Source organism: Seriola dumerili, unplaced genomic scaffold (genome assembly GCF_002260705.1).
Source record: "Seriola dumerili isolate Sdu_G_001 unplaced genomic scaffold, Sdu_1.0 BDQW01000149.1, whole genome shotgun sequence".
Classification (NCBI taxonomy): Eukaryota; Metazoa; Chordata; class Actinopteri; order Carangiformes; family Carangidae; genus Seriola; species Seriola dumerili.
In genome coordinates this window covers 19,301,480-19,373,568 of record NW_019174404.1, presented here as the reverse complement: position 1 = coordinate 19,373,568, position 72,089 = coordinate 19,301,480, and the positions used below count along the sequence as shown (strand labels likewise).

The following is a 72,089-nucleotide window of genomic DNA, read 5'->3' as shown; positions in this document are numbered from 1 at the left end:
GAAAGTCTGTGAATTTGAGAAAAAAAATCAAGGTCTTGAAAGTTTTTTGGCTTAATGTTAGTAAATAGGCAAAGTGTTGCTGTCTGCATGTGTGCACATAGTCTGTCATCACTGTGACTCAGCACAATTGAGAAGTGTTCACACATTCAAGTCTTTGTTTCTTTTTAGCTTCAGTAAAGTGTCATAGTTCTCATCCTTTCATTCAATTTTATTCTTTCCTTCAATCCTCAGTGTTGTAACAGCAATTAACCTTGATCCGTATGTCAAATTATGCTGTGTTGGGTCCTTGAATATGTAGGAAATGGGCCTGGAAAGTCTTTGAAAAGTCTTGAATTTTATGTTTAAGGAAGTGTGGCAACCTTGTGCTGTATATACTGTTCTCTTATTTCACCATCAAACCATATAAACACCAATGGCACCACAACATTAAAACCAGTTACCTGTTTTAAAGGTCCCATATAGGTAGATGTCCATGTATTTTTTGATTATAACGCAGGTCTAGGTTCTATATTAATGCTGTGAAAGTAAAATAATCCGTCAGGACTTCTGTAACTTTGTGATGTCACATCAACCGCTCTCAGACATGCCCCCAAGCTCCGCCCACTTGGACGCACCATCCCCCCTTGCAGGATTTGGTTTCTCTGAGTGCTTACCTGAAATCTGCTATATGTTTATTTGATCGCTCAGAAAACAGTCAGCCAATCAGAAGAGAGGCTCAGAGCCTCCTCTCTTCTGATTGGCTCAGAAGTTGTTGTTGTTGTTGTTGTAACTAGAGCTCCAGAGAGAAACCTGAGAGGGGAGATGTAAAACTACATTGAGATGGTTTTTGGTTCTAAAAACCACAAATATATCAGGGAAAGTGTAAAGTATGTGCCCTTTAATGATATAATTAATTTAATAAATGATCACTCCTTAGTGAAATCCCTCCTTGGCGGAGGTCTGAGAGCATTATAATTAGGCCTAAGTATCTAGTTATCATTATGGATTTCTGGTTCATATTTCTTTTTTTTTTAAACCATCTGTTAAACACTGATATAGATGAATAAAAATAACATACATTTTTTTTTAAATATTTAAAAAAAAATAGGCTAATTAGACAAAAATCTATTTATTATGTTTTTTATTTGAATGTCAAGCCGCCACACTTCCCCACATACGCTCTGCTTATAAAAATTCTGGTCCATGGACAAATGTACTTGAGGACCCCTGGTACATGCTGTCAAGAGAAACACATGTATCACCTAGGAAAAACTCTTTTTCTATTCTTCTACTTCTTACCTGGGATTTTGTTTCAAAAGCACAAGAGATCAGAGTATGTTCATAAATCACAGAGAAGCATAAACTCTGAGCTACAACTCCAGCTCTCTATAAAATGAAAATAATCAGTGGGGTGAGGTTATACGGTTCATATGTAACAATGGAGCCATAACGTCCAGCAGCAGAATTAATTTCTCCGCCGCTGCCAGATGAGCAGTGTCTTTTTATGTTTATTATCAAGTTATTTAGCAGTGGTTCTCGGCCTTTTTGACTCCTCATAATGAAGCAGTCTCCGCTCATGACCTCACATGACAGGCTGAACACGCCCACGAGTGGTGAGCAGTGATTCACTCTCTTAAGTATGTTTCATTTGATTAATTATCACAGACCTGGAGGCTTTAAATGATTCAGCGTTCTACAGCAAAAAAAAGCTAAAGCTGATATTCGATGATTTCGTGTAGCAAAAATGTTTTGTGTTTTTTTTTTTTTTTTTTTTTTTTTTTTTTTTATTCCTCCTGCAGCCCCTCTGGCTTATCTTTGCCGGTTTTAACCCCCAGTTTGTCTAACACTGATTCAGATGCTTCCAGCTTTCTTTAGAGGTCCACGCTAAGTGATACGCCTCTAAATCCAGGTGGCAATTAAGTTGCCACTCACCTGGAGGTCAGGTCTCATTCTGTAACTGTGATTGTAAGTGTGATTGTCCCTAGCAGGAGCGAGAAGGGAGGCATCCTCTACTTTACACACACACACACACACGAACACACACACACACACACACACACACACACACACACACACAAACACACACACACACACACACACACGAACACACACACACACACACACATACACACGCTTACATTTTATCAAACATTTACTCTCGCTCCTCTAATACAGACTTAAAGATGCTCAGACACTCTTTTGTTGATGCAAAATCAATACACCCATCATTCACGTTCACCTTTGTCAGTCCGCACATGCACTCACTAAAGCATGTCTTTGTTATCACTGTGTTTAGAATCAACTTAACTAATTAAACTTGAAGAGGCCTCAGAGTGAAAGCAGCGTGCATTTACAGAAGGAGAACTAGAGGTGAGGTGTTAAAGACTCTATCAGACTGACTGGGCCAGGACTGTGGTAAGTGCACTTCACTTCATTCACCACTGAGTTCTGAGTGGTTAGATGGAAAATGACTCTTACTTTTTTTAACCTTGTTCCAACCTTTAACTTTCAGTGGTCCACAGTAAATGATAGATAAACATAGTGTTTATAACCAGATTTAAATTCCCTTGTCAGCTGTGTCCTTAACACCAATACAAACTGCCTCTCAACTCATTTAACCTTATCAGTCTCTGCAAAGCGCCGGCATCCTGCTCACTGTCAGTGAGGCTTACGCACCAACCTCACTGTCACTCATCATATTAATAGTGCTGTTGCTTGTGAAATAAAATTAACTATCACATTTGGTTATAACTCCTCTTTGCAAGATGTTACAGCAGCTCAAACAGACTGATGAATAAAGGGAAATGAGGCTATAGAGTTTACTAAACATTGGTGCCTGTGTTATTCATTGGTTATGATGCTTTGGTGACCCTTGACCTCTAAGAAGTCAGAAAGGTTAGTAACATGGTTTGAGTTGAATAAAAGCTAAGCCAAGTAAATCTTTGTTGTTGACTTTTATATGTTTTTTTTCATGTGTTATGAATTAGTTATGCGGTTGTTGTTAGCTCATAGTTGTGGTCAGTTTCACCAGAAACCTCACAGATTGCACTGGTCAGATGTGTTACTGCTCCATATTGAGCTATTTGACGCCTCCACAGGTCTTTTTCCAGTCAGTCAACAGCACTAAACAAACTGGATGGTATATTTTCTTTAAAAAAACAACTGCAGTCTGTTTACATTTCTCTGTTGCTCTGCGCCTGGTTATTCTGAAAGAGAAAATGTCTGATAAATCCATATCTGAAGCTAATACGAGACTTTGAAAGAAACATAACTGGAAATAGGAGAAAAAAAAGCACAACTTTTAGCTGAGGACTCAGTGCTTAACTTTCTACTGACACTTTCTAGTTTTTGGCGCAATGTCATATTTGATTTGAAGTCCTTTGCCTTCAGCTATGATATTCATTTTCTATCCACACAGCTAGAATGAAAACTTATTTCCCAACTTGCAATGAGTCTACAACAAACAGTGCTATCAGGAATCTCGCTTCATTTTTAAGTGAAGTCAAAACAAAAAGAAATAGTGCTTGTCGCGAGCTTTCACAGCATGCCCAGTTAATACAGCCGCCACAAGCTGAAATGCTTTTTGAGATTTGTGACTCATTATGTAATTACATTTGCTCTTATGTTCTGAAACGAAAGTGATGAGTTTAAACACTCCTAGAGATTTTGGCATATTTACATATATAGTAGATTCACTTGAAAGGATTCAAATTTTTGACATCATTTTGTATTGTTTATACATCAACATTTACATTTACTCATTTAGAAGATGCTTTTATCCAAAGCAACATCACTGCAGCTTCAGTGCAGTAAGAGACCATGGTGTAAAGACTAAGTACTACATTTACTGGAGATTAATCACTCTGAAATATTTAATAGCTATAAAACTATTGTTTTATTTTACCCTGCTCTCTCTCTTTCTCTCTCCCTCTCTCTATCTCTCTCTCTCTCTCTCTTACAAACAACTACAACAAACAAACTGTGTATTGTGTACTCATCTAGTTGTTGCTTGCTGACCTTTGCACCATTATCTTAAATGTTCATGGACAACTTTAATTTACAATCCCAATCCCAGTGTTTTTTTTGTTTTTTTTTTATATTCTCACTTTCTATTATATCTGCACATTGCAGCGATGGTTGGTTTATGGTAAGAGAGGGGAAACATGTGGTTATGGTTAATAAACTGTGATTGCAGTGTTGTTGATGTTGAGGAACTACAGTACTTGGTAAAGCTTAGGGTATAATTGGGGTAAGGAAACTCAAACCCTTTGCTAAGGATAGGAAAAACAGTGGACATAGTTCCTCAGATAATGGGCTGCAGAGCTGCAGGTCAGTACAGTGGCTATCTCTATGCATGTATGTCTCTATGTATCTATGTCTCATGTATAACTGACTGTGCTGATATACCGTATTTAGCCTTTATTTAACCACCTGGACCTCACTGATGCTGCCAGACATGCGGTTCTTGGACATTTTTCATGCAGCTGTAAAGTTGCCATTACTTGTAAAGAACTTCTGGGCTTCTGCTTTGCATCCTGTTCATTAGTGTGGTGCTGGCCATAGACTGTGGCTGCATAGATGCAGAAGGAACAGGACACTCTCCTGACAGCTGAGCCTGCTGTGACGTTACAGTATCTGCATCCTCATCGTCCAGGGCAATATACTGTATATGAAATCACTGCTCCTACCAGTCCTTCCGTGAACTTGTCATTGAAGACAAGAGAAGCCACAGGTGTTCTTACTCCCCAGGCCGAGAAATTCTCTGCAGGCTTTTATTAGTATGTACAGTACCAGTGTGTGTACATAGATGTCACTCTATAGGAAGTGCTGTCCTAAGTTGCAGTAGAGAAAACACTACAGTAAGAGAGATGCTTACCTCAGATGCTCATGTCTGATGGATTGAAATTAAAACACAATGTTTAGTGAAAGGGTGGATTGTTTGGATCAATCATAGATCGTCTGTGAATTAGTTTGTGTTATCCATAAATATTAAGACATGGAAGATATTTGAGTGTGAAGAGAATGAAGCTGAAAGACATATGGTCGACTATAAGGACACCAGAAACAAGATAGTTGAAATGTTTGGTTTGTAAAGGCCGGTGTAGTGAAGAAGAAGAAGTTTCCGTTTACTTTTGCCTCTTAATTGGCTCATAAGCAATGGTCACCAAAACAATGGGTGGGACACCAGCATCCTTATGCACCTGCACTGAAGCTCACGTTGGTCCGCACCTTACTGTGTGCACGGTTCTCAGTTAAAGATACATTTTTATTGTTGTTGTTGAGGTTCAGGTTCAGTATCATTTCCACACGTTTGACCTGCCTAGGCTACAGGGAAACAACATGTCGTTCCTCATGGACCTCAGAGCAACATGAAACAGACACACAAACACCACACAAAGGGAAAGAGTGAGCACTACGTTAGCAGTAAATGAGGTCCAGTGTATTTTTCTCCTCTTGTAGTAAACTCAACACGCTGGTGGGATTTCAGCAAAACTGTCTTTAAATTTGCATGATTGTTATATTGTTATATTAAAATTGCATGGTTGGTTGTCATTGGAAATGTTTGTTTGGTTCTCGCACGAAGGAGGGCTCTGTTGCCAGGAAATGCTGTATCTGAAAGTCTGTGATTCGTCTCTACCTGATGAAACCCCTGGGTTTGGCAGCAGCTGTCAGTCTCAAGTACGGGGTCACACTGGGAGTCATTTTGGCTGCTCAAGCCATCGGCGCTTGCCAGTCCTTCTCTTGGCCACTGGTACACAGATCCGAACCGAGGAATGAGGCATGTTGTCTGTAGTGTAGTCCGTCTCTGCAGTGGGATTATCTGACATCTCAGACTCTGCTGTAGTCTGTCCACTGTGTGAAATGCTGTTGATCCACCTGAAAGCCCAACACGAGAGGCATGAATTGAAGCCAGAGCAGCTGTGAACCAGTTTGATATTTTAATCAACAGATTAGGGTGTGGAATCGCAAGACACTAAGCTTTTTGGTGGAAAACCAAGAGATGTTTAACCATCTGTCACCTCAGCTGATGGAACTTCTAAAAAAAAATCAGCTTTTGCTCTGCACTGAAATATGAAAAAAGTGATGCCTTTGACAGCCTGAATTTGAAATTGTGACCTGCGCCGTACACTCAAATGTAGGTGTTTAAAATGTAGATTAAATGAAATGTTAATCACATTTGCTCTCTGCAGAATTCTCCAAAGGCTGATTCATGCATTAATTCATCTGTTCATAGCAGATCTGAAAGCGTTCTTTTGTCCGCAAATCACCACTTTTTCAGAGTCAGCTCCAACAACAGAAGTAATATCTCCACGGACAGAAAACAAACAGCAAACAGTCATATCTTCCAGGCATGCGGTTGACAAAACTCCAGATCAGTGGGTGTCAATTTATTTACAAAACACATCTAAGTTATAACTCGGAGTCAAATACAGCTTCAAAACTCAGAGTTTGTTTATGTGTGTGTTGTACAGAGTGGAGCCCTGGGGAAGGCTACGCCATCTTCTGTTCCTGTTTGTGTGGCTGCTGTTTCAGAGCTAACGCACTAGTGAAAACTCACAGTGTTGGCTCAAGTTTATCCCGTCCACGGTAGTGTGCTTGAAGTTTTAACCAAACATCACCAGAGGCCTGTACTACGAAGCAGGATTTAAGGTTAGCGAAGTAACTAGGTTTCCAGGGTTAAGGTGGTGGTTCACTTGTTACCAAGGTAAATCACTATGGTAACTTGTGCTGAACTCCTAACCTGCTCCAGAGCAGGTTAACATCAGAGGATCAGATCAAAACCTGTCAACAGCCGAACTCCTGACCAATCAGATCACCGGAAAAACTAGAGTCATCATTCCTACAGGATCCCGACGGGAACAAAAAAGTTTATAATTAAGTTCATTTAGCAGTAGACCTTTTTATTAATCAGATGAATCGTTCAGCTGTTTGCGGCTTCCCGAGGGTCCACTCTGGTTTTCAAACAGAGCTTCTAACAAACGGAGGGAGAGTTTATCACATTAAACAATTACACAATAACTATTATGGCTTCATTTAAACTGAACACAGATTTATTACTCCGACAGTGTCGATTCTTTTACTCTCTTCTCCATCACTGCAGCTCAGAATAACACAAGGAACCTCTGTAATTATTACTGAAAATAAAAACTAAACACTCTGATGTCTTTTATGAGAAAAATAACCCACACAAAAATAACCCGCGCATTGTTAAGCATTTCCCATGATTAGAAATGAATATTTTTGTCAGATTGACCTCATCTTATGACCTCCTCTCTGCTTTGGCAGCAGAAACAGTCTGACATTAACTTTTGTTTTTCATGCATCACATGTTCATAACAGATTGTTCATCATCAGACAAAAGAGTGAAAATATTCATTAAGAAACTCCATGGTAATTCATATATAATATATTTATAAGAATTGAAAAATGTTTATTATTTCTTTTCTGTTCCATTTTTTGAGGACATATTTCAGGATACCCTGCGTATGTTCACCTTGCTTCGTAGTGCAGGCCTCTGGAGTTCGAATCCTGAGGACAGAAAGAGTTCATTGATTACGTTAATGGCATCCTGAAATGAGTGCATCACATTCTGGGAAGATAGAGTTGGCTTACCAAAAAGCGAGGTGGTGTCATGTTGTCATCTGGTGTTTAATCTTCAGGCAGTGTGCTCTCCTCCCCTTGTTGTGGCATTGTCTGGTTGATGCTATATATGAGGTGCTGTATTATTTTTGCTATAAACCATTTTTATTTCCAAACAAATCCAATGCACTTTATAAAACAAAGGAACTGACTAGAACTGTCACACATTATACACTGTCGCTCATAAAGTTGGAATAAAATATTTTTTACCTTTTTCCATGAAATGATTGTGACCATGTGATTTATTCTTGACAGATAAAGTGTATATCTTCTCAAAAATTTGCACTTTGTACCTGGTCAAAAGTGATTACTGATGCATTTAAATAGGAATAAACAGAGGATTGTGTCTGAAAACAAAATTATTTCAACTTTATGGGCAACAGTGTATATTTCCCATAGTTTTTCCTATATCTCTCCCATGTAGATATTATTCTACATGCAAATATTTTATGTATATTTATTATATATGTTATTTTGCAACTGGTTTAACTGGTTTAACACTCAGAGCTCTGATATCTTATAAAGCACATTATAACCAATACTCCATGGGTAAATAATTTAGGTACCTTAATCTGGAGGCAAAGTCAGTGTACGTGATTGTGTGGCCTATGAGAACAACCAATAACCTCTGTAACCACAAAAACTGAAATATTATTGATGACTTTATAACTTGGTGCAATCTAAATGATTGTTTGCTGTACAATATAGTAAACAGGTTTTATGACTGAAATGACGTGAAGCTTTCAGACCGATTCTATTTTCAGCCATGGATATAATATTCATGTGCGTGACAAGTATGACATCTTTGTTGCGTAGGCCTAATACAAACAATTCATTCATTCAGTTGAGTAAAGTCTGTAAAAGAATCTGAATCTGGATATTCTATTTTATTCTATTCTATTCCAATGCAAACATCCACACAGTAATCTGCCGTACAGGTAGAGCAGACAGGTGGGATTCATTCATTTTTCTGAATTGATCACTGAACAGTTTACTGTCAACTCTGCATAGCCACCGACCAAACACAGCACACACAACACCTTGCCTATTGAGGACTCTCTTTTGCTGGAAGGATCATCAGTTAAGTGAGAATCTTCCAGGACTTTAGAGATGAAGGAAAGATTTGAAATAGGTGTGTGATTGTTAGGGATTTTGAGGACGAGGATGAACAGGGTTTTAATCTTTTGCTTCTTTAAAAGTCTCAGTGCAAAACACCAGAGCAGAGAGAAGTATTAATGAGAGAGAACAGACGGGGACCTACTGCTGAAAAGGAGCTGCACAATGAACTTGAGCAACTGAGAGTGTAGAATAGCCAGTGTGTTGGTTTACTGGCAAATACTAATTTGCTGAAGGTATCTGGAGATACAATCTAGGGAGACTGTCTCAAGCTGAGTGATCACAGGTGGATCACAGGGCACAGGAAGTGCATGCTAAACAGGAACCACAATTCCGCTTTTGTAAAATGTTAATTATCTCTGATGAGGCTAATTTGTGATGAAGGAAATTTCAAAGTCTGTTGACATCAAACTGAGGGATGAGCACAGAGGAGGGATTCAAATCATTTTAAAATGTTATTTTTCTCCCTTTTTGGAACTATTCATGTAATTCCCATTGTCCCCATAATATACTGACATTTTACACACAGACTCAATATAGTAATACACTGCTGTGCTGTGCAATAATAATCAAATACTTTGTTCTTTAAATCCTAAGGATTTCCACACATAAGAATTATTATTCTGATTGTAATAATGATTCTGACAGTTTGAATTAATAATTTTTCCATATTCTTAATAGGTCACTTTGCTTTTCCTTTTTGATCTAATTAAGCAATATTTGACATTTCACTCTGACTCAAAGGACTGCATGGACTACAGGGAAATTTTTAGCCTGCTAACAATGAAAGAGAATATATTAACAATCCTTATGTTCATCTGTGCCCATCTAGAAATATGTGTTCCGCTGTTTCAGCTTCTACTTGCTTATGTAGAACCAAGAAAAGGCCATATTTATAAGCAAGTATCACACTGCAGATGTTGCTACAATGATTGATGAAAAATAAAGGGAGAAGAAAAACAATTTCCATGGAGAGTGGTTAAGGTACAGTATGGAAGCACTAGCGCTACAAGGTACAGGAAGTCGATTCTAATTAAAAGTTTTTGCAAAGATAGTGTATGCATCTAAAGTTGGCAGTGGCAGATATCATCACTAACCCCAAGACCCAGGGGCAAAATGGTCAATAACACTGATATGAGTTCTCGCCAAAGATTTCTGATTCAGAAAGCTGAAAATAAAAAGAGTGAGTGAAAAGAGTTTAGTGGCAGCCGTGTGCTCATTAACTTCTCATCACACCAGATGTGACCTAATGGAACAGGGCAGCTTATAAGGTTATATGGTTAAAATTAATTTAAAAAATAAGAAAAATGAAAGCTGCACTAATCAATATTTTCATGATAACAATGAGTCGATTTATTATGTTTAATGTGACAGGGGTCGCACACAGAGAATTATCTTCCAAACCTGCAGCTGCCCTCAGCCCTTCTGAGCTTTTCAGTGCTGTTCAGCTCATTGTTTTGGTTTCTGCAGCTTTACTGTTTAGATTCACTCTCACTTCCCTCATCAACCTTGTTTCCAGCCACAGCAGGCAGTTGTTTTCAGAAAAAAAAAAAAAAAGAAGCCGTGATGAACTCACTTGTACGCTCACTTCACCAAACAAGCACCAAACAACAGACAAGCAAAGTTTGCAGCTAGCTAGTGAACATAATAGAGCACTGATCTGCCAAATAGCAGGATATTTTTTCAGACAAAACATATAAAAGGTGAGTGAATATTGGGCTTTACTATTTGTTAACAGTTCGCTACACTGCTTAGAGCCTGCTCCACAAAGAGGTCAAAAGTCTATGAGTGCAGCTTCAAAATTGTGTTTGTGAAAACACAACATCTGATATTCTGATATGATGCGATGAGTAAGGTGGCGTTCACAGAGTCAAACAGCCTGAAATCCATGTGTGTCTTGCAGCTATCCTCATAAATATCACACAGAGGGCACGCATGGCAAAAACACATCCCTCCCAGCAGCTTTGTATTAATATGATACCCAGAGGTTAGAGGAGAACCACCAAAATGTTATTTTCTTTCAATTCCCCTGTTTCTGCTTTTATGTTTCTCTTTCACTTACTCATCAGGTATTTAGTCACGATTCAGACATGATTCAAGTGCAAACTACTGAATATGTTGAGAGAGTTCACAGGGCAGAGTGAAGGGAAGTCATATGTGCTGGAACAGTGTTTTAATAGTGACAATACAGGTGAGAGGAAAAACAAGCATTTAAGGCCAGAACCTGTACAGTCAATCTTGTCTCAAAGCGGCCAATTGTTCTTATATTTTGTTGTATGAAGAATTTCTGAATTAGAGCAGCTTTCAGAAAAAAAAAAGTTCGCCCATAATGTCTAGGAATGAAAATTCTTCGAACAGAGTCCATTAAAACTCCCCATTCAAACCCATAATAATGAAATTCTTGCTGCAGCAGTTCCTTTAGGACTTCTTTAAACTCTTTGGATTATACTCCTTTAAATAAAAAGTTAATGTCCGAACAAAATCAGATTTTATTACAGCTTTAAGAGCTTGTTCCCCTATAGCTGGGAAAATTAATTTTAATCGTGCATAACTTATTTGGTCATAATGTTATTACCAAAAACTTTGTTGTTTTTTTGTCCTGGCTCTGGGGATGGCAATATTTTTCTGGTTGTTGGATGTTTGTCTGGTTGTTGGCTATTTCCATGAATTTTCGATTAGACATTCAAGTCTTCTTCAGCTTTGGCAAACCCTTCACTTTTAATCTGCTGCCATCAAAAAATCAAACATGTTGTCTTTCCAGTTCTTGGTTTATGACTAAATACCTGCAAAACTAATGACATGTCCATAAGCTGTCAGCTGTAGCTACTTTGTGTTTATTGCTAATTAACAATTGTATTAAATAAACCTAACACACTATGAAGTGAACATGGTCTATGTCAGTTAGCCATATAGACTGTAGATAAAGATGGATGTAGCCTCTGTGACATCACCCATAGGTTTCTGTAGAGCGGTTTTGAAGCTCAGAGTGAGCTGCACCACCATCGCCAACTTGGCAGTACCTGACTCCTCCTAACTCCCAGCTAATCCAAAAATGGGCAAAGAGGTGGGGCGTGTGTGGAGCCAAGACTTGCATGTCGGTGTGTAAATTATGCAGGACTTTAAGCCTTAACAAAATTTAAACAGGTGACTTCAATAAAAATTCACCCCCATAGTTGTCATGACGGGGAAAAATAGCTATAGAGACTGAAAATGTTTTTTGTTCCAGGCTGTATATACATGTTTATTTTTGCTGTAAAGTTGGACAATTTAACATGGGAGTCTAAGGGGACTGACTCACTGTTTGAGCCAGACTCTAGTGGCCATTCCAAGAATTGCAGTTTGCTTCCTTGGTACTTCCATGTTGGCTTAATTTTTCAGCCTTGGAGGTTGCCGCTTGGTTAGCCACTGCCATGGGACACGCCCACTTGGGGACAAGCCCACAAACATTCAGTTTTATCCTCTTTTGAAAAATGGATAACAGCCACAGCACTGTCGCACGTTGTACTGGACTACCTACTAATATGTCGGCAGACCAAAAGACTGGTCTCTTGATACTGCACTATTAAACTGGGGGACATGTCTAACCGCTCCAGCGCCTATTATCTCCAACTGCACCACCAGCGACCCTCGTATGGTCCTCCACCAGTAGTGGTGTTATCCCACCAGAGAAGGTCCTCTGTCAGTCACATCGACCCCTGGGACATTGTGACATTTGGTGAGTAGAACAATGTCACAGCTGCTTACCTGACCTTTCACAATGGCTCCTGCTACACTGTGTCGGAGGAGCCACACAGTTGCTCTCAGGTGAATTTGTGTACGAGGCAATCTCTAGCAGTTCAATTTGTGCTCTTGACTAAAGGCAGTAATGATGTTGTACATGCAAGTTTTGTTTCATTTACCACCAGCTGACTGTCTTGCATCTGTTAGAAAAAATGAGATATGATGTGTAAAGAATGAATGTCTAATGGTAACATCTTCTGTGTTACACCTGCAAAACTTCCATCTTGGGTTTGGTTTTTTTATGTCCTCATAAAGGGCAGGTTAATATGTACCACTAATGGCAGCAAAACATGAGCAGAATAAATGGTAAATGATATTTTCCTTGAAATAGTCAGGTGTAAAACACCATGCCGAGAATCCTTTTGCTAACACTGCCACCCAGTGCACAGGGAAACTATTACACCCATCTTCCTGCAAGGTAACACCACTTTAAAGTACCACAGTGGAAAAAAAGTATAATGCAGCTCCTCCATAATGCCACACCTAAGTTGCTTTATTCATTCTATATATGAGTAACTACAGATATTTTCCAAAGATGGAAACACGCAAGTAAATAGGGTTTTTTCTTTACTGCATTTATCTAATCAATCCCACTCTAAGTTTGCCAGTATTTTTAGTCCAACACAGTTTACAGACCTTGAATGCTAATGGTATTATTGAGATGCAGAGCATGCCAGCACTGTGCTGGGACCTCAGCCTTCATGCAGTGAGTGAGTACAAAGCCCAGAGATATTCACACACGCTCTAAACTAATAGCTTAGCCTATGCAATATAAACACACTATTTGCTTTTAAGGATGTTAGGGCATCTTTAAGCTTAGAGATCCTTTCCTTATACGCTGATTCCTCGTTCACTCTGCTCTGAATACTAATAACGCTGACCTGTTTGCCCTTCCTTTCCCCTCCTCTGCTATTTGTTTTCATTATTATTACTCGTTATCATACAGGCAACTGATTGAATCCGTTCCTGTTAATCACCAGTTTTCATCCAATCATCACTTTGAGACTTAAGCAATCTAAAAATTCTAAATCATGTCATTGCAGATTTTTGATTGTGCTGTCTATATGCAAATGACCCATGAAATTTGACAGTGTAGTTATAGGATAAATTTTGTTGGGAGCACTGTACCAACAAAACTGTTGTTATTAAACATCATATATATAAAAAAAAAAAAGTCACGTATTCAATATAAAGAGGCTTTCTGGGGATAGATATTTTTTATCTGTATAATAGCAATTTTCAGCCACAATCCAGTCAACACAGGGTGTGCGTGTTTGTTTATAGTTGCCCAGCTGCTGAATGTGCACACTCTACTGGGTTATCTGAATGCATATACAGTGTATATCAGAGCACACCATGCTAATCTTCTACATGACAATCTCACACAAGGAGGAGGTGATTAACATCAACAGGGAAATCAAATTTAATGCAATTTAATACTCCAGGTTTGAGTGTTCGAAATAACAATTACATTTTATATTATAGGACTATGTACATGATACAATGGCAGAATAAGGTAAGCATGGTTTAGAATCACACTGATATGGCGGTTTCATGTACTTAACCACATTTAATATAAAAAGATTTAGTAATATTAAGGAACTGTATATAAGTATTGAGCAGGAGGGAGTTGAAGCTGTTTGTTGAATCTTATATTTCACTTTTTTAGCTACCCCAAAGTTTTGTTGTATTTTAACATTACTGAAAAATACAAATAACTTGCATTTTATTGGATACATTCCATTAGTATATTATTTCAGACATATTTAAAACTAGAAAAGGTGAGAAAAATAAAAAGACTAAAGACCATCAGAGAAAAGAAATGCAACAAATCAGAACAACCCCGACATCCCAATGTTTCTCTGTATTCTGTTAACTAATATCTACCATATTGCACCTTAAATATATATGACAGAAATCAGTTAAATTGCATTTTTAAATAGTTTTGATTTGAAAATTGTTTATCCTCCCCAAGCTTCAAAATATCTAGTGTGAACCCTCCCTGTGACCCCCTCATATCTCAAAATATGTAAACTACATAACCCCACCCTCTGTTTTTTACTTCCCCTCCACCCCTAATAATTTGTGTACAATCCCTAACAACACTCTTCCTGTCTCCAATACCTGGTGCTTGCAGGAAAACAATAATGGAGTCATTTACATAAATATTAACACATTGAGTAACCAGTTTGAATGTTCCCAAGAAAGCAATCAGCAGAAATTAGCATCATGAGACTGTGCGTGAGCAACAGTGTTGAGAGATGAAAGAGTGTCAGAGCCTGAGGGCACGCAGATAACAAAACAAGAAGCAGCTGATCTACAGTAGATGAAAGACAGTGGTATATGCAAGTGGTATGAAGATGCCTCTTGTGAATACATTAGCATATGGCATATTAATATCAAAGCTGAGGACTGACATACTTTGAAAAACATAGATATGTGTTGTGATTTTTATAACTTCTCTTATTGTTCTCTTTTTATAATAGAAGCAATATTCCAAAGGTGTTTCAGTATCTCAATTCCACCCCATTCACTCATAGTTGTGAATGAAAAAAGCTCCATGGATCCCTGTTACATTCACCAAATATACGCTTTAGCTTTTACTGCTGTACTGATTATTATTTATTTTGCCAGGATTTATATCAATCATTATATCACACTACAATCATAACTGGTTGCTCTTATGAGGGTTTCTCTTCTCTGTGTAAGAGGTGAGCACCATTTGCTCATGTTCATTTATGAGGGTCTTCGAACTACCCTCATTTCTCACCTTCAGGATCTGCAGACTGGCTCCAGGTGCATGTTTCAACAGTGAATTCAGTCGGCTTTCACTCACATTTTGATACATCTTTATGGAATAATTTAAAGTAGAAACTCGATACTCTGGTGCCCCTGGTGAGTTTAACAGACCTCATTAAAGGCATGATAAAAATTTAGTTCTTACTTTAGTTTTATTGCCTCACATTTATGTTGTTAACGGAGCACACTTGTTCCCTCAATGTGTTCTTTCTGAAAAATTGTCATTTAAAAATTAATATTCCTAAATTGTGGTTTGGCTGTGGCCACTGATCAAAATGTTGGTGGTTCAGTCCCTGGCTCCTCCTCCTCCACATGTCCAACTGTCCTTGGGAAAGTTACTGAATACCAAATTGCCCCTGATGGCTGTTCCATCAGTGTACAAGTGTGTGTAGGGGTGTGATGTGTGAATAGGTGAATGTGGCAAGTAGTGTAAAGAACTTTGAATGTGTGATAAGACTAGAAAGTGCAGTCCATATACCATTTAAATTAGTTATTGTGTCTTCTGTCCAAAGATTGAAAAATAAAGTCTGCTACAAAAAAGACTCCCTTCCTAACACACAGCTCAAGCTTTATATATTTATAGTGTAGCAAAAATAAATGAAGGGCATTTTAAAAAAGTATTTTCCCTTCATGCAAACCATCAAACTGCCTGTTTAATTTAGGGTGTTGTACCTTAGTATAACTGCTAAGACAAGAGATGTCCTTGCAAAATGACCATAGTTAAAGGTCTTTCTGTGGGGAGTGGGTGTTCAGGTAAATTCAAGAGTTTGTTCTGAAGTTGAATTATTTTACATTCATGTGTGACATTGAACGGTTCTCACCTCATATCTTATAATATTATGCCTTCATATGCTTTGCAAAAGATGAACTACATTGAGACAGATTTAAAAAGCTGGACTGAAAACAAGAAGAATGGGTTGAAAGAGGTTAAAAGAAAGAATTCAATATGTGTGGGATACCAGCCTACAGCCATTAACATGGCTTATACAGTGAGGCACGAGGTCATGTTTGTTGTTTCAACTGAGTGTCGAACAAAGCAATAGCCAGTTTTTGTCCTCTTGGGAAATGTTAATATGTTGCATCTGCATCTATAAACTTAGATAAACTCTGTTGTTGATGCCATGACAGCTTGTGCAGACATACTGTAAATCATGCGGTCTTTATTGAATCACTGCATCTCTAACACATATGACAAAAATGCTTTTATCTGAGGTTGATCAGTGATTCAGGCATGCAGATGAGATGTTTCAGTGAGCCCTCCTGACAAAAAATGTCTGCATAATCGTCACGCTCAACCTTCCAGACCATGTTTTCTGCATCTCTGCATCTGCATCAGGGTTCACCTTCAGGCTGGGGCCATTTGACACAAGCGGTTATCACATAGTATTATCTGGGAGCCGCCATGTCCGAACCAGCACTGAGCACACACAAGGCCTGATAAGAGGCATCCATGGCAGCTGGTGGGTCATGTTTTTTCTCAGCCTCACTGGACCACAGAGTTCAGCAGCTGCAAGCCAGCCAGAGGAGTGAGGCTGTGTAAATGGGATAATGGACTTTATGTGTTTGCTGTGGTCTTGGATTTTGTGTAATGAATGGAATCTGAGCCAGATCAGCAAGATGAGAAGAGTTTTAGATAATGACAGTTTGTTTACTCTTCTGTCACAGATCTCGTGCAGAGACAGGTGGCGCCATCTTGGAGGAGTCATTGGACCACTGGGTGCACATTTCCAATACTAAATTCTACATTAGAAAAATAAAGGCAAATCAGAAACACATTCAGTTGGAGAATATCCAGGTGAATGGTTTGAAAATATTAATTTGTCTCTCTGATGCAGCAAAGCATGCCACCTTCTAGCCAGATGATGGAGCTGCTAATATGGTCTGAACAAAAAGGAAGTAGGTGGAACCATGCTGTTACATCCTGTACCTTAAGCACGTATTTTTTAATGCCTCAGATGATTGATTTTGAAAATTGAAAGCTGCATATATTATTGATATATTTAGAGTCATGTATCATCTTCCATTATGGTAGCTGCCTATTGTGCGTTACTTACAGCACTATGTGTTCAGTTCCACAGTTATAATTAATATTCAGTTATAGGTCATTATTAATGTGTTTTTCTCTGTGTCTGCAGGTCTGCAGGTATTTGTTTTGCCATCATGGGTGCAGTCCCATGTGAACTGGTGTGAACCCATCAGACCCAACAAATGCAATTGTTGGGACCATGACATCCATTGAAGAGCTGGAGAGCAAGGCAAATGTTGATTTCACCTCCTGACAGGCTGTGCAAACATACAATAACAATGTTGGACTAGGCAATTATGAGAGGAACTCATTCAGTAAATATCTCTTTAGCTCCATCTCATTAACAGAGAAATAAACCAAAAATAATGAACAGCATTAATACATCATTTAACTCATCATTTACCTCCAATTATTAACGGGGCACATTCCACATTGTCATTAAGGGGTGTGAATATGATGGTTACTGCACTGCAAACTTTCTATATACCAGCCTCAGTGACAGAAAGTACAATTCTATACCTGGTTTTCTCAGCTGGGAGAAGATGCCCACGCATCTATAAAACACCAGGTGCGTTGGCAGTCTGTGTTTAACGTCAACTCCCTGTCAACTCTCACGAAAAACTACAAATTTTAAACTTTTAGGTGATCATTTTAGCCTTTCAGTCTTGCTAGATAATCAGAAAATACTAAGTACATGTTCAATAAATATACCATTTTATCACTGTTTTCCTGTATTTTATGTATATTCAAATTAACATGTAAATATGTGGATAAATCAGACGAGTAGGCACACCCTGTTCTTCGAGTTTTACTATTTCAGTACTGTGCTTCCACACTCTCTGCTGATCTGTGAGTTCGTTCCTCTTCTTGTAAATTTCCTATTGTTATAATGCTCAAGCCAGGGCCCAGTGATGCCACGCTGAGGTAAAAAATGTCCAGTGATTGCTATGTTTAGGATGAAAACTGTTTCTGTTTAGCTGAATGTGGAGGGCATGAACAGCATTAGATTTCCCAGGAGGTGACAAAAATTGTAGTTTCCAAACTGTATGGCTTTCACAGCAGGTTTCTCAAGGCTGTTGACAAGGTCGATACCCTTCAAAATAATAATTACCTCTTCTATTGATATGTAATAAAGAGTGGGTACTACAGTGTATGCACTTTAGATGATTGGTTTCCTTTGACTTTGTACAACTTTGTACAGCTGTTTTTACTTTGATCTTTAATTTCAGGATCTGTCTTGTAGTACTAACTGAATCAGCCTCATGGTATTATTGTTTTGTTTGTCCTTAAAGTGAGACTATGTAACGTCAGAAAAAAAACAATATTCTTTTTCAGATAAAACCTTTAAAACTAAACTAAACTAAAACTTTCTGTAACATCAGTATACTGATGGGTTTACTTGGTAAGTCCCTGGTATGGTCAGTAGCTTAGCTTAGCTGTATGGTTGCTGACATTAGCTAAAAATATGAAAGGAATTTATGTGGAAATTATTGCATTTTACTAGCTAGCCAGTTAGCATAAAATTAGAGATTTTTGCTAACCTTTAATAGTTATTGTTGTAACTTACATTAAGGAGTCAGTTGACTGACTTCACAGCTTTTCTTTACTGTGGTGTACTTTGTTTTTGAGCAGCACTAATTCTTCAGGACAAACTGGATGCTACAGTGATGCGGTATCGGACAGTTACAAGACAGTATGGCTGGACTGGGGCTAGTTGGTTAGCATGATAACTTCAGTGGAAGAAAAGCAGTGATCCAAACAGAACCAAATCAAGAGGGTTGCTTTCCTACATATGAGACAGCTGATGCTGAACTCACAAAGTTGCTTCCAGACTGGTAAATGAACCGCTGTTAATGCTAATATTATGTGGCAACATCAAAACTCACAAATAGCTCCTTTAATCAAGGTTCTTCTGGGGCCTAGGCCTAGCCTTGTCTGCCATCAACCCCAAGCCTGTTGTGTGACTTTGCTACTTTAATAAATGTATCACTTCGTTTTTTCAAAAAGTACATTGCCTCTTAACATAATCCAGCCAGATATTACATTTCCAACAGAACATATTTGCTGTTGCAGTTTATTAGTAGAAAGGTCATTTTTATAGATAGGTTTGTAAAGTGGGACCTGCCTAACTACCTCATCTTAAGGCCCCAGTCCACGTGTCTTTCATCAAATAACACAATACACCAAATCTGGAGCCAGTGGAAATCCAGCATGGATGAGATGCATTTCAGTGCACATAGAAAGCATGGCAATGTCAGTGTGTCTGTGGTTGGTCGGTCAGTCCTGAACTCTTAAAAACTACAAGATGGATAAATTCTGGTACACGTATCCTCCATGCCCTCTGATCCCTTTACATTTCCTATGGCACCACTATCAGGTTGACATTCATGTTTTTTCATGAAATGTCTTGATAACCCCCCATTTTATTTCAGCAACTAATCCCAGCAGCAGTCTATGTGTAATAAAAACAACTGCAAATCCAGAAAGGGTGAAATTATACAAACAGGCAGTAGAGCAGTTGTTAGTCTCCCAGCACTTGTTAAATCCTCTAACTTGAGCATTATTATGTATGTATTTATTTATTTGTAGGCTACTGGTAATACATGGAGGTCAGTGAGATGGTTTTATCAGAATACTGTACTCTGACTTACAAGCCAAGTAGCTATATGTAAGCTGGACCAGAGAGCAGTGGCAGACCATACTCACACAAAATCAAAAGTAAATGATATTAAGCATGGTTTTCATGAACTCTAGCGTTTTTTGGGAAATTAATATTGTATACACAAGGCTTGTGGATTGTTTTATTTCTAAAAAATAATGTTACAATGAACAAAAGTTATTTATTTTTATAAATGTAAATGTAAACTTAATGTCACATTAGTCTTCAAGAGTAATGACTGTTGTGGTGGCATTTGAAAACCAAGAATAATACCATAATTGTCAACTTAAGTGTATCAACGCTAAAATACAGGACTACAATGGTTTCATTAACAATTATAATAACTAAAGTATTGCTTTAGTGTTGTTTGCTTTTCTCTCTTTGCTTGGGTTAGATATTTCAGCTCTTTTAAAATTAAAGCATAATTCTGCATAAAGGTGGAACCCAATGGGAATTTAAAAGCTGTATCTCTCACTTTCTGAGGGAATATTGAAAGATATAGAGTATAAAAATGAAGACAAAGAGTATATAACCAATGCCATTATGAATAAATTGAATACTCTTGTGGCAACATTCCCTCATAAACGTAAGGATAATCTTATTCAGTGTGATTTTTTTTATAATCCACAAATGTTCCTGTTGTCCCTCAGGACAGGATTCAGATTTGGTGGATTCATCATATTCCACCATGTCATCATTACATTTTATACAATGCATTTTTTTTAATCAGTTTATCTCATTCAGTGTATTGTCTGACACATTAGAGAATTCACTGATGGTGGAATATGTTAGTCTCATAATCTAGAGATAACAAAGTGAAAATATTAATGTGATGCATTACATTTGCATTCCACCTGAGTCTCTGTATCCTCAGTTTCATTTGACTGCAGAGGCATGATGGGAGATGGATTGTGTGGTGAGGTCCTCCTCTAGTGGAGAGCAGGTTTCACTGCAGGCATGACTTAACGCAGCCTGTCCTTGTACTAAATGAGTTACCCTGAGGGCAGATAATCCACCCAGCTCATTTACTGTAATGCATTGCTTTAGTTAAGAGAAAGAGGCCATTTAATTCACTTTTGTTCAAAGGTTCATTTCTTGAGTGGAAAATATGTGTAGAAAGGAAAAAAAGAGAATATATTATTAATATTAACAAGAATTTTATTGTTGTGTTCTTCCTACTTCAGTGACCAGTCTTTTCTTCTGTGTATTTTTAAATAATTTTAATGTAGACTAAAGATGTTTTTTGTAAATTTTGCTATTGCTACATAGCTAAAGCATTAGAGGAAGTCTAGAGGAAACATTACGAGTTTGGCATTAAACTTAATTCCTTTGCTCAACAAGAGCTGTCTCCAGAGGTGGAAAGCAACACCAGTGTTAACTCTTGTCTCTATCACTTCTTTTCTTCTGCTGACGTTAGCTAACCAGCTAACCAGCTAGCCCCAGCCCATCTGGCCCATCTCTTTCACTTTCCAATACAGAGTCACTGTTGAGTCCAGGCTGCTCTGAAGCGCTCAGCAAGATTGGTAAGTAAACAACTGTTAATGCTAACGTTACAAATAGCTCCTTTAAATGTTTTTGTCATTTGTATAGATAACATATCTACTCTGATAATATATTGAGAGGGTTTTTAAAGCTTAGGTGAATAGGTGGGTTATAAATGGCTGCCATTTTGTCAATGTTCTGGTGTAAGAGTTGACCCTGAGATGTGCATTAAGGTTGCATTAGTGCATTTTGATGATTTTGATTAAAGTAACTGCTCTACTGAAGTTACCAGTTATTCTAATTTAAGTCACATATGGGAGAATGTACAGTATGTTACAGTGACCAAGGTGAATGATTGTTATAGTAATAAATGTTTACGTTTTACATGAATCACACTGCATTTGACTATCAATACATAAACACAAAAACACAGATGATGTCAGTGGATTAAAACATGCAGGGACCTGATAGGCTTAGTATAAGAACATTCATTGTTAGTTCCAGAGAGAGGGGTGCAGTTAAGGAGAAGAGCAGACCTCCACCACCTTGGAACAGTTCTAGTGACTGATGTGTCAAGTGAGTTCAGAGTGTGAGTTTGTATGTCATGTCAGTTTTCACCATCTGAGAGTTTTAGTTCCCATGATGGGAACTTCAAAACAGGATTGTTTTCCGTAGATCATCTTTGACACTTTCTTCAAAACTGTCAGAACTCAATTGTACCCAGCACTGCTTCCAAAGTTCTTTACAGTCTTGATGTCTAACTAGCTTTCAGAGGCAATAGCCTGCTGCCGCCACAGGTGGGCAGTAAAAGATGACTGCAAACGGGCATCAGATCCTTTATGGGACAGTACCAACGCTGTTCTGAGATCAGATGTGAGGAGAAATATCACTTCTACTTCAGCATCGTTCTATTTGTGTCTATTTTTAGCTTTAACTGGACAAGCACTGGCCTTGCTTGCCATGATGCTCGCCACTGTATTAGTCTAAACATAATGTTTGTTGGCTCATTTGTCATTCAAATGTACACAGTACAGTAGGCCACATGTTTAAACATGCTATATAAATGCTATATGTTATATAAATATTCTAAAAGAAAAAGACTGACCCTCGTGATAAACAAGTATAAGCTTATCATGTATTCTTTCCTCACATCAAAGTGTTACCCAATAATGTTGAGTTTTTGTTTGCCAACATTATTCTACTGTTTTTTTGTATGATTTCATTACTAATTTAAATAGTTTGAGGGAAGCAGATGTTTTATTCATTGAAGGAAAAACAATCTTGAGTGCCGCTTCATCTCAATGCATGACAAAAGGCAAAAACAGAATATATGCAGACACAGTCACAGGTGCTGGACGGGGAATAATTCCACTCTTCGGTTCTTCATTAGCACAAAACAATGTGCTGACATTATTGTAATCCACCTTCAATTATGTTATAAGAACCACTCTGCATTTGTAAAATGGTATAAAATGAGTGTCAGTATTGGGACTTCTGGTTTAAAAGTGTAATGTTGACGTGGCAGAAGAAATAAACTTAAAAGTGTCTGAATAGACCTCAAACCCTGACCTCAGCTTCCCTAGACATTCTATAACAACTAATTTCCAGCTTTACAGAATCTTTCATGCTTCAACCACACACCTGATATTTGAGATGAGGATTTTACCGGTGTGCTAAAGGTCTGTACCACAATTATCACTGCCCAGTGGACTTGTATATCACAATTATTGCTTTTCCCTGTGCTATTAGATGACCCACATACACACTTTATCCCTTTAAGTGGCAACAATTTAACTGGTTGCTGTTAATGTGCCCTGTGCTCTCTTTCTTCATGGATTTGTTCTGCTGTGACATAGCTGACCACAGTTGGTTATTTGATATGAGGAACAGAAGTAAAAGTGTTGTGATTTGACATGTTTGAACACAAAGCTGGCATTTACTGCATCTCCAAAGAATAAGAAAATGTCACAAAAAAAAAAAAAATCATGGCAGTACAGTATCTCTTTTCTTTCTGTTTCCTGACATGTCAGGTCTTAATGTGGATGTGGCTCCACTTGTTTGGGCTCAAAGCATCATTTTCACAGCCATTTGCTTGTGTAAGTGTTCAACCTTGTGACCTCCAACATCTGCTTCTTTAGCAAAATAAATGTCAGTGGAAGTCAACAGAGACCTAAAAGCATATTTCCTGAACAAATCACTTGTCAAATTGCTTGGTTTGTCTGAACAATAGTCAAACTTCAGAATTACTAAGTTAACTGCAATTTGAACCAAGGAAAAGCAGCAAATCCTCACTTGAGTAGCTGGTTCCATGAATTGCCTTGAATAAAAAAAATATTTAAATGATTGGATAGATGTTGAAGTAGTTTTAGTTTTCTGTTGATTGGCTAATTGATTAAATGCCTATTCACATCAGCTAACACATCATATTTTATAAGTTCCTATGTTTTGTATGCAAAACCTTAATTAGTATAGTAACTATTGCTGTGAAATGAATGTAGTGGACTGAAAAGTACAATATTTCCCTCTTAATTGTAATAAAGTAGCGCAAAATGAAAGTAGAAGTACCTCAAATTTGAACTTAAGTGAAGTTAGTTACATTTATTCTCTGCATAAGACACTAGGCCAAAAATCAGTAGTTGAGATTTTGTTCCAATAACTATATTACTTTTGATTAAACATACAAATTGGTGGGTGTGCCTTTTATTGACAAAAAATAGTAAAAAGGAAACATGAAACACAAAAATAACAATTACTTTAAAAAAAAAAATGAATATAATGGCAGACAGGTACATTTTAGCTTGCAGCAAAACACAACAGGGAGAACTGACATCTCACTGAAGTTATTAAAACCTACTTAATAACAGTTGTATGATATTTTGTTGTTGATGATAACATTATTGCTTGAACCAATAATTTCCAAAAACCCTAAACACAAAATCCTGGATCGGTTCATGGAACTGGTGTATGATGTATGATGATTTATTTACTTTCAGGTAATTCATTGAGACAGTTCATTTGTCAATAACGGAGGAATAAGATGCCATTTCATATTAACACATATTTGTGGGCTTTTTCTTCTTTTCTATAATAGTTAAAAGCTGGACATAGTATTTTCATTTTGTTGATGTAAACAGTGATCTGAGTGGACTCAATGTAAACTTATGGAACTTTAAATAAAGCATCATTTGTAAAACACCTGTTGATACATTCATGATTTAGGTGGACATCATGTGAAATCATTATGAGGCCAGATGATGATTAGATTGTAAACATGAAATTGTGTCATAAAATGTGTTCCCCTCTGAAATACATACAATGCAACAAATTCAAGAGCATGTTTATGCACAGACACAACACATGTGTAGATGTATGCATTCAAAGTTGCACATACATAAGAAATTAACACTGAAACACATTTAATTGATAACATTGTGGAGGTGTGTGACCACGAGTGGATAGAAATAGCTCTTCCTCTCTTCTCAGTGGCATAAACACCATCACCTGAAATCCTTGGTAAGGCCTGCTAATCCATAATCCCACAGGCCCCTTTAGTCCCTGTGCAAGGCCTGACCAACAACACACAGATCAGGGTGTGATGCAGAGCGTGGTGTAGCTCTGAGGTCTGATTGGCTTCCCCATAATTCATCGCTCCTGGTTGGTTCATCGTCCAGCCTATAAGAATGAATGGAGAATGTCGTCATTAGCAATTAGAGAAGTGGGCCAGGTGGGTTTGTGTCAGTTATAAACCGTAATGGTGCATTACTGTGATTAACAACGGAAGTTCACACAGTTGCTTTGGAAGAAGACACGCAAGGCCATATAGGTGCAAAAACCCATAATGTTAGACATTCCCTTTTAATATTTTGGAGTGTTATTGATGAATATCATGACAAATAACACTTGATATGCTAAACATTTAAAATTAATGTAGCATTCAATACGGCAATGACAAGTAAAGCAGTGGCGTAGAGACAATTCAATCCAGAGAGATTCATATAATTGGCTTTATACCTTGTATATTGTATGTGATGGTCTCTAGCTGATGTCTCTATAATGCAAATGTTCTCTCTTGTCTATCATGCACCTTTTTCAACATGTTATATTGAAGTCCAGTTTTGACTATAGCATAGAAAAAAAAAATCATTGAATGATGTTCTAATGATGTGGTGTAACAGCACTGTCAAATCAGTTACACTTTAAATAGGATACTGTTTTGTGGCTGCTACATTTATTTATCTCACATAGTCATGTCACGGTCGACAGGACAGGACAGTCCACAGTCATTAATGTGTTATATACTGTATGTACAGTATAGGTAATCTTGTTTGTGGTATGATATTGTGGCTTTGCTGCATTTTCTTATCGCAGTAGAGTTTGAAACGGATGTTTAATAAAATTCCCCATATACTTTAGTATATGGGAAATTAACTAAAGATTCCCCATTGTAGGAAGAATTACATACCAGAAAATTACAGATTCTTCACTCAATCACTCAATTTTCGTGAACTTAAAATGAGTGTAAGGTACCTATACGATCAAAGACTAAGAAGGCAATATTGAAGGATTAACAATGTGTAACATGAAAACAATGTTAACACTCACCCCTGAGAACATATGGCTGGCTCACTCCCACAAGTCTCAGCCACTGAGATGCCTGGTGATCTTGGTGGTAGACTTAGACTTGGCCTTCGGTCTGAATGACTACGTCGGATGAAGGGTCGAGGTCCTTGAACAGACACAGGAAACTTTCCACGACTTCCCAAAGGACGTGAGAGAAAAGACACCCCGGTAGAGGTCCATGCTTCAGGGGGTCGGGGAACGGAAAAAGGCTGGGCCTCAAACAGGGATCGAGAAGCAGGGCAGAAGACCGAACGTGCATTATTGATCATCCGAGCACTAGATAAGTCTTCACTGCTACTCTCTCTTGACCATCTTTGTACTTTTGGCGAGGCTGGTGGAGATGGCGCTTTGAAGGGGTATGAGGGGGCTGAGTTTGAGTTCAAGATGTTCTGTTTTGCAACAGGTGGGCTGGGAAGCCTTCTCTGAACTGCTGGTGGTGTTGGGAGTTTCCTGTTAACAGGGGGGCTGGCTGAAGATGGTGGAGTAGGTTGCCTTTTGAAATTGTGGGGACTTGGAAGTCTTCGATGTAAGCTGTTTGGTGTAGAAGGTGTGGATGGTAACATTCGACCCCTAGACTTAGGTGGGGTGGCAGGTGGTTGGCTTGTGACTACTGAAGAAGGAGGCAATGTAGACACTGTAGTGTTAGATCCAGGCACTGAAATGTTGCCAGCATCTTGAAAGTCTGTGGATTCTTCTTGACTGGCAGGCGGACTGGTTTCTACATAATTTGTTGACAATCTCTCTGTCTGAGAGTCTGAAGAGAGTCTTAGGTGTATAATCTTTCTGGCTTGCTTGTTCAATGAATCCTTTTCCTTTCTTGGGTCTGCCTCCACTTGAGTATCTGGTTCGCTAACCTTTGACAGAGCAGATGTGTCTTGCTGATCTGCTCTAGTAAGAGAAATAACCTTTGAAGCTTGTCGCAAGCCTCCTTTGCTTGGCAGCACTGACTGAACTGAGGCCCTCAGTCGTTGTGATACTACAGTCCTTTTTAACACAGGTGATTTGCCAACTTTTGTAGCCCCATCATCTGCTGCACCATTTGAGAGACTCTGGGCACCTTCAAAAGAATTGTCCATTAATACTTCCAATGGAGGCGGAGGAAGACTATCCAGATCTAAATCATCAGTTTTCTCAGATGAGATGGATTCAGGCCTACAGCTGGTAATCCCAGCACGAAGCACAGCTTCCACATTTCCTAAACCTGGTAAAATAGGAACACCACACTTCCGTACTCCTTTAAGGGGCCCCAAAACCTTAGGACTGTCAAGTTCATCTATTCCTTGACTAAAGGTATCAATCAGTTTTTTGACCGAATTCCTTCCTCTGTGAAGGCCTGAAGATGGTCGCGGTGATGAAGGAGGGCTGGGGGGTGGGGTGGCTTTTAAAGGACCCTTAGATGTTTTCTTGTTCTTCTGTTTGTCATCTTCCACATCACTGGGTACCTCCTTTTTTGTATTGTTGCGCCTTGTTAAGTCTGCTTTGTCCTTAAGTGGTTGGGGATTGCTGGTCTTTTCTAGTGATGGATGTTTGCGATTTATTGCCGGAGAATGTGCTGGTGAGCTTCCTTGATTTTGCTTAGACAGAGTAGTCCTAGTATTTACTCCTGTCTTGCTTTTACTCATCCTCTGCAACCTCTGGTTTAAATCTTTCTGAGTCCTTTCTAGTTCAAGCAGAGTAGGATCTTCACCTTTGCTCCGCAGGGATTCTGCTGACCGGGAACGTTGCTCTCTAGCCACTGGGGTCTTTTTTACCAATGCCTTCCGAACAGGTGCTGCTGTTTGAGGTCTCCTTGGAGATTGTTCCGCCTCATCTGTCCACTGGCGGCTTCTGTTTTTTGGGCTGCCTGCTACCTTTGTTTTGGCACTAGGGTTCTGTGATGGGACAAACTGTATCCTACCACTTATAGCATTTTTCATTTTGAGAGTCATTTCTACATTTTGAGGATTCTCTATGCGCTTTGAGGGTAGGCGACGTGGGTGCTGTTGGTCACGGTCTACCAGTGACGAATTTGAATGCTTTCTAAACCCTACTTGCACATCTCCCATGCATCTATCCATTTCCTCATTATCATCGTCCTCCTCCTCCCCATCATCTAAAGAGACTGATCCTAGCAATGAGTCTCTTTGGTCATTTGCCATTATGGTACATGTAGAACCTAGTGAGTTGAGTGAGGTGAGAGAAACACTTGGACTTATTTTACTTAGAAGCTTTTGCCTTGACACTCCTTGCCTCATGTTCATGGAGGTGTATCCCATTGGACTGACAGGAGTAGTTCTATTTGTTCCAGTTGACTCACAACTCTCTCGTCTATGGCGTCTTTCAGATCCAGCGAGTGATTCACTTTCAGCCCCAATACCACTGTCCTCACTAAACAGAGCAGAGTCCTCTGGCCCAGGCTTGCGCAGAGAAGCCATTTCAATACGAGTTAAGAGTTGTGTTAGCCTAGTCTCTACTGCACGTTTGACTTTCAGTTTCTCCTCTAAAAGCTCTGAGACTGAGGCAAAGTACTCCACTGCCTCCTCCAAAGCAGAGTCCCCAATTCCACCAACAGTCTGGCTCACATTTCGCATTCTCTGTGTGGTATACTGAAGCAGCTGCTGCAACAAATCCGGTGGGGGCTCAATATTAGTAGAGCCAGACTTCAGAGGTGGGGAAGATGAGAGGTTTTTCATTTGACTTGGCCAAGCAAGATGTTCTCCATTTTCTTTTAAGACTTTCTCTCCCTCGTCTGCCATCTCTTCCAGTCCCTGAATTATTTCCTGGTAGCGTAGAGCCATAAAAGCAACCATAGGCTGCACAGAAACCTGAGTTTGGGTTGCTTGTTCTAAAAGTCCAAGCAGGACATCATATTTGTTTATGTTAGGATTCAAAAAGGCATAAGCAGCTTGGTGAGCTTTAACCAGAGGTTCTGGGAAGTCCACTTTGTGCTCTGCTGATAGTTTGTCTTTGTCTTTCTTTTTAGGAACTTTCACACCTCTGGTGTTTTTCTTTGGTTTTCGGCCCAACTTTTTCTCTGGTACATCCTGCTTGTCATAATTTTTCTCTTTTCTCTGGGACACAATGTTGTTGTTCCCCAATTTATCCATGTTTACTGCTTCTGGGGCAAGCTCAGTGACAGATCTCTCTTTTTGTGGTAACATATGTGCCTCTTTCTGAAATACCTGGGTTTGTCCAGATGTCCTCCTCTCCTTTGTATCCCCATCTGTAGATGCAGTTGAATTAGGATTCTCTTCCTCTTCCAACAGGGACTGTCTGGTGCTTTCTTGAGGTGGAGGGGGCAGCATTCTGCTCTTCCTTATGGAACCCAGGGTCCCAAAATTGTTTCCCTTGGATGGTGAGCAGCCCATTTTAGATGTTTTCAAATACAATCTGATTTTTATGTCTTCTTAGAGACACCAACACAGCAGAGCAGACAGTGCAGTGAATGATGCAAAGAATAGCCAAGGTCTTTAGCCACCTGCTGTATCCGTCATTGCCAGATGACTGAGGTTGTTGAGGTTGTCGAGTCTGATAATATCCCTTTCCAGGAGGAAGCTACCAAAACAAAATATTGATAAATCCATTTTACAAGTCTCTTCCACCCGTCATAGATAGGCAAAATAAATCCACAGATTGGTGGTCATGTTTACAAAAATTTCCTTGTAGTGTCCTCTGAAACACATCCCTCTGTTCCTTGCAAAGGACAAGCAGCTGATAGGATTAGTAAGGCTTTCGGTGAACTCCTCAGTGTGCACATATGTCACGTTAAAGCATATAAAACTCACCTACTTGTAAGACCATAAGCTCATTTGGGTAATGAGGGCTGGCCTCAGGTGGCTTTTTATAGCCGAGAAAACAATATCTCCCTATTTAGCCCTGGAGCCATTTCCATAGCAAAAAGGGAAAAACAAAACAACAGCAAAATCGAAGTGAAAGTGTTTCATTTTAATTGTATTAGAAAACATGCACTAATATTTCTTTTCTATCATCACTTTTATGATATATTGGCCATATTATCCAAAAGGCCTATATTGCTCTGTCAGTCAGTTATTTATGATGAGTGACTGATCTTCTTTTAACTTCTATATCCAGCATCAGTTTAATGGAACAGTGAGGCAAACTTTAAAATAACATGAACTACTGCTGCCTCTCTATAGTGGACAACAAACTTAATTAAAGAAAGAAAAGATTATAGTAATCATTCCTCATAGGCCTTTCTTTTTAACACAATGTAATGGAAACAAACGACCAGCAGAAATGAAATAAAATAAATAAGATAGTGTATTAAGAGCTATGGTTTAGATTAAAGTGACAGTAGTGTATACTGAACCACGATGTGACTCATAACTTTCAACAGGTGAATTTGGATGTTAATGTTCACTTTTTATGGGAATGTCTTACTTTAACTTATCACAACACTATGTCAACGAAATAAATGTTTTCATAAAAACATCTTAAATCATCTCATTAGGTAACTCTGTAAAGTTCTGTTTACATTTATGTGATAAGTGAATATCCCTTATAGCCCTTTATAAATATGATGTTTAATAATTTTGTATAAATTAGTATAAACTGAATCTTTTTAGTATGGCTGAGGCTCAGCAGTCTAATCAATGTGCCTTTTACTTTGTGCCTCAAACAAGGACTCAGATCATAGCATGACCACAAATCCAAAAAGGAGAATTACCATCAGTACCCTATCCCTGTACTATGTAACCCATTTGCCAGTTCTTCTTCCTATACACATTTAAACTGGTGTAATTGTTTTGCATTTGTATTTTCCCTTTTTAGTTATTTTCAGCTGTCTCTGTAATCTCTGTGAAGTCGTCATTTAATGCATTGTTGTTTTGCACATACATTATAGCTGACTGTTCGCCATTACTTGAAGAAGAAGAAGAAGAAGAAGAAGAAGAAGAAGAAGAAGAAGAAGAAGAAGAAGAAGAAGAAGAAGAAGAAGAAGAAGAAACGTGATTGGTCCGCTCGTCCCCGCGTGCGGTTATGCTGCTGGGTGATTGGCACGGAGCCAGACGCGCGTTCCCAAACTACCATCTCCTCCAGTCTGGCTGTAACGACTTGTGTCAGTTTTAGCTTTTTACAACTGTCAGAACTGGAGGATATTATTCACCTCTTTTTTTTTTTTTTACCGCCACCAGGTTCTGTCCCGTTGTGTTAATTACACTGAAATCAGACATTTTTTTTCGGTTTTCTAGCTTCTTATTCATCTTTGTTTCACTCACTGAAGTTAACTGGAAGCTCCGTGGAGGTGAGGACTTGGTTGAGGAGATTTAAACTTTCACTTTAACCGCAGCAGCTGCCATTTATATTACAGCTAACCTAATTTTTAATACTTGTTTGCTGTGTTTATTGTCAGAGCACACAATGTACACGGTATACATAAATTGAAATAACATTAAAGTTAGCTTCTGGGAGCTGTCAGCAGTTTTGCTAGCTAATTTAATGTCTGATTGCCAAGATGAATTAAGGCTAAACCTATGTTTTATGTATGTTCACCAAGGAATATGAATGAATTTTGCTTTGGATTTTCACTTAATGTTATTTGTTAATTTTTTACGCTGATAGATCTTCTCCATTGCCTCTCAGAACACACCAAAACGCTCTTCACCTCAGATGATGAAGCAACCACACAGGTGGTGCCAGACTCCCCCCTCAGTGACTGTCCGGGTCAAACCCAACAGTGCCCACACTCTTCAAATCAGAAGAGGTCTCCGGCTTAAAAGAGCCAACGGCCAAGACGCCCAGGGCCCACCAGGGAAGAGCCATCTGAGCCAGCGTCAGGATGAGGTGCATTATGCCAAAATGACCATGCCTCCAACTATTGTCATCCAGCAGCAGGAAATGGCATCATACTTCAGACTTTTTGGTGAATAATAATAAGATAAACTGCATGTTTTAAGTCAGTTGTATCCAAGTGATTAAAATAAGCTGCAAAGGCTTACAATACTTCTTTTACAGACAATGACCTTATTCAAGACTTCCTGTGGATGGACTGTTGCCGTAAAATGACAGACAAGGTAAAGCAGTTATTTTGGCTTCAGATTGTTTCTGAAGCTTTATGATACTCACATTAACTAATCGAAGTTTTCTCCCTAATTCATCAGTACCTTCTTGCCATGACCTTTGTGTACTTCAAAAGGGCCCACTTCACCATTGCTGAATACACCAGAAAGAATTTTTTCGTTGCATTGTAAGTTTTAGAGAAAAGATCTTGATATTATAATAAAGAGCAAACATTTTGTTCCACTGATTATATCCCCCCCGATGTTGATTTGCTGGCATAAATGTGCTGCTGTGCTCCACCGCCAGGTATCTTGCTAACACCATGGAGGAGGATGAGGAGGAGAGTAAGTATGAGATTTTTCCATGGGCGCTGGGCAAGAACTGGAGGAAGCAGTTTCCCCGCTTCCTCAAACAGCGAGACAAGCTGTGGGGTCGTATCCAGTACAGAGCTGCTGTCAGCAGGCGCTGCTGCGAAGAGGTACACACAAGTGAAATTGCCTGAAGAGACTGATAAATGATGTTTCTCTGGGGTTTTTTTAAGAGGCTTGTTTTTGCTGCCCAGTGCAATTTTTATAACTTTGGTTTAATGCCAGAAGTTCCAACTGTGTTGTATTTTTATGCCTCTGCGCCAGGAATCTCAGGAACACCTCGAGAGAATTTATTCAGATTTGGCACAAACATTCATTTGGACTCAAGGATGCACTGATTAAAATTTGATGGTCAAATATCGCTGTTTGTGGCCATAATTCAAGAATTCATATGCTAATTATGATAAAATACATGTAATACCTTTTATTAAATTCCTTCAAATTCTTAACTACATATATTATGAGTCTATATTATGAGTCTGGAGACATGGCTGTATACAACTGCGAGATTCTAGCTTTGCTGTGATATGGTTTCTTTAGGATTTATTACTATTGGAGCTGTATTTATTTATTTATTGGTCTGTGTCTCCTCTACCTCTTTCCTTGTAGGTGATGGCCATTGTTCCCTCTCACTTTGCGTGGCAGCGAGAGAGATCAGAGCACCATAGCGGCGCCCAACGACACTACGGTGACCAAGATCACTCCCGTATTCCTCGTGGGCCTTCTGCCTCCCCAGTCTCCTGTGCCCTCTGTAACCGCAGCACCAGGTTAGATCAGGGCCTTGGCTCCTCACAGACCCCAAACACCACCTATCCACACCCATTCACCTCCTTGCTGGCTTTGGAGATCAGCCCACCCAACGCTGCAGCCTCTTGCAGGAAGGCGGAGACTAAAAGCCGCATGCAGCACTCCTCCTGCTGCTGTGCTGAGGAGGTTCCTAGTAGGTATCTCAAATACAGATGTGCTTCTCCTCCAACCATAGCTAGGGAAAACTGGACATAGTCGCACACTGATCTAGACCTAATTGTGATCTCATAATTATGTCTGTTACTCCATTATTCAGTTACATAGCATCACACAAACCTCAGGGGAAAAAGCCAAACAATATTTTTTTTTACCCGTTACCTGGCAGAGGCCAAGGCAGTCTGATGAAATAAAATAAAATGTTAGTTTCTCACCAGATAGAAGACATCTGTGGGATTACAAAATACCTTTGATGGTACAACCAACTCCTGGAAAGAGGTTTGTGTAGAAAACTATGTGACAGAATAACATAGTACTGCACTGAGTGCTGAAGTCACAAACGGGATTAACCCTGAAAAGAGCCCCATTTCCCATAAGCATTTTAAGACAAAAGTTTTTGAACTTAACATAGAAGCATTGTCGATTAAGAAATTCCTGCACCCAGCACATACTGTAGAGGGTTAAAGATTAAGAGGCTTGAGAACTTGCAAGAGCCATAAACTAGACATTTTTCTGATGTTTTAATGGTGCATATGTTGTTGCCAAGTGAAAAGACAACAGAATGACCTTCAGAGTTGATGACACACATCTTCATTAAATCACCACTTACTTTGAGGTTCAATGTGAGCTTAAGAGTAACAGCTGTCTCGAACAGCAGCTATATTAATCAAAGTTTACTGTCTTCAACTTACTTGCACATAGTAACATGCCTAAAGCTGAAAGCTGTAGCTGTAGACTGCACATTAAGATTTACGTTTATACCACAGAGTCCCAGGCGTACAACATTTCTTTGTGTAAAAAGTGCTGCTTTGAGAAGAGTCTGTTTTATAAAAAAAAAAGAAAAAAAAAAAAAAAAAAGAAATTTTTAAGGCCATTGAAAATAAATCATGGAAACTTGACTCTCATTTCCATCTCATATTTCAGGGTGTCTGTATCAGGATTGTGAGTAGATGTGATTTAGCAGGATTACACCTGGGGGGAATTTCACAAAGCTGGATTACAAAGTTAAACTGGAAAAGATTGTGTTATATCCCAGTGATACCGACTTAAATTTGAAAAAGAGCCTGAATGTTAAGTTTAAGAATAGGATAGGATTTATTCTAGCAAGTGGATGACTCCTTATAATACCGTTTTAGAGTATTTTTCATGTTTCTTTTCAAATTCATTTTGCTCATGTCTGCTTAGGGAGACACCCCACTGGAACACATTTGTGTACCCAGTGTAAACTTTGAATTGGAGTCAGTTTGACAGGCTGCAGCACCTCTCTTCCTCTGGTAATATTTGGGTAAAGTTTCCTTTTAGTGTTTTATAGACTAGCACACTGTACATTCACTGAGCTGAGAATGACCAGACTGATTGGAGCTGACAGTAAGGCTACAGTAACTCAAGATAACCGCTCTATAGTGGTGAGCAGAAAGCTCAATGTGTCAACCTTGAGGTGAATTGGCTACAACAGCAGAAATCTGAGGCTGCAGTGGACACAGGCTCATCAAAACTGGACAGTTGAGGGCCGGAAAAACGTAGCCTAGTCTGATGGATCTGGATTTCTGCTGAGGCAGCAGATGGTAGGGTGAGAGTTTGACATGAACAGCATGAATCCATGGAGCCAACCTGTCCTCTGTCAACAGTCCAGGCTGCTGGTGGTTGTGTAATGGCATGTGTTTTCTTGACACCCTTCATACCAGTCAATCATGGTCTTAATATCACAGCCTGTCTGAGTTTTGCTGTTGACCATGTGCATCCCTTTATGGCCACAATTTACCGTCTAATAGCAAAAGTCTCATGAACATGACAAAGAGTTCAGTACTTCAATGGCTTCTGCAGTCACTAGATCTGAATCCAATAGAACACCTTTGGGATGTGGTAAAATGTGAGATTGAAGCATGAATCACATCCACCTGCACCACAATCTGAAAGAACTTATTTCCAACATGTGGAATCCATGCCATGAAGAACTGAGGCTGTTCTGAGCGCAAAGGGAGGCCTTTAGTATTAATATGATTTCCCTCATAAAGTGCTCAGTGAGTTTACATTTTTTATGCAATAAAATTACCTTCGAGGAAAAAGAGCAGATGTGCTATTTCACACAGCCAATGCCTTATTGTTAATGAGTGTAAATGATTGGACATAAACAGGGAAGTTCCATTGAACTAAACAACATTTTTCTGTCTTCCCTCTTTGTTAGGGGATGAGTCTACTTGTGGATCTGCATATGACACCTCCATGGACTGGATTAGTGAGGAGTAGGGTGTCACCACCTCAGCAGTTATACTACTTCCCTCTTCATAATGACAGAGCAGTTCTTTGTATTATCTTCTCTCCTCTTGAATAGCACTTTGACTCTGAAGTAAAGATCTGAATCACAAGTGTAACTCATTAGTTTGTGTTGATCTCTGCAAACACGCTGATTTTTTTTCATAACTTGTCAGAACAAAGTTAAATGTTCAAGTGACTGAGAATGAGCTAATGATGTTCTATACATCATACTCTGATGGAAACATACATTAAGATTGTGACATGCCAAAGAGTATTATTGTAAAGTCTGTTTAACCTGCACTGAGTTCCTGCTAGCTATTTATTTATTTATTTATTTATGTATTGGTTATTTATTTATTGAAGCACTTATTCACAGATGAAAAAGAAATTGTCAGGTGAGTTTCTGAAATTTTGGCTAAGTTTAAGTTCACATGTCTTCACCATACTGGAATTCTTTTAGGTGTGTTTTCTAGTAATGTTGCCAGTGTGCCTGTTAAATGATCCAACACTGCCTCTTGAGTTTCCAATAAAGGGTTGAACTTAAATGAGTCATTCTGAGATTTTTTATAATCTGCTTTGTGCACTAAAACACATTAAAATAGACTAAAACTGATGTTGTGATGTCAGTTTTTATTTGATATTTTATTTACAATAAGATAATATTACATCATCAAATATTCATTTTTGTCCAGGACTCCTTCCAGGCAGAGCAGCTACTGAACAAACTTCCTCAGTTTCACCAGGAAAGCTGAAAAATGCAAAAGTAGACAGACGAGCATTTATTTACATCATCTTCAAATATGAACCTTTACACTGGGACTACAGGAAATGTGGCAGCATCTGACCTGTGTGGCTTAGTTGTTTAGGGCAAGGTCTTGCAATGTAGGGAACACCCCCAAAGGCCGGGTGTTCATCTGCAGCCAACTCTTCTGAAATATATTAGTACAATTTCAACTGAAAGAAAAGTTCAAAAACATCACATTTGTCAGACGTCTGCGATGTTACTTTAAATCACCTTCTTCAGTCTGATCTGCTCGTTCCTCCTCCTCCTCCTCCTCCTCCTCCTCACTGTGGTCTTCTTCCAGGATTGGAGCTTTCCTGGTGCAGTACCGCCCGTTCTTCTGTCGGGCTGGGGCCACCAACCAGTGTCGGATCGGAACCTCAATGATGCATTCACACAATAAAGGGAGCGCCAAACACCGGATGCCCTCTAGCAGGTCAACGACCTGTGTTATACTGGGTTATAGCAGGACAGTCAGTGAGCAGTTGAGATCCTGCAGATATCAGGTAATTTGAAACAAAAGTTAAGGAAGAAGGTGGATTAAAGCAATACTGGTATTGATAAACTGTCACACAGTTACACCTGTGTCACTGGATAGAAAGTTATACTGTTCAGATCTGTTCAATCACATATTAACTTCTTTATGTACTGAATAAGTTCGTAATGTGAAAGTCAGATTGTACGTTGTATGTGCTGCATTCTGAATTCTTAATAGTACATAAGAAGCAATTAATATGTTTAATAATAATAAAACCTTGTTGTTTCCTGTCTTCATGCTAAGCTAAGCCAACCAGCAGATGAATTATAGCTTCATATTTACTGCATAAATATGAGAGTGGTGCTGTTTTTTTCAGCTAACTCTAAGGAAGAAAACGATAAAGTCTATTTCTTAAGATGTTTAACTATTTCTTTAAACTATATATACTAAGAAGCCACTGCATGGTTTTATAGTAAAATGTATCCAACTTGATTTAACCTCACATCTTAAATCTGCTTTGAAAGACAATGAATTAGTAGATACACACTTGGCGAGGTAGACAGCACATACAGCTCCAGGGTGCAGATGTGGAATCACAGTGGGTAAAACCAGGTGAGGGTTCGTCAAGTCAAGAGCAATCTGCAACAGATATAATCCATCTGGTGAATGAGCTGATGTCATGAAATGTAATTCCCATAACCTTAATAAATCTGTTTATGTAATGCTGCATTACTGTTAGTACAACCACTGAATGAATGAATTGTTCTGTGCAGTACCACCTTTAAACCAGACACTGACCGCATGGAATCCCTGGCCAGCGAGGAGCGAGGAAGCCGTGCAGAGGTCAGCGTTGTGAAACTGAACGTTGTCGGGCCAGTCCTCCCCTCGCCGCAGACTCCATGATGTCCTCCAGCGACTGTAGTTCAACATGGCTCTCCTGAGGTGGTCCTCCCTGACCTCCACACTCAGCACGCTGCCCTTAGACCCAACTGGGAAAAACAAAAACATACTCAATTCAATAACCTTCAGATATTTCATTATAACATGCACTACATACAGCATGTTGAATGATGGATTACTTTTCTGTGAAACTCCAAACAGCGCTTACAGTGAACAGTGTCCAGTTATTCAATACTTCAGAAAACAAAAAGTAACAAGATTTTAATCGACAGCAACAACTGTGAAATTGTAGAGTTCAAGCTAATTATGTTTTACAGTTTTTGTTTTTTTACAATGTGCATGTTTTTTGTGAATAATTCCTTTAATCAACAACAAGTTTCTCTTTCATAAAACAGTAAATATAACCATTTCAGTCTTAATGGAAGAAAGCCAGAGAGAGAGGGACAGTAAAGTGGCTGCAGACCTGCTCTGGACAGGAACAAAGACATGGCCCCTGATCCGGAGCCTGACTCGAGGACACGGTCTCCCTCTGTGACGTCCATCATCATCAGCATGGTGGTTGCATCCTTGGAAAAGAGGGTGGCAGAGAGAAAGAAACAAAGTACACAATGTCTTTGAGAAGAGCAGAGGACTAGTGCAACCCCGAAACACTCAGAAATCAATACATAAGATACAAACAAGTACCTTTGGGTAGGCGATGGCGGGCGCCCTCCTCATATACAGCACATAATCCTCCAGGCTGGCCCGCCGTATGAGAATGGGAAGCCCCATGCTTGTCTTCAGGAACTGACCTGCGGGCAGCCCGACTATGTTGTCATGCAGGATAAACCCCCAGCTGCTGTGCAGACGAGTCCCTTTCTGAGGCTTGAACATCTTCCTGAACTCAACTTGTCCTTTCTTATAATACTCAGCGATGAGCAGCTCCCCAAACACAATCAAGCTGTCCCCTGGGAGAGTGGCTGATGTCCGCCTCTCTGAAGTGTTTGGTACCATGGCTACATCAGATGCATGATGGTTATCGGATTCCTTCCCTTTAGGTGTTGTCTCATCTGCTGCGAGTGTGTCAGTATGTCCACTTTCCTGTTGTGTGCGGTGTGTGACTGATCCCTGGGTGTCGGTACCTCCTTCAGCTTCCTGCTGGTTCTGCTCTCTCAGCTGCATCACCTCTGGACTCAGGGCATCCTGGGGCAGCAGACCGCTTATCCTCTCCAGAGGGGACAAGGGTCTCCTCCTCCTGGCCATCAGTGCTTGTTTGGATGTCAGCTTGGTGCTCAGCTGTGAAGAGTCTGAATCCTCTCTCTCATTGTTGTTACACCTCACAGAACCAGTTGAAAATGTTCTTATCTCTTGTCTAGTTATAGTGAGATTTACTAGCATCTCTCCGTGTCTGAGATGTCTTTGACTGGATGTGCACGTTCTCATCAGTCTGTGCATAAACAGAAATCCACCAAAGGGCATTTGCACAGCCATTACTTCAGATTATAGCATAACATATAATCCAAAAGTAAAGACGATGTACTGAGATCCCATTCAGTGAACTAAACCTAGAAAATAACAGCTGCAATTATTAACAACAATATGTTTACCAGCTAAATAAGAACTCAAAGTGAATATACGGCTTGTTGAAATTCCACTTACTCCATTTAAAGTTTAACAATTTATAATTCGTTGGTCTTCAGTTCTCCTAAACCCGGCTGCATATACAGGAAGGTCACCATGCTTGAAAAACACACGTGAACTGCGTCATAACTGAGCGACAGGTGTAGTAATTTAAGTATACCAGCAGAGGACGACATGTAAACAGAAGATAATAGTAACAGTTCATTTGTTATATATTATTGATGCAAATTAAGTGTTCTTCTTGACCTATGCCATGTTATATAAATATTAAATATATTTAAAGATTTCTTTAGTTTTCTTTACATTTGTAATGCTCCAGGTTTTTTGGAAATCGAGGCAATTATAAAAATCTTCTACATTTTCTATTAGTAACACTAGAGTCACAGAACAATGTATTCAGATTATTCAAATGCAACCTAATGTAATACACTTCAAGAAACTATCTGTTTTAGTGAATTAATGTAAATTGCAACCTAAAATTTTCAGAGTGATGGACAACTTCAAATAAAGGCGTGTTTTTCTGGAAGAAATTTGATTTTCCACTTCAAGAAATATGAAAATTGACCACACGTACAGTGAGTTAGTGGCTTGGGTTATGTAAAATGCAGGTGACATCAAAAACAGGCCCACAAAATAAGATTTACAGTTAAGTTTCATTTATTTGTTGCTGCGTTCAAGTACTGTAAAAAGTCGTAGTTATTTCCACAGTACACCTTCCCCCAATGAGATGTGATGCAGAGATAAATACGCACATATTGTATTATTCATTGGTACTGATAAAAACAAATTGGAATACTTAGGTAACGTCGTCAGTTCTTTTGTTTACTTTTGTTTAGTTTTGTTGTTATTTTCGATCGAAAGGACGTAAATGCATCGACCGGTTGTAAATGTGATATATACAACCTCTGACTCGGTAGCCTCGACTTGAAGGCAGCATCAAACAACCTGTTTGTTGTCTGGCAGCAGCCAATGGGAGGGTGGTGCTCCTCGGTGCTCCTGACGCTCTCCTGACGCTGCTCCTGACGCGCTAACGCGCATGTGCTCAGACGGCCACACGTGGTTTGTGTAAACCACGCACGCAGATGCAAGCAGCGCTTCAGAAATGGCGGCTGATGCTGGCAGCTCTGCGCTGCAGCTACCCTGCGTTTTTTCACCCAAATCACGACAGTACTTAGCATTGTGTGCCCAGGATGGTAGACTTCGCATTTGGAACACAGATAGTAAAACACTTCATCAAGAGTATGTGCCTTCAGCCCATTTGAGTGCCACTTGTACCTGCATAGCCTGGGGACCATGCCGGACAGTCAAGGTACGTGAGGCTGATGAGGATTTCCCTGATGTTAGCTACATGAGCTAGCGAGGCCTGAGCAAGCTGTCTGTGAGAGAGTTTCGTATAGAAGTGTGTGCGTTAAAACAAGAATTGTGTTACTATTCACAAATTAATGTGCTCAGAAACCTCGAAACCCTCGGCTGTACGTTAATGCAGACCTTTTCATGTGCTGACAGACTGGGTTAGCAGGGGAGCCACGTTAGCCGTTAGCTAGCTCTTAACAGCTGCGCAAGACGCACATGTTAGTCCCACATGGTAGTCGTATAAAACATGGACAATGTCTAAAATTGTCGTTTCAGAGTGAATAAATTTTAAAGAATACCTACCTCATGTACATCAGTCAGACCAATAATTTATCAGTGTCTTTGGACCGTTAGTAATGCAAATAAACTCGTTATTTAAGTTAGCATTAGCTCGCCAAAGCTTCAGAAGCGTGTGCCACCATGACACTTAGGGCTGGAGAGATTCAAAAAGTTTTACCTCAGTGAGTCTAGTGCCAATTAGTTTTAACTTGAGCACTAGTAAAGGAATATAATTGTATGACAACAATTCAATTAATACGCATTTTAGTATTGTTTGGAATGAGTTTATTGTGTCCATGATATTTACCCTTATTACTAACATTATTAGCCTGCAAGTTGTTAAGTAAATTCTTAAATTATCATTAGAATTGGTAACGTTAAGTCAAAGAATACCAAGGACGCTAATATTTATGCCATAATTCATCATGTGTAGGTAGGGTTAACAGTACCAGTGTGCTGTGTTTCAGGAAGGGCCGCGGAGGAAGAAGAGGAAATCAGAGGTGGACCAGGTGGAGGAGAAGGCAGACCTGTTGGCGATGGGCACAGCAGCGGGCACTGTGCTCATCTACAGTACAGCAAAGGGAGCACTGCACTGTACTCTGGTGAGTTTGACAGTGATTTGTGTTTTGTGATGTATTTTACACCATGTCTTATAGAAGTGGAATGAAAAGCACATTATATCACAGTTTTTTTTTTATAACTGTGAAAGATTGCTTCATACAGATCCTTGAATTTTATTGTAGTATGTAGAGAACCTGTAATTTGCAAATGAATTTGACTTTGTCAGAGTAAGAAATCTTTGGCTTTATCAATCCATACTGTTAAACTGAGCTAATGATACAAAACATATCCTCAATTTATGTAGCTAAAGTTGTTGAAACAGTGTCAGACATGTTCATCACTGAGGCTGAAGTTGGATAGAAATACAATATGTTATAATACAATCAAAGGTCAACAATACAACAAACTACAGCCTTGAAAATCAACACCTCTGATATGCAGTTACTTAGACTAACAATTTTCCTGGGGGAAATCCTGGACTGTTCAGAAATAACTTAGAGTGTGGGCATATTGTGGGCATTTAAAGTCTTCACTATTGAATAATGGAACAAATTGTTTATCGCTTCTAACTGTAATTTTCTGTCTCTGGCAGGATGGAGGCCATAGTGGAGGAGTGAATTGTGTCCAGTGGCACCCTGACGACAGTTTATTATACAGTGGTTCAGATGATACAAACATTATTGAGTGGGACCTGCAGACAGGAAAGATGCGAAGGTCAGTGCCTACTTTGTCAGAGAGGATAGTGAATTTAAAAAAAATCAACATGGAACACAATTTTGGTTTGTCTCCTACTACATAGAATCACATTGTTCTGCTAAAAATCTAAATTGGATGATATTCGATGTTTTAAAAGAGAAATAATGCATCACATCCAGAGAAAACTGTAGACTGTCCTACAGAGCCAAACAAACGGGGAGAAATAATAAATAAAAATAGTCTGTTTTCAGTTCATCCCACTTTAAACCACTTAATCTACCTGAAATTGTAAAGATGTTTTCTGTTCAGTCTGTCTTAGACTGTGAAGATGTGTTTTCTGATGATCTACCAGGGTTACCAGAAACACATCGTCATATGCCTCTTTCACATTTCATTGTCATTCCTCCACTCTGTTGCTCTTGCTGAACTACAAAAACACACAGTCCACTCTTAGTCGCACTCACAGCTGATCTGATCTTCTGCCTGTTACTTTTGTCATTGTAACTGGTGAAAGTGCTTTAAATGTCAAGCCTGGAAGTTTTCATGGACACATCCAAAGTTGATTGTTTACAGCTTTTTACTACTCTTTGCTAAACTCCTGCTCGATACATACTCTGAGTGACAGCAATGAATTTTCCTTTCTCCCACCTGATTCTTACTGAGCCGATTGCCTTGAATTGTCCCACTTGTAAAAATTTGGACGTTTGTTTTGCTCAATACCACACATGCTGCTCTACATACTCGCAGCATAGTAATGTACAATGTGATTGATCTGTCAGTCAACTCCTGAGCTGAATCAGACGCATCCTAATGCACCTGAAAAGGTCTACTCACTCCTGAAACGTGTGGTCTTTGTTGCTCTACTTGTTTTCGCCAAAGGTAATATATTTCACTTTAAAACACTGTGAGGAACTGTCATCTTCATTCACAGATATCAGTGTAAAATATTTGTGGAGACAGGAATGTTGGTCTGGAGCTCTTGTTGGAAAAAGTTTTAGAATGGGATTTCTGAGACCTGTTCATCCCAATTGTGGACCAACAACTAAAGCCCAAATGCAGTATTCAGTCAACAGCAGGACTTTTTTAACCCAAAGCATCTCTGTTAACTCCACTCACTCAGTGTCAGCATTAATTCAGACTGCTGCCTGCTTTGTGCTTATTTCTGCTCCTCTTTAGTTCACTCATCCATAACGCTGCATTAGGTTCCAGTGTTTTATATGAATGGATTGACTAGCAGATGTCGTTTACATTCATACAGTGTAACGCAATCTGATGTCATTGTTAATCTGTCAAACAGAAAAGAGTTGATGTGATCACACCAAGGTATAAACACATCTGGAAAAAAAACAAACTCAAGCTGCCTCTCACCAAATTTAGCAGTAAAAGCATATGTTAAGTTAATCAATCCTTCCAATCAGTTCAAAACCCATTTGAGGTGCAGAGAAAAATAAGGGGTGGCATAGTTCAGTGAGGAGTGGGTGAACGTCCTTCCAGGAAAATAACACTGCTCATTGGAGACATTTTCATCCAAGTCAGAAGGAGGGGTTGAGTGAATCAATGCGCTGCACACAGCTCTACAATGAAATAAAGTACAATCATTACCTGTAATGTCACCATGACTCCTCACTTCATGCTCACTAAAGCCCATTTGTAGTCCACGAAATGGTTTTGGAGAGTGGTGAGTTTTCTGTGTATTTCCTGCTGCTGTCAGGTGGAGTACCACAGTAAATAGTACTCTGAATGTAGCTGTAAAAATTCAGGCTCCTCACTTAGATATGAAAAATGCTGCATTAGAAAACAGGAGCGAGAAAATACAATGTGGATCTGGCAGTAATGGACAATAAAGCAGGTATGGCTGAAGGTGCTGTTGAGTAATGTCAAAAAAGAAAAGAGAGAATCCGATGAAAATGCAGTCAGAATATAAACCTTCACCCAAATGGATAAACACATGCACCAACCACTGTCATTGTCTCTTCATGCTGACACAGTAAGTGGAAGGCAGACCGTGCGGCAGTGACCAGTTTGTGTGTGAGCCACGATGGCAAACTGCTGCTTTCAGCTGGACAGATAATCAAGATGTGGGACTTGGACACCAAGGAGGTTTACAGGGTAAGTGTCTTGTTTAATCAGCCGATCAACATTTAAATTTGTAGATTTATTATTGGACCAAATTCAACTAATAGCTTTTGTTTTCATTCGAATTTGTTAGTTACAATCTCTAACTAACAAATCTGTGCTATTACCACAGAGAGACGGTGAACGTTATAAACCAGTCGCTGACTTTTTTTTTTTTTTTCTGTAGAAATTCACAGGCCACTCCACAGCTGTGACGACCCTGCGTTTCGCCACCACGCGACCTCCTGACAGCAATGGCCTCTATTTCCTGTCTGGTGCTGCACACGATCGACTGCTCAGTGTATGGTGAGTGCTCATCCTGAGGTGGTTGGTCATGTCAAGTCGTTACATGTCATGTTAGAATGTCCTGCTGTTATTTGGCTGGTTTTGATCAGCCGTGCTCTTGTTATCATTGCACTGATGAGAAGTTGTGTCACTGCAGGCAAGTACGAGAAGATGGAAAGGACAAGAACTCAGTGGTGTCCTTCACACTGACGGACGAGCCACAACACATTGATCTTGTCACGTCCAACAGCAAGGAAGAGGTGAGAGGGGAAACACGTCGTAGTGTATACTGGGAGTCTAACGTTGCCTGTAGTTGAGCTGAATTGTTGCATCTAACTGCAGTCTGTCTTGACATTGGGAAAACTGCATCAAGTGGCAACTTTGAACAAAAGGTACTGGTTGGATAAAAAACCGTGGTGACATTGTTGAACCCAATTTGGGCACCATTATTCTGTGGAAATAACGGAACAAGTGTCTGTAACTGCATATGCAGCAATTTAGTTGGAGAACATTGGATTGAAGCATTTTCTCAAGGTGGTGGAGCTCTGCTTCACTTTACCTGTTGACCGTGTGTAAATGTTTTTGTTTTACACAGGCGGTGAGGCTGGCAGTGGTGTGTAAGGACGGACAGTTGCATCTCTTTGAGCACTTTTTAAATGGGTAAGCCTTAAAAACACTTGTATTACAGAGCAACTTTGCATTACACGGTTAGAAACAAGTGTATTTTTAGATCCAGAGCACCTCCTGGAGCCTGAAAGTCATTTTCATATTTGTTCATAATCAGAGTTGGTGTGTTTGCTCCATAATAGCTGCTAGGTGACATAGCACTACCAAGAGATGACACTTAGCCTCAGAAATTTTACCTGCTCCCCAACACAGTAGCAGTAATCCTGTTGATGTTGCATGTTAAATCTAACCAAGTACATTTTAATCAGTGTTGTACACTTTCCATGATCATAAACCATAAAAATCTCTGTCTTCACAGGCCCTGTAAGAAGCCCTTGTCACCCCTGTGTACGGTGCAGATCTCAGACACAAAAGACTCCCCAGTTCCGATCCCCCTGCTGGCAGCAGCCCTCAGAGCGGATACTAGGACTGTGCTGCTGGCCTATGGCAACCACCTACAGCCTGTGATGGAGAGAGTGGTGAGTACATAGGAGGCTGTAGGAATGCATGTGTGCAGTATGCTAGGGACTTTTTTTTTTCTTTTTTTTTGCTCACCAGTATTTCTGTATGTCATTGCAGCATTAGCTTAAAACGACCTTAGATTTGTTATAGTAGTAACACAAATGTATACTCGCACAGTTTCTGAGAAACTAAACAATACCTTTTTAAGCATAAGCATCCAAATGACTCTAAGGTGGTCTCATTCATTTGAACACCGTTTGTCAATATTTGCTACATTATGAGCATTACATGTCAAATAAATAAGTCATGATAATCTGAGGAATGTTGAAATAGATGTTTTTGCTTATAAACATTCACCAATGATGTTGAGATGAATGAGATCATTTTAGAGTCATTAGGGAGTTAAAATGTTGCTGACATAATAGGCCTAGGCTAAGATTTTTAATATTTAATTTCTCCAAAGTGCTTTGATCACCGGTTTTTATTCTGTGTGCACAACTGAATTTAAATCATTTTATTCCTACCTTCATCATATGGGGTTCAGTAGTATTCCCTCCAGACGTCAGTGAGTCGTTACACCATCACAATATCCTCCAAAAAACAGGGTGGAATAGGCTGCACAACAGTGTTAATGTGTTGTCTAGGAACCATTTTCTAACTGTAACCTTTTCTTTGCCTTTTCTTTGTTTAACTCAATTCTGATACTAATTTTGGATTTCTACTGGCTTTGTTAAAGATTAGGTAAGTGAAAGACTCTCCATTAGGAGAGGTAGGTAGGGCTATGCGTCGCCTCATGCCACTTCTCCCGAGTGAATTGTCCAGCTGCTGCACATGTTGAACTGCTGAACAGTGACTACATCTGTTTGTGGATGCGTGTTAGGGTCCACTTAGTTTTGTACTCCCCACTCAGCTGTGTGCAGTGTAGAAAGTGCAGGTTGTGATGGTTACATTTGGTCATGAATAGTAATGAAACGTGAAATTTTAACAGCAGCAGTGTGCACATAGGGAAACACTGGTGTGGGTTAGATCACTGTGAAGAAGTGCTTGGACAGCTGATGTGACAGATTCGTCTCCATATACAGCAGCATAAAAACAGATGGAAAATGGATTACTGTTCAAAAGGTCTTTCTAAGGTTATTAATGTAGTGCAGTTGGTCATCCTGGTGTATCTTGTTCTGCATAAACTACAGGGCAGGAAAAAAATACTCATGTACACGCATGTCCCTCCGACTGTACATGTTAATAAGCTTTCATTATGTTCGATCGTTAGCACTGAGCTTACGACTTTTGCTACAAGGCAACAGCGAGTTCTTTCTGATTTAAGATTCATAGTGAAATTATATTTGTGAGTGACAGATGAGTGCGCAGCTACTAAAACTGTTCCCAGGGAACCGGCGTCATGGTGAAATAGTGATTTTTAAATGCATGGCGGTGTACAGTTGATAAATCTTAGTTGTGTTAGCTGTTAGATTTAGATGAGGTTCTGTGTTGACCTTCTACAGTAAAGAGCATTATGTCTTTGTCTTTATTGGTGAATTGTCCAGTTTGAACACATTCACCAGCTTTAGTCACTTCAGAGGAATAACGTTGGTATTCTTGTCAGCCTCTGGATTCACCCACCACCATCCTTCTCTCCATCTTAACAGGAGATCAACACAGCAGAGAGACATGTGTGTTTGACCCGGGATGTTCAGACCAGCTTGTCCCTTTCCATGGAAACCACCGTTTCCAAGGTAACAATCACATTTTTCTTTTAAGTCTTTCTTCTATAACTCAAAAAAGATAAATACAGTGTGGGAAAGGTGTTCAGATCTTTATTATTTGCTGATACATTAGGACCAGATGAATTCAAACTTTAACCGTGACTGAAGTTAAAAATATGAAATTTGATTCCTGTTCCAGGTGAAAACCCCGATTGTCAACGCCAAGAGCAGAGTGTTGGTCCCAGGGCTTCCTGGCCACCAAGCCCCAGTGAAGGGAACCTCACAGGGATCAGAGAAGAGGAAAAAAGACACAGACACCAAAGAGGTAGGATCAGTTCGGATGATGATGATGCACCAACCTTATTGACATTTGACTTTTCCTGCTTTCACAGTAGTTTAATGTGATGTGCTGAATGTAGAACCCTGGAAGATGGATAAATGTAGCATGTGAACAGATATGAGCCAATTCTTGTTTAAACTTATTTAAAATAACGGTGTTCTTCTGTAGATGTCCATAGCGGAGCGACTAGGTGAAATTGATCTGTCTACGGTCTCCACCGAGAAGGGAGCTCCTAAAGGGACGGCCTCTTTACAGACAGACAACTTTGCAGTGCTGCTGGTGCAGGGTCTGGAGAGCAACGACGCCAACATCCTAAATGTAAGTTCTCTGCTCGGAGCCTGAGATCTGAAATAAAACATTCAGTTCAGTTTGGTTTTTCATCTAAGTGAATGTCTTAAGTGTGTTTCTGCTCATTTTTCATTCAAAAAGTTGAAAGCAAAATGTAATACCAGCCAAAACTCCAGTTGATTGTGTTGTAAAAATTTAAACTCATTCCCCAAAATGTCTTTGAAATTAAGTTTCATATGTTTAAACTTTCATAAGATCAGACTTGCAAAAGTGTTTATAGTTATACATTCTTGTCATGTAGGTCTAAACATGAAGATCTTTGTATTTGTCAAATCTTAATCACTTTCTTTTTCCTTTGTCTCTGACAGAAAGTTTTCCAGACTCGCAAAGAGATGGTAATAAAGAAAACGGTTGCTCGGTTACCCCTCTCTGCTGTTTTACCATTGGTGGAAGAGGTGAGTGCCAATTTTCTGCGTATATTTGTTGTTGTTGTCTTTGAGACACCAGTCAGCCTAGATCTTTTGTCACATTTCCAGGATTTCGAAGTGAAGTTGTGTTAACTTGTTTAATTTCCTCCCCTGTAGATCACAAAGAGGCTCCAAGGGCACCCTTTTACGTAAGTGAGAGCTCAATAGAGCGGCTCTTAAGCGTTTAACTAGCTTAACTCCAGTGTTTGTACACTTAAGAAACTGAATCTACTTGATCTAGATACTGGTATTTGTTACGTTGCGCTTACTTTCAAGTATAAAAACCTTGTGGTATATTCAATCAGGAAGCAAGTTTCCCACTTGACAGCATGTACCTTTTGTTCCTTCCTACAGGGCAGTTCTAATGGTACGGTGGCTAAAAGCTGTACTCATGCACCACACATCGTATCTGGCATCGGTGAGTCCAACATCCCATCCTGTCTGTGCTGCTGATATGAAGCCAGCAGGCTCTAGTTTGTTGCTGCTTGTTTGACTTGTGCTCTGCTTCCTTCTGTACTTCAAGATCTACATGATCCAAACAGTACACATATTGTGATTACCCCTAAGCACCGCACACAAGCATACAAACACACAGCACCCTTCTTTGCATGTCGTCTCCATTTGCTGACATTCATGTCTAATCTTATTTTGATCTACAGTCATTACCTCCACCACACAGCAGAGATTATAGCATTGCCTCTGACCGTCTGTCCGGTTGTATGACTACAGCCGAAATATCTGCACAACCAGCAGCTTTATATCCAATCATTGCACAAAGTGAAGAAAATGATTGATTTTTGGGTGCCCTGTACTTTGACTTTCAAATGACATATCCCCTGTATGTCATTTGTACAGGCACAACTTTTGCTGTCATTGATCTTAACGAGAGAGAACCTAATTTTTTGGCGACCCCATCTATGTAACAAATGTCATCCATACGTTTTTGTTTTAAAACAGTGTTTTAAAATGAAAATGATCTCCGTCCAGGTGACCGTTTTTAGCTCTTGGTCAATTTCCATCCATGCAATCACACCTGAAAACACATATATGACCATTCACATACACTGAGAATGCGTGAGCTGGTGTAAACAGGAAGCAGATTGTCTACTCAACAGATGATTAGTTGCAGAAAATACTATGAACAGACAGTTGTAGTGTAAAAAAAAAAGCTGCTAGCAGAGACATCAAGGTCAATAATGTTTGTCATTTGTTATCCATGTTGCATTCATCACTGGTAGTCGAGGCTGATGAGACCCAATCAGGGAGCAACCCTGAGCGTCTACACCATCATTTCCAAAAGTCTGCTATTACCTGTCCAGACTACAACAAAAGCCTGGAGTTTTCAAACTAAAACAGGTTCAGCAGCTCCACCTCTGAAAGTCTCCATTTTAAATGCTTGAAAACTCCAGTGGTGTGGACGGCAGGTGAAAACATAACAAAAGAGACGCGTTTTAAAACTAAAACGGAGCAGTGTGGATGTAGCCTTGACTGTCCAGTGAAGTCTGACTCACTGGGTGTCTACACTACATGAAAGCAGAGGTAAACTGGGTGGATGAGGACATGGCAGAGGTTTCTTTATCATCAGATGCTGTCTTGTTTGTGTGTTTTTGTGCTGCTGAAATGCTTTTACCTTCAATTGATCCATCTGTGTTTCCAACAGCTGCCAGACCTGGTTACCCAGCTGGGAGTGCTTTATCACATGATTGAGAGCAGAGTGAAGATGTTCCACAAGCTAACTAAGCTGCATGGGAAACTGTATCTCCTGATGACACAGGTGGGTGTCATCATGTAAAGAAAATATGCACAGAATCTATGCCGTTTGTGTTTTCATATGAATAAGAGTTGGACGTATGAATTTGACAGTAGGGATGATGCTGTAGAGCCCAGCAGCACCCTGAAAATACAGCGTTACTCAGCCCACATTTGTTTCTGCTGTGAAATGTGTTGAGACTCCAAAAGGTGGGGGAGATTAGAGTAACAAAACCAAAGTCTTTGTAAGATCATAATTAAGACATTTAGTTCAGTATTAGTTGTGCAGTGATTCGTTTTGTGCAAATCTGCTGCTGCAGGAAATGTGTTGAATAACAAATGGTTTACACAAACCGTTAGTGGTACGTTTGGACTTATTCTTGACTGACTGCACAAGGTTCATTTTAATTTAACTTTGGGAAAACTGAATAAATTTGTAAGTCAACTCAACGGGTTTTTTTTTTGTTTTTTTTTGGGTTTTTTTTCGTATTTTTTGTATATTTTTAACCTTGAGTTTTAACTTGTGCTTTCCAAGTCAGTTCTCGGGCACACCTCCTACAAGGACCATTATCAGTTCAAAAAATGCAAAGTTGATACTCCCAACCTTGAGGAGAAGGTAGTCAGCGATCACTCTGCTTGTACAGCTTCCTTGTCTCGTCAGAGAGAGTGTGTGTGTGTGTGAGAGAAAGACATCCACACAATTCAGACTTAGATCTAAATTGCCCCAACGCAGTTTAAGAATCATTTCAGAGCTGAATGAATGTGATGCCAGTCTAAAATAAAGGAATTGCCATTTAAGTGCACCAATGATGAGACTGCACATCAGTTTTTGCTCCACTTTTTTATTTACAAACCTAATCCAATAAAGGGTAACATGTAAACACACTGCCCCTAATTGGATCAGGTGTGCAGGACAGGAGAGGACCTGTGGGCCTTGAGCACTGGGCTGATGAAAACATGAAAAACATGCAGGCAGCTAAATGTTAGCTGTTCCTTCCTAGTGATCTTAAAAGTCCAACATTTGATGACTGTTGTGAGATTTCAAGGTGATGTCCTTTCTGTAAAACTAAACATTGCTCAGTTTTATATCACAGGCTCTTTTTTATGTGAAGATAAATTTAAATTAACGAGCAACTGGTGGATTAAAAACTGAAAAATGAAAAAATCTCCTGAACCAACACTTCATTTGATCTCTGTTTGTCCTCCTCTTTACCACTAGGTGGCAACAAGTGACAACAGTAACTCGGTTACAGATGTTGACCACACAGCTAAGCTGGTGTATGAAGAGGGTAAGTGTTCTTGTAGTATCCTCCTTTATGTTCAGTACTGTTTTCCCTTGCACTGAGTTATTCAAACAACATGTTAAACATATTGACAAGTTTTCCTTGTCCTTGTTCTTTAAAATCTTCTTCCTTTGGTGACATCACTTCCTTAAGACCTTCAACTCACGTGTATCATCCTAACCTTGGTCTGTCTGAGTACCACTGATGAGTCAGTGGTGGTGGGCAGTGTGAGCGGCAGCTGATGGGATTAAAATGATCTGGTTTCAGCCTCTAACTCATCAGCTGCAGATTTCAGGGGCACGATCACTGTAGTGACTCCCTACACATGTTGTCATGCAACATGTCACACTGATGCTCTGTTGAAATCTCTGCCCCGCCGGAATATTGTTTCTCATTATTTTGACTTGCATTCATTATCTTGTCAGTTTACTTTAACTCGTTTTTATTTACATGAAGATGGGCACTGAATCGGTCACGTTTCATGAAGGCAACTTTGGCCATCATGCAGTCACTCTTGGCGATGCACTGCACGCAAACATGACTCCTGTTGCCTGGCAACCTGACCGGCAGCGTTCAGATCCTCCCCTTTGAGCGGAACAACAAGGCCCCACTCTGTTCACTCTCATTTCTCATTACCGTACTGTAGAAAACGCTTTATTGAACCACGTAGAAAATTGGCTTTCATGAAATAATTAAGCTGCGCCTTAACTTCCAGCACCCCTGTCAGTGGTTAAGGATGTGAGGGTTCGTAAAAAATAAAAGCTGATAAAGGAAGCTGATGAGCAGGAGGTTGTCACAGGCCTGTGTTGATGCTGCTGTGAGCTGGGCTTATTATGGGTCCAACATGGGAATCTGACAGTCAGCTTCAGAGTTGTCAGTCTAGTTAGTGAATCAGTTTGGTCAGGTTGTGTCAATGGGCTGCGGAGTTGGGTTTCATTAATTGATCTCTCGGTTGCAGACAATTGTCGCACTCTCTACTTGTATTGGTTGTTGCCTTTATGGGTAACATTAATTAAACATTAATTAATAATTCTGTAGTAAGAGCGGGTGTAATTAGAGTAGCTGCAGAAATGGCTGTCGAGATGATAGGATTAGATTTGGGCCTGTATAAATGTACAGCAGGCACCCAGGGGAGATGCAGATAATAAGGCTGCCAGTTTCAAAATTGTGCATTTTGTCAATTTGTTATGTCATAGCTGTTTTTTCACAACATGCAGCAGCACTTCTAAAAACAATTTGCCCCTGACTTGAACTGATTTCACTCACTCAGTTGATGGCTACACGTAGTAATAATGGTCACAGACTCTCAAGTTGACCTATTTCCTCTGCTTTGCACTTTTACTGGAAATATGTGCAGGCCTATTATGTTACTCAGCGTGCATTATTGGTAAAATGGCCTTAAAATTATCGTGCGTCATGTATTTTTGGCATCATTTTTCATAATGTAATTCTTAGTCTTTATATTCTTGATAATACATTCTGGCTCATTTTCCTGTTCTGCAGCATATAAACATATTTACAGTTATGACATACAATAATGCAATGGTCAGTAAAATCTCTATCAGAGTCCACAGTCACTGTGTTTACAGCAGATGGAAGGTGGCTGACTGAATGCATCTGGGTTTGTGCAGCTATTGATGTAATGAAAAATTTAGCAGCATCAGCTGATGGCTTGTTTTTCTTAATTTGCCTCTTACAGAATCATCGGATGAAGATGAGGCTTCTGGTGATGAAGGTCTTCCTGATGATGACTCTGATGTAAGTATGAACGTGTCTGCTCAAATTTAGAAGAAGTCGGCAACAATAACGCCAGAAGAGATAGAAGAACCAGGAGATCAGTAGTGTTGAGTTGAACTCTGAGTGTTTTTTTTTGTTTTTTTTTTGTCCTCCTCAGAATTGGGAAGAGGAGGAGACGATGAAAGAAGATGAGGAGGATCAAGCAGATGAGGAAGATGAGGATCCAGACAGCAGAACAGAGTCCAAAGCAAACGGAGAGGAAGACATGGAGCATGAGAACGAGAGCGAAGAAGAATGAATGAGGAAAAAAAAAATGCCAATCACACATAAAAAGGACCTGAAAGAGTTATATATACTTTCATTTTATTTTCATGCTTTTGGTTTTATTATCAGAACAAAGTATGGTTTTACAAAATCGAGGGACACATGTTGAAACACGGGCAGCTCCGCCCCCTGCCTCGTCATAACTTGATCCACCCGCAAGGTGGGTGATGCTCTGTCTTTTCCCCGTCTGAGGAACAGATGCAACATTTTAGGGGAGGAAGGCAAAACATTCTGCAAAATGAAACTGATGCAAGTTCTCCTCCTGCTTTGTCAGATCAGTCTGCATCCCAGCTCTACAGCCAGAGTGTCAATGAAAATGACTGAAAAGATCAGTTGGTGGTTTTCCAGTTTGCCTACACTGCAGTCTGCATTCCAATGTCCTTATATGATAAATAGTATTAGAGTTTATTGTATGTCCAGCTTAACAGTAGATGAGACAGCAGTCTGTCTGTGATTGGTTTACTCTAACTCAACTCTGTAGGTCATCTGGAACCCCCACCCTTCCTGTGTTGTTCAGCTGAGCCCACAGACACACACACCGCTCAGGTGTAGAGTTGGGATGCAGGACCCCCAGCTGTTTGCTGTACAGAAAAACTGCTTGATCCGGAGGTGGGCTTGCTAGGCAAGACTATACATCATGTCCCCACACAATGTAAATCTGTATGTACAGTGAAGTGTTTGTATGAGCTCTTCCCTCTACAGCTATCCCCCAGAAATCCTTGGGATTAAATGAACTCCTGTAAAGTCCCTTGAAAGCGGTTTGTTTTTGTGATTTTTTTTTTTTGTTTGTTTTTTTTGTTTCTTTTTTCCAGATTTGTTGCAGCCCTCTTGTTTTAACCATGTTCTTTTCCTATTGTGCGTTAAGTTTCTGGGCATGCCGTGATGTCCACTGCCATGAACCCATAGTCACAGGGGTAGCTGAGAAAAGATGTGAACTTTGCTCTAATAGGTGAATAAATGGGTTTTCGAAATGGCTTACTGTGTGTGGTGGGGGGAGAGAAGTGATGATTTTTTTATTTATTTATTTTTTATTTACCTGTTGGCATGGCAATAACCAAAGTAGAGTTTTTATTTGTTAATGTCATGGGTATATGTTATTTAAATTTATTACCCAGGCAGCTGAACAAATTTTTAAGGTTCAGACCAGGCGCAGGTGATATGGATAAAATTATCAAATATGCCAGGTGATATTAATATGTCCAGTATATTGTGATTATAGTACATTTCCCCCCAAAAAATAAGAAACTTGACGGAGAAATTGCCAGACAGGAAAGTCTGTTTTTGGCAAAGATGCATAATTGCATTGATGCCAAGAAATATAAACATCCAATACTACAATAAAGCTGTTCTGATATTTGCACCATCGCCCACAGTGGCCTAATATAAACAGAAGTATTTCGGGATAAATAGTATGGAGAAATCACTAGCTGATGACTTTATATTGTCATATTGCTCCCACCCTCTGTCATATTTAATTAGGCTGAATCTAGGATCACAAACTCACTAGACGCCTCATGAAATTTAAATCTTCAATAAGTTTCTACTTTGCTGTAAATGTGCGAGAAGTAGGTAAAAACCCAATCAACCAGTTACTCCCGTTTTCCTAATGTAAAACAAAATAATAAAATAAAACGTGTCGTCGGTTTAGTGTTTCAGTGTGGAATGGACTCATTGTTGCCCCCTGTGGCCGTTAGGGGGAAAACACTCTGCATGAGTGGAGCTGTTGTCGCCTGCTATTTGGTACCTGCAGGTTTTCCTGTCCAGCCTCAAGGGTCGGCGCACCAGGATGCAGCGAAGCAGACGCAGTGAGATCTGTGTTTCATCAAAAGTGTTTTCAGAAAGTATTTCGAAACAGCATGAGAATGACATGAGCTGGTTGGTTGCCGTCTGTGATGATGGAGCGAGCCCTCTTCAGGCTGCAGGTAGAGTAAATGTCCTGAAGGGGGGAGAGAAACTGGCTCTGTGATTTTCCTGCTATTACAAGTCAAATCATCTTCTTTGAAAACAGCCTACTGTTGGTGGGAGTTTAAAGTAATAACAGCTATTTTATGAAGAGGCTTCACATGAGATAAAAGGATGAGTTTTGAGGATTTATGTTAAGAAATCTTGCTGGATGTTATTTAACAAATGTATATTGAGACAAAATGAATCAAAAGTGAAATGTTAAAAGAAACTGAAGCAGACACATATTTAGGATTTACCTAGACACTTATTTTTGTGGTTGGCTTTGTTTTTGCTCTTATTTCTCTTTGTTGCCCCTAAATTTTACCTCAGTATTTCCTGTAAGTGTCCTAACCTGTCACTGATCATATGCAATATCAGAATTTAATTTGGATAATGGAGTGAATTTATGATTTTAATTAGAGTAGAGGGGGACACTCTCCTGTGCTGCAGCACCACTTTGTGATTTAGGTTGACAAAGACAGGTGGGACGCTCTGACTGTCCTGTAAAGTGTCTCTGTTGTCCAGGTCATTTTTTACAGTATAGGACGAAGATCCATCTCGCTGCTCTTTGTTCTTATCCCAGGGGACGGGCTGCATACCAACCGTCTCACGTCATGAGTGTAAACTTGTAAAACAGGGTATGGGAAAGTGCAGTCGTGTGTTGGGTTGGATAAAGTTTGGCAGGAAGCTACAGCAAGTAAGGAACTTTAATCTGAGTGAATGAATCAAATCTAACTGTGCACAACAACAGCTTTTATTTATTTTTTTATTATATTTAATTTTCGTCATGAAAATATGGACAAAAAATAACATTTACTGATAAACTTACAAACAACCTCCCACTGGACACAAACAAAAACAACAACAACAACAACAACAACAACAACAGTGCTTCAGTCTGTATCATCCTGTCATTAGAAAGAAAGCATATGGCAAAGAAAAGCCAAATTATATCACAAAACACACACAATTAACAAGCATGAAAGTTAAGGTGTCAAATGGTTGGGTGGCAGGTACTCTCAAATCTGTCACCATGTCTGTCACACACACACACACACATACACATATATACACACTTTTAAAGTCTCAGTTTGATTCATTCATTTGATCAACGCTCCCCAACAGCCAAAATCCAGACGTGAGAAGCTCTAAGTTGATCAACAAATTAAAATACTCGCCTGAGTCGTGGTTGAGGTTTACAAGCCGTGTCTAGTGATCTGCAGACTTATTCTCTAGACACTTTGTTTCATAACAAGAGTATTGAGTGGCCTAAGTTACCATGGATACCTTTCCCTGCAGACTAACCTGGTCCTGGTCCCCCTCATCTTCAGCATCAGCTTGCCTTGTTGCCGATTCTTGTTTTATTATGTGATTCTCCAAATGATGAATGTGTAATTTGTGCTGTTCCATAGCTTTGTGTGTTTTCCTCACTGCGAGTCGATGTGATCTGTTCTCTGAGTTGGCTTCGAGGTGCAACTTAATCCCTGTTTGGTTTGTCAGGCTCACACGAGACAGTTTTCACACTGAGCATCACTTTGCTGAGCCGTCTTCATGAAACCCCCTCTGGTCAGCCCCCTGCGTCCTTCCTGTAAACCCTTGTTCAAGCTTGTAACATCACAGTTTTGGATTAAACGGCAAGTTCATCTCGATGGAATCCACCATGCGACTCAACTTGTCAGATTTACTGGCTAGAAGCCACATTTTCTTTGTCGTTGGATTTGGCTGTAGAGTGTCGAAAATAAGCGAGAGCTGTCCGTACCGAGCCCACACGAGAGGCGTCTTCTTGTCCTGCTGCTGACACCACTTCCTGAGTCATAGCTGAGGATCACAGAGAGAATACATGTTAGCTCATTAACAGAGCTTGTGGTTGAACTGTGGTTAGAAAAGTACAGTCAAAGGAAGAGAAAACTGTGTCAATTTCCAAATGATTGGTGGTGAGTGGTTACCCGGAGCCACCAGTATTGGTTAACCATTTATGAACTGTTATATAAAATGTCAGTGTTCCACTAAAGCTATAATTGTGTGAATGGGCACCAGACTTTTTGCACATTGAATAATGCATTTATGAGTAGGCATGAATAATGAATGGCATGCATAATTCAATGCGCAGTTACAATAGTTCAAACTTTTTAACATTACATCACTTTAAAGGATTGAAAAAAAAAAGAAAAAGGCACTGGCAGGCTGTGTTTTGTCACCACATTCTCTCTCTCTCTCTGTCACTGATTGCAGGAGAGGTGGACGGAGCACAGCTCTTGAAGCTCGCCGCGGACAAAAGGAAACTTTTAGAAGGACTGTGTGAGCCGACCTGCAGACCCGGCTCATGACACGATACCAATGTTATGCATAAAGTCTCTGTAATCAAAGAGGGAAAGTTTCAGTCCACCCACAGTGGATGAGCTACGTCCACTACGCTGCTAACAAAGCAGCAGCTTAGAGGTTAGTCAAACACTTGAACCGATGCACTGCATGGAGATTTGGAGTGGAGACTATTGAACGAAACTCTAAGAAATATTGAAAACTCTGAGAAAAGGCAAAGAAAAAGCCCTGGGATTACAAAATGAAGATCTAGGAATGTGAAATGAAATTGAACGAACAGGCGTATGTAAAAATTTTCATTAACATAATAACAAGAATATCGTTGAGTTGAAGGTTTATTCCCTTGGGCCATACATTCTCTGGCAGTACTGACTATTCCATCATTTCACTGTTGGCACCGGATTTCTTATTGACTCACTTTTTCAGACACACAGTAGCCATGGCTGAATTAACCTGAAAGGGCTCCACGGGAGGCAAAAAAATTAAAAAAAATAAAAATTAGCTGCTAGGTCTCAGTAGAGTTGTAAAGAGGAACCATTTTGGGCTCCAGAAGTAAGAGTCTCATTCATTTTCTCCATGGACAATTTTAGGTGACTCACAGAATAATCACTCCTGGAGCTTGGACTGGCACAAAGCTCTCCTGGTTGAATCATCAGCACAATATAAATAAATAATTGGGTTAGAAAATACAAAAGGCAAATATATAAGTCTCAGGACATAAAAAATGCAAAATGAGGAGTTAACTGAAACTTTACAACTAACTTCAACTACTAGACAAGATGAAGTTTGGCAAGAAACAATCCCAGAGCTTCAAATTGTGTTATGTGAGCCCCTGACGGCAGGAAGAAGGTAAAGGTTCTGTAAACGAGATTTTAAACAGAAATATAGCAGCAAGCAACTCTTTTCGTGTCCTCCCCACATTTATAAGCACACAGGGTCCGCCCGCAGGTGAGATGGCACATTACAGGATGCAGCGTTCAGATGATGGCGTCCCTCCAGAATTTCTTCCACAGAAGAAACAACATTTTTGGCTAAACAGGCCTCTGACGAAAGAAAGACATCAGACCAGAACACAGGTGGACTGGCTGTGGAGACTACCAACTCAAATCCTGGTCGGCCAGTGGCCTGTGGGCTGGTCCCAGTGGATAAGTCCAAGTCTGAATTTCTATCCCAGTCCGATCCGTGGAGCCGATACTGGTCTGGCTTTACCGAGATGTAGAAGCCTACAAGCCACTAAAGGGCTCCAGCTTGACTCTGAACTGGCTTCTCTTCTCGTCAATGTGTAAGTGACTTGATGGCTACATAATGTGATAGGCCAATGTCCTTTTTTCATTAGTCACCAGCTAACTGTAGCATGACAACTTGCTGTTACCCTTGAATGTCTTCTTGAATGGGTTTAGCAAATGTTGCTATTGCTAACCGGCTAACTGCCAGCATTGCTGAGGAGCATATTCTCTACAGCTCTGACTTCTTCTCCATAGCATCTTCTTCTCCATAGCATCAGCAGCCCAGGATCATGTGTATCGTAGCACTTAGTGCCGTTCCAAACAGAGGGAAAAAACATATCTCAAAAAGAAAGATGAAATTATTAAAACGATAAAAGATTTATGCAGGAACATCTCATGTTTCTATGTCAAATAACATTGAGTATGTCATTAAAATAAAATACTGAAATGGAAAATTCAGAGTGAAGGGGGGGGGGGGGGGGGGGGGGGGGGGGGGGCAGCTGCTTCTCCCACTTCATAACTTTATTAATCCCTGTTTTTCAACCTTGAATATTACACGGTCCCAGGGTTGCTGTGTGGTAGTTTAATTAAACACATACATTACAATAACAAGTTCTTAAAACTAAACTTTTATATAGTGACCCTCTTCAGGACTTGGCCTCAAGATTAGAAAATGAAGCAGTGCTCATCATGGCAGCTGATGTTGTACTGTAGTAGTGTATATTTCTAAAGTTGACCCAGGAAGCCAGGAGCTGTTGGGGCCAAAGCAAACCTTGCTTTTTCCACAGCCCAATCATTTTCTTCAGTGTCATATTCTCACTAAGCCGTTCAATTTGTCCATGAATTATTTGTAGAATACACACAGCACCATTTACATCGTTTTGGACCATTGCAGGCGAGGACATCTGTACAGTAACTGTGGCTGGAACCAGCTGTCTTATCCCAGCAGCTGTATCTGTAGCATCGCGGTCACACTCTGCAGGTGAACTGCTGCACTAAGGCAGATGAAATGGTTTAAGTAAGTGATCACCATAAAATCAGCATTAATAAGGGGAAAAATATCATGTGAAGGGAGAACATTCATCCTGTTCAATAATAAAGACTAGAAAAGCATAAATCCATACACTCCTCACCAAGTGGAGCGCGCTGTGATATTTGATTTCCTCAGCTTCTGTCCATGCATGGAACAGAAGCATGGAAAAGTTTTAACTCGCCTGCTGGCTTCAAATATTATCTTCATGCTTCCATTTCCTTTGTAAATGTATGTAATAAGGTGATCCACCAGTCTCCGGAGGCGATCGCAGTCCCACAATACCGTGGCACATCTGTCAGAAAACCCCTGGATGTGGCTCCGCTGGAGTTCCCCTGTGAATTTCTATAAACCCCCGTGAGCTTTGTCCCATTTCAGCTGAGCAAACCACGGGAGATGAAGAGGGCAAAGGGCGCCGCTAGATGTGCTTCAGCTGCCAATAGGAAATGTCAGTCCCTCTCACAGACGAGGAATAACAAATAGCCTCTTGAGTGTCTTGACAAGCGATGGTGGCTGCAGCAAACTTACTTCACCCCCATGTCCACAGAGAATTATGCATGACAAGAGAAATAACCGCCTCCTGATATCTGAGAAATTTATCTGCTTGAAGAGATTTTGACAAGAGTATCTTACATATTTCATCACACTGCTCAGGTAATGCAGTCAGTACCAGCATCAAGAGTAATAAACAGGAAAGGTTTGACATTATTTACCTCACTGTGAAAGCTGAACGTCGGCTTATTATTTATATCACAGTGCATCAGGGGACAGGTAAATAATTTTTCATATTTAATTCAACATTTGACACAGTTTCAGGCTTCACTCCAAACTGTCCAGTACCACACCCAATTTATTTTCCTTTTTTTTCTACAGCTGCTCAAATGTCACCAAACGTCATTTCCTACATCTACAAACACTTACAGAAGCTTTCACAAGTGTTTATGAGAGTGCACACACACACACACACACACACACACACACACACACACACACACACACACACACACACACAGCAGGTTCCTCTGTAATAAAGGGAAATCTTCAATGATGGCACTTGACATTTTAAGTTGGACCATCTTGGTGACACAGAAATGACATTGATTTTACACTCCAGCCCACTCTGTGACTTCACTCCTCTTTCCAGTGTTTGTCAGCACCACGTCTGCCTGAGCTGCCACAAAATATCTAAAACACTTTCATTTCAGAACACAGAGAAATAAATGTTAGGTAACATCCAGGACTACTGTTGAATTACATGTACTGTAGAACCTAAATTTGACCACTACTTTTAATGTCATAATCTATCATCTTGTGAGAGGTGTTCGACTGTATTTTTTATAAGCGCTGATATCTCATTTTTCCTCTTATTAATACACAACACATTCACTTCTCTCACGCTGTGACCAGCGGCTCTGATGTATCACTTACACCATGTCTCATTCTGCAGTCTTTCATACTCACACAGGTGTGTAGCCGACCTGGATGGTTTACTCATGACGGTGATCAGGTTTGTCAGAGGAGCTGTAGAACACCTGTTCAGCCTAGCTCACCTGTACTTCAGATGGCCGCCGGGCCGTGCTCAAAAATAAATCTTTACTTTATAATACATTAAAGTTTGTTTAAAAGGAGTAAAAAGAATCTAAACAACTTGAAAAGACAGTGCGTGTTCAAGAAACAAAGTGAATTTATGGAACATTTGGAACAGAAAAATTTGTTTCTAATGTTTATAAAAATTTTATGATCAATATAAAAATGAATGGCATGTTGGCACTAGCATGACAGGATAAGTAAGTGTGTGATATTACTTTTCAAAATGGGATGTGTATTAAAATAAGATGAAGCTTCAGCCTGCACTCTGTCTGTAGAAAACCTTTTATGTTGCATTATTGTCATTATCACTATTATTATTTTCTGCTGTGTTGTTTTGTTGGAAGTGATGGCAATTTTTGTTTCGTCAAACATTCACATTTAACTAGTTATCAAAATTGTACCTCGAAATTGTCTTCAGCAGTAGATAAATTGATTTCAAACCACTACATGTCAATACTGTTTTAGGTTTTAAATGTGCAACAACCCAGCAGAGTTTAAATAGAAAATGTTCCACAATTAATTTGAAATTCGTGCAACATTATGTGACAGTCACACCACAATAGTCAAGGCCATTTCCTACAAAGAAGCTGCATCGGATTCTCTGCTGGAGCTGCCTGAGGACAGCTCCATGCAACATGTCCCTCGTTTGATGTGCACTGTTGTGTGACTGACAGTGTGTGCGCGCGCGTGTTCGTGTGTGTGTGTGTGTGTGTGTGTGTGTGTGTGTGTGTGTGTGTGTGTGCAAGTTCTTGCTGTGTAGTTTTGCTCACCTCCTAGACACAAGGACATTGTTTATCACAGCTGAATTCGATTGTGATCATCAGTGTCCTGCAGTAATGCTGATTGCAACCACTTTTACCAAGCCTCAACTGCCTCCACTTTCAACATAAACCACTGGAGCGTGATGCAAATTTACAAGCTAAGCAACAAAGCACTCACTAGAATGGAGACCTCCGCTACAACTGAGCCACCTCCTCAGCTGTTTATTATCACAGACAACATTATGCTGGGCTGAGCACAGTATTTGTGGAAGGGCAGCTGAAGTTTGGCCTGACGGTGGAGCTGCGAGAGAGGTCGCAGGCTCTCTGTGATCAAGAGATTGAAGCCTTCAAGTTTAACGTCGATTACCCTGTGTGCATAGAAAAAAACTACAGCTCCCACGAAAAAACTACAAGTGCAGGTACTTAAGTCACCACTCCTCTTCTTCATATGTAAAACTTTGTAGTTGTCTAAAAGCCTAGTGTTAGTTCATGACCCCTCCACTCTGGCTTGTACTCGCCTCTCCTGCTCCATGCTGTTTGTTAAAGGCCATTAGAAAACATAAATAGTGAATAAACTAGGATAGAATATAATTAGGGCATAAATTAAAAGAACTGTATCTAAACATATGAAGCAGGCCACACATCATGCAGTTGAGTCTGTCTCTGTTTCAAACCTGGAGTTTTAGTTACAGCGTAGTTACAGGTTTACACTCCATCCAAGGTTGCCTGAGATAGTGTTATGTTTACCACTCTTACCAATTTCATCCTGAAAGTCTTTTCTCTTGTAATATTAAAGTGAAAATTGAGCTGCTTTCACACATGCACTGCACTTTTTGTAAATATTGCCTGGAGGAGCTGTTTGTGTGAACACATTTACACTAAACAGACTTTACCCTGCCAGCACCTTAGTATATAGTGTATTATTAGTATATAGTAGTATATAATATAGATTTTACATTTACCTTAACGTAATTACATGATAGGACTAGCTGTGCACTGCAGTGCTACAGTAATAGTTTCTTTGCATGTATCAACCTGTTACCTGCTGACTAATTTTCCCTGCACATGCGGCTTTAAACTCAGTCTTTAAGCATGATATCATGTATATTTCATCAAGTGCATATTTAAGACCTATTACAGGTTTCTTGTGTTAAAATGAGTCAGCTTTAAAGTCAGATCATGGAGCTAGCATTAGCTTAATGAGCTAGCTAGCTGCAGCTGTTAAAATCTGCATTTCAGCCGCCCAAGACGGCTGCCATCTACTAATGAGAAGCCTGTTTTTGCCTGAAGGAGCCGATCTTAAAAAATTTAGACTAAAACTTTTGAGCTGTAAATCTATCACAGTTTTAATTGTGAATTGTGTGAGAATGGAAAGCTCAACAGGCGCAGCAACAGTGATTGTAAATGTAAATGTCAGTGATAACTTGCTTTGTGTCAAATGCATGAGAACAAACCACACCTTAACAAGAACTTAGTGTGATTATTTATTCAAGAATAAAGATGCAGATGGGGGAGGCGGGCCGGTTGAAGAACTGATCCTTTGAGATCTGGCATCTCGCAGTCTGGTCTGCTTGATGTTCCCTTCATCCCCCTCCCACCGGAGAGAAGAGACAGAAGACAGACGAGGGAGGAGACAGGGAGGGGGGATGGAGTGTAAATAAATCACAGACTTATTGAATTGCATTAGTGAATCAACAGTATACAGATGTAGATTATTCAGATCGGTGCAGCTTGTCTGCTGAACTTGAGCTATGAAAATACCATTTAGGGCTGTCATCTCAGTTCTCTCTCAGACAGACAGGACGGGCAGATGTTGTCATCCAGGAAAAACAGAAATTTGGATTCTTACTTACAAACATTTCTCAGAGCCAGAGCTGTTGAGTGTCAGAAATTGGTTCAGTTAAACCTCAGTGGGAAACCGTTTCTACGCCTGCCAGTTAGGATGTCAAAGAAACAAGTGTCTGCTACACTGAAACAAAAAAAAAGATGATGCATGACTTTTTTATTTGTTTGGTTCATCCCAGGCCAGCTCAGCGGTCCACAACCCAGAGCCCTGACAGATGTGCCCTTAACTGACACCATGTTCCAAATGTGTACATTTGAATTGACTTTAAACTGGATGTTATTTAACAATTAAATATGAAGAGTAAGTTTAATCCCAAAGTTAAAAGAATAACAGAAATGTATTTAATTTTGTCCTTGTCCTTGACCAATCATAAACATGTCACATCCAATAATTGAAGTTTATTTGTATCTGATTGGTTGGTCTGGCCATATAAAAACATGTTACAGCGGGAAGAGCAGTTACTACATTATCACTTGACTTCAGCACTCTGGTTAGCAGCCCACTCTGCTCGCGCTTGACTGATGAGAATAGCCTGGTTTTAGTTCATGCAGGAGATTTGAGCTCCAGATCTGATCACATTTATTTGGCTCTTTGCAAAGTAAGTTTATTTATATAGTGTATTTCATACAGAGGCAATTCAAAGTGCTTTACATGAAAAATAGATAAGAAGAGCCTGGAAAAATGGAGGTAGAGTAGACTGGCAACTGGATTCTGTCTCCCACCCTTTGTCAGCTGGGAGAGAGTCATTTTTTGGGATAGAGACATTTTTTAATCAAATAGTTTGTTTTAGAATCAAGCTGAGCCACTTTACAAGCAAACAAACGTCACCACTGACCAGAAGTCTGTTATATGTAACTGCGCAGGTTGCAGAGGAGACAATGTGGCCACAAACCAAATCTCAACAATGCATCATTAAACAAGCTGAATAGTTGATACGACTCGTGTCAGGAAACATGAACATAAAAACATAAGTCATCATGTAAACGATACATTATTAGATTATTAGATTTAGGGTTTGCCTTTATTCCAGCTTGTTGCCTATGAACAAGAATGAGGACTGTAGTTTCACAGCAGCGGTGCAGAGACGTTAGACCAATATGAAATAATGAGCTGCGTGGGTTGTTCCATTTTCAGAGAAATCAGCTATTCATATGCACAGAGTCACAGTGCAACAGAACTTCTCTGTTAGATTTAAAACTAGACAAAGACAGGAAGTGAAACATCCAGCACACAATGTGATAATTTCAAAATAAAAAAGGGAACAATAAATTAACAAAGTCGAAATCTAGAGTCCTGTCAGGGGCAGTATATGACAAATGCTCCGACTGCCCCACTTAAACATCCTGCTTAATCCCAAAAATAAAAGAATAACAGAAAAGTATTTTATTTTGTCCTTGTCGATTTGACCAATGATAAATATGCCACATCCAATAACTGAAGTTTATTTGTATCTGATTGGTTGGTCTGGCCATATAAAAACATGATACAGCGGGAAGAGCAGTTACTACGTTATCACTTGACTTCAGCACTCTGGTTAGCAGCCCACTCTGCTCACGCTTGACTGATGAGAATAGCCTGGTTTTAGTTCATGCAGGAGATTTTTAGCTCCAGATCTGATCACATTTATTTGGCTCTTTGCAAATTGCAGTTTTTATGATTATTTATTGTCAGTCATTTGCAAGCACCTTGAAGATGTAGTGGTTAGCTAGTTAGCTGCGTGTGTTTTTGTTTGCTAACTTCAGTTTGACGTTAAATTAAATACATTAGGGGCTTATGTTTTATTAGATTCTATGGCTTTAGTTTTGGATAACTTAAAACAGTGCATGTATTGAGGACCCCAGTAACGAATCTTGAAGTCTGGCAGTTAGTGACCAGTCAACATCTCTTAATGCCCCCCCTCCAATCAAAGCAGTCTAGAACCGGGCCTGGTTGGAGGCCGGTACTTATTGGATCCACATGGTAGAATAAGAGAGAAATGTTTTGCTTCTTGGCTGATTGAATGATTCAAACTAACTTGAACTTGAGTAACTGGATAACAGAGCAACTTCTGTTTCTGTAATGTTGCTTTATATAGCGCTCGAACACTGTTTCGTGGCCAGTCTCTGCTTGGTACTCAGTCAAAAAATATTGAATTGGGGGACCAGATCAGACGTTTCTTCCTGACAGTAAGAACATTTTGCTGAGAGCTTTTCACACTAACAAATGTGAATCACCTGTCTTGACATCACTGATTGAGGTTACAACAAAAATTCAGTCCAAAGGGAACACTGCGAAAATGATTTTCACTCCTGTAAGCAGACTGAACACTCTGAACATCCAGTGAAATGGTGAAAAGATACAGGATAACAAAAGCCACATCAATGTTTTGCGGCTAAAAACACTCTTTAGATGCTGGGCGACTCTTTAAAGCCGCAGTCCAACTTCACGCTATGTGTATTTTTGGTCCCGACTTCCCCTCCCTCAGATGGTTATGTTCACACTTCAACACTTGTCACTTGTCTTCTTGATGAGCTGTCTGCATTGAATGGCACCCTGCCTGAGGCTGAGATAACCAGAGTCCATAAAGTAAAAACGAAGAAGACTCAGATGGCGAACACAGCCAATGTGCAATAAAAAAAAAACAATGATGTTTGCCGTATTCTGGTTAGATGTTATCTCCCACTCATTCATTTTCTCTCTTTTTGTTTCCAATGTTTTCTTTTACTGTTTTTGCTATGACAATCTTATACATCCCAGCATTTAGCACAAGGAAAGCCCACATCAAATGGTTTACAGCCAAGAACTTGATGGACACACCTAAGGCATACATATAAAGATACTTCAAATCCATATGCAATTTTTGTCTATCACGAAAGTTTGATATTGATTTATGCAGATCAGTTGAGGCTCTTGGGCTCTGCCTGTTAAAGTTTGACTCAAACAGTGAATTTATTTCCTCCAGAGCAGCTGTTTGTGTCAGTCTGCTGCAAAATATTACTGTCGTTAAAACAGAGCAGGAAGTGATGCTATCAGACCTTTCAAGAGCAACAGAAGGTCAGGCACGGTGTACTTCCAAAGAATGCTCTTAAGAATGGTCCCAGACCTAAACTTGAAACTTTGCATGTTTGCAAAACCCTTTAACAACATTTCAGAGATTCTCTAGTTCTAACTACAAAGTGTCGTAAAATGAGGTCTACATCATGTCCTTCCCTCAAGCTCTGACTCAGCCAACAAGCCTCCTGAGGTGAGCTATCAGGGATGCATCACATCACTCATCACAGTTTCATGCAGACCTTTGCCGTGTCTGTAATCACTCCCTCATTCCCTCACTCACTACTTCCTAATAAGCACACAGCAGTTAACTCAATAGCAGGCAATTGAGATTCCAGGCAGTTATGAAACCTTATTTTGCGTCATCATGACGGGTGTAGAGACACAGACATGTCATTTTCATATCGACAAAATTCAGTGCGTCGCCGGATTGTTAACAGAAAGTGGTGGATGTGAACATGAACACGACTATTTTGTTCCCTTGCTGAAAGTTTGAGGGCATAAATTAGCATAACCTGAATGTTGGGGGGTAAATACAGTGCACTGCATTCGACTGAATCGGAAGGTGATCTCAAAGCAAAAATATAAATGCAACACTTTTGTTTTTGCTCCCAGTTTTCATGAGTTGAAGTTAAAGATCGAAGGCTTTTTCTAAGCAAAAGACTTCTTTCTCTCACATGTTGTTTACAACCGTGTTCACATCCGTGTTAGTGAGCATTTCTCCTTTGCCCAGAGCATCCATCCACCTCACAGGTGTGGCCTATCAAGACGCTGATTACACAGCATGATTACTGCACAGGTGCGCCTTGGGCTGGTCACAATAAAAGGCCACTTTAAAAATGTGCAGTGTTATTTTGAAAAAAGACATTTATTAGGCAGTGAACTGTGGATTTCATTTGACTTGGGCTATCAGATGTGTATTTTTCTTGGGGGGTCGTGGATCAGAAAATGAGTCATTATCTGTTTTGACCACCATGCATGAATTGCAGGAATTTTGGACAGATCCTCTTCGATGGCTGTGCATAGCTGCTGGATATTGGCAGGAAGTGGAACATGCTGTCGCACATGCAGATCTGAAGCATCCCAAACAAGGTCAGTGGGTGACATGTCTGGTGACTTCACAGGCCATGCAAGAACTGGGATGCTTTAAGCTTCTAGGATTTGTGTATATCAGGCTACACCATATTTATAGAAAAACAAGTTTATATTAGTTCATATATATGTGTGTGTGTGTATATATATATATATATATACTGTATATGTATTGAGCTTTTTTACTGGATATGGGGTTGGTGAGAGGAGGGAAGCTGGCAGTCAGGTGCAGATGGGCAGTACATTGGCCACCACTGCCGGCCCACCTATCTGCCACAGCGAGCACTGACAGCAGCAGAGCCTGCCACTGGTGTTTCCTTAATTCTATTTACGTGCACGCAAGACTTACCCTAAATGATAAATATAGCCATGTAATCATACAAGCATGTCGTCCAGGCTCAGGAAATCAAGTGTTCAGCTTTTTCATTAATCCCCAATTGTTTCTTTCACTTAGGCCCAGAACATATGCTCAAATCTAATACAATTAGAAAAGGACTAGCTTTCCAAATAAATCCCATTGAAACGTCGCCCAAGTTAGACAGCTTTGGTGACTGTCTTTCATATCACATTAATAGAGGTGCGGCGCAGTGAAACGACGGCATAACTGCTGATTAGAACAGTGTCTTTCCACATGAGCGCGACAGGAAGCACACGCTGGCAGTTTTTCGCTCTGTGCACCGTCGCGTGGGATTGCGGGGATGAACTATTTGCTCCGGATGAAAATTGAGGTAAATCAATTTTCCATTTTCTTTTAGGGACTTCACTTCTATCTGGTGTCAAGCTAATGACAGCAGGAGCCACTGGGACAGGAGTCATTCATCAAAGGCGTTTAAAAGCAAACGGCGAGCCAGCTTCTCTCTCACCGCTCATTAGTTCAAACAAAATTACTTCTGAGGAGAGCTGCTTCCAGCTATCATCCGCCGCTTGTACGGGGGAGAGGGGAATGAATGAATGAACTGCATAAAGACAGCAGCCTCCTGGTTCAACATAATGATGATTCCTTTCATAATGGGCCTAAAACAAACAAAAGTTAACATTCAGTCAGTCGAAATGTACCAGACCAGTGATTTACTGCAGGTGAGGAGGGGTCAGGATTTGAATAGTTGAGAGGAAAAAAAAAAGGCACTCAGTTTCACTCTAGCTTTTGTCACTGTCTATAGAAAACGTGTACACACTGGTGACAAGCTAAAAGAAAAGCCTGGATAAATGAGCGGAGAAGGATACGACGGGTCATCACTGAATGGAAAAAGATCATATATTATATCTTCACAGTCGCCAGATTGAAACCCAGTTGAACAACTCTTGGAGATTGTGGCCTGATGTTTTCAGCAGTGACAGAGTTGACATTCTGTCAAGGAGCACTGAGCCACTGAGGCCCCTCACTAATACTGACTTTAGATAAAGTAAAGGATTAGATGCTCCTTCATGGGTAGAGAAAACCACATAGCTTCTCAGAGCCCTTTGGATAACTGTGATACTGCTGCAGTTTAGCAATGCACTTATGTAAAACTGGGACACAAATGTACAAAATTTACAATTTAAAAAAGTATGGTCAAAAGCGTGCAGTGCAGCATAGGCTAAGATATTCTGACTGCTGATTCATAGAATAGTTCAAGCAAAAACAGACAACTGAATCCCACATCTCCCATAATGCAAGGCAAGGGTTGGGGTTACACACACACAGGCAATTCAGAGTATATTGGATTAAAATATTATACTGGAAGTACAGTATCCATTAAAATGCAAATTAAGACATTATCAACTGTCAAGATTTTAAAAGAGACCATTTATAAAAACAGAAATAAATACTAGAGCAGTAAACATACAAGGGTGAGTTTGAGTCAAAGCTCTATGGTGCATAGTAACTCTGGAAATGATGCCACTCCATGTTTCATTCAGAGTCCAGACACATAGCTGCAGGTGGGGCCGGGGCCCACCCACTAGGAGCCCAAGACCCCTCAATCACTAGGCTTAAAACACATATCTGGTCAAAGCTGAATTAATGAATTCCAGTGAATGACTGGTGAAAATAAAACATTTAGTATGTTTGGATCTTGTTTAGGGGAGAATGGGGTAATGTGAGACATTGGGTAATGTGAGACACCCCTTGTATCTAGGCAACGGAACACATTTGTGGTCAAGTGACCATTATGTTTTCAAGCCCCTCCCATTTCTCATTGGCCATGAAGGAGAGGACCTCATTGTGCTGTGGTAAGCATGTTTTTTTCACCAAAATATATTTTTTGCATGTAAAAGTAAATTTTCTTGTTGTCAACTTAATCAACTGTTGTGCCAAAGCAAATTGATTCAGGTAGAAAAACTTATGTCATACATGTTGATGAACTACCAACATATAAAACCATGTGATGATGCTAGCTTAAGATTAGTCTTAATTGCTAAGAGAGGTTGTTTTTTCTAAAATGGTGGTGGTGGGGTAAAGTGAGACAGTGTCTTGTGAGGCACAATTTAAGTTTAGTCTTAAACATATTTTAATGTAATATTACATTACATATGTTTTATTTTTAATGTCATAGACATTGTAGAAAAGCATTGTAGAAAAGCCATCATGCCAAGGAAATACACCAGGAAGACAACCTGGGGCAAAACACCCCTTGAAGAGATGGAGAGTGCAGCCTCTGAGGTCAAGGAAGGAAAGAAGTCCATCAGAGCAGCTGCAAGGGAGAGAAATATTGACAAGTCAAGCCTCCTACGATTCATAAAGAAAAAAAAGACAGGGGGAGTAAAATCAGTAGCCTGGGGTGCAGTAGCTGAGGCAAAGAGAATATTAACAGATGAGATGGAGGAGGAGCTTGCCAAACACTTAAAACAACTAGCTGAACAGTTCCATGGCCTTCCTCCAGTTAAGTGCCGTCAACTGGCATTTGAATATGCAGAGAAAAACAATATCCCTGTCCCTGCCAATTGAACAAAGGCGCAGTCTGCAGGTAGGCTAGGGTATGCAAGAGATCACATGATTCTGTAGGTTAACTAAGGCCAACTGATCTTGCCACAAAGCTAATTCTTATAATAATGAATTGTCTACTCTAGGTGAAGATTAGTTTGGCAGATTCCTAGTACATCGCCATCTCTCTGTCCGAACTCCAGAGGCAACATCCCTGGGAAGGGCTACAGCCTTCAATAAAACTACAGTCGGGGAGTTCTTTGACAATCTGGCTGCAGTGATGGACAGGTGACAGAATTAATTCTTTAGTTGAAATTGTTTTATGAAGGCCTGTAAGATTTGGTTTTAATTCTGATACAGTTCTTCTTTGCCTCTCATCTTTAACAGGCATACATTCCCTCCACACATGATCTACAATGTGGATGAAACAGGCGTCTTTACAGTACAAAAGCCACAGCAGGTAAGCTACACATGATACATTAGAGAGCATCAGACTGATACTGAGTGGCTTGTGATAATGACCAGCTAGCTATTGACAGAATGCTGAAACTAATGCTATTAGTAATGTTGTGAACC

General features: G+C 39.8%; 3 protein-coding genes across 4 annotated transcripts; 2 read left to right on the top strand and 1 right to left on the bottom strand.

Moving 5' to 3' along the window:
- Positions 1-31,712: 31,712 nt before the first annotated feature.
- Positions 31,713-33,469, top strand: spdya (speedy/RINGO cell cycle regulator family member A). The gene is made up of 5 exons (XM_022751155.1): positions 31,713-31,962; positions 32,055-32,113; positions 32,201-32,286; positions 32,406-32,577; positions 33,077-33,469. The coding sequence occupies exons 1-5, from the start codon at positions 31,713-31,715 to the stop codon at positions 33,467-33,469; spliced, it is 960 nt and encodes a 319-aa protein (XP_022606876.1).
- Positions 33,470-36,357: 2,888 nt separating this feature from the next.
- Positions 36,358-39,571, bottom strand: trmt61b (tRNA methyltransferase 61B). Of its 2 annotated transcripts, XM_022751011.1 has the most exons (8): positions 39,484-39,571; positions 38,530-39,389; positions 38,309-38,411; positions 37,744-37,934; positions 37,493-37,584; positions 36,702-36,922; positions 36,532-36,615; positions 36,358-36,434 (listed from the first exon to the last, which is right to left on the bottom strand). In XM_022751011.1, exons 2-8 carry the CDS (start codon positions 39,313-39,315, stop codon positions 36,400-36,402), a joined length of 1,512 nt encoding a protein of 503 aa, XP_022606732.1. In that variant the 5' UTR covers positions 39,316-39,389; positions 39,484-39,571; the 3' UTR covers positions 36,358-36,399. The 2 variants fall into 2 exon arrangements, with proteins under 2 accessions (XP_022606732.1, XP_022606733.1); XM_022751012.1 differs by having other exon boundaries at positions 38,530-39,546.
- A 960-nt stretch (positions 39,572-40,531) lies between these two features.
- On the top strand, positions 40,532-54,742 carry wdr43 (WD repeat domain 43). The gene is made up of 18 exons (XM_022751303.1): positions 40,532-40,774; positions 41,565-41,699; positions 42,251-42,372; positions 44,343-44,463; positions 44,657-44,775; positions 44,912-45,014; positions 45,350-45,414; positions 45,740-45,899; positions 47,529-47,615; positions 47,785-47,910; positions 48,094-48,243; positions 48,582-48,668; positions 48,798-48,829; positions 49,035-49,098; positions 50,341-50,454; positions 51,649-51,718; positions 53,412-53,470; positions 53,607-54,742. The coding sequence occupies exons 1-18, from the start codon at positions 40,568-40,570 to the stop codon at positions 53,745-53,747; spliced, it is 1,962 nt and encodes a 653-aa protein (XP_022607024.1). The 5' UTR covers positions 40,532-40,567; the 3' UTR covers positions 53,748-54,742.
- The last annotated feature ends 17,347 nt before the right edge of the window (positions 54,743-72,089 follow it).

What these genes read in the sequence shown, in the direction of transcription:
- spdya (XM_022751155.1), top strand. Translation starts at nt 31,713, where the DNA reads ATGAAGCAACCACACAGGTGGTGCCAGACTCCCCCCTCAGTGACTGTC. An exon ending in AAGAATTTTTTCGTTGCATT is followed by an intron (nt 32,287 to 32,405) that starts GTAAGTTTTAGA and finishes CTCCACCGCCAG; the next exon opens with GTATCTTGCTAACACCATGG. An exon ending in GCAGGCGCTGCTGCGAAGAG is followed by an intron (nt 32,578 to 33,076) that starts GTACACACAAGT and finishes CTTTCCTTGTAG; the next exon opens with GTGATGGCCATTGTTCCCTC.
- trmt61b (XM_022751011.1), bottom strand. Translation starts at nt 39,315, where the DNA reads ATGGCTGTGCAAATGCCCTTTGGTGGATTTCTGTTTATGCACAGACTG. An exon ending in TGTGCTGTCTACCTCGCCAA is followed by an intron (nt 36,923 to 37,492) that starts GTGTGTATCTAC and finishes GCTATAACCCAG; the next exon opens with TATAACACAGGTCGTTGACC. An exon ending in TAAACAACTAAGCCACACAG is followed by an intron (nt 36,435 to 36,531) that starts GTCAGATGCTGC and finishes TGCATTTTTCAG; the next exon opens with CTTTCCTGGTGAAACTGAGG.
- wdr43 (XM_022751303.1), top strand. Translation starts at nt 40,568, where the DNA reads ATGGCGGCTGATGCTGGCAGCTCTGCGCTGCAGCTACCCTGCGTTTTT. An exon ending in TTTGAGCACTTTTTAAATGG is followed by an intron (nt 45,415 to 45,739) that starts GTAAGCCTTAAA and finishes CTGTCTTCACAG; the next exon opens with GCCCTGTAAGAAGCCCTTGT. An exon ending in TAAGCTGGTGTATGAAGAGG is followed by an intron (nt 51,719 to 53,411) that starts GTAAGTGTTCTT and finishes TGCCTCTTACAG; the next exon opens with AATCATCGGATGAAGATGAG.